Genomic DNA, 72,089 nt, shown 5'->3' on the forward strand with positions numbered 1-72,089 from the left:
TCATTATCTCTTAGAAATAAAACATTTACTAACAGACATAGAAAGACACATCCAAACAGTCAGGTGATTTAATATTTTTCACCCTTTCTCCATGTAGTGGAACTAATAATAATAAAACAATTTAACAACAATAATATTAATAATAATAATGTCTAACTTTCTCTTTTAATAATTTCTCTCATTCTAGTGTGTTGCTTTGTTTAACAGGTATGATATTATTATGCTGTTACTGAATTCAGTTCATAATAACAATGTTAAGAAAAGTATGTTCAGTAGTTTCATACCAAATTACACAGGAAGTAGGAGTTCATTGTAGTTTAGAAAATAACAAATATTCTGATATTCTGAAAGATGATTTACAACTATGATACATTAAAATTTTTACAAATTGTAAAATAACCACAATAAACAAATCGTATAATACGATATATGAACAATATGTTTTTGAATTTGACTTGCCTACGCCCAGTTAGCGCCATTTTGTATGATTGAACTGTCACATAACTGTCCCAGGTGAAATGGACTTTTAAATCTGAGTGTTTTACTGTCAGTCACTATACTAAAATAACACCATACATTTAATTTCTCTACACACTTTACAATAATCACTGGGAAGATTCTTACCTTGTAGCCTGAATTCACAACCAGAACATGTCAAGTCATTGAGATATTTTCCGTTGTGCTGAGAGAGCAGCTTCCTGATAACAAGTGGCTCTGTATCTATGTTCTAGGTACACTTGATCTTTGGATGTAATAATATCTGGTCAAAGTCTAGTGACACAACAGCATAGTATATCATAAACATAACAGTAGTTGGCCAGAAAAGGCCATGACATACTATAAAACAGGGTTTGTCAACTAGATTTGGCTTCGGGTGTCACGGTTGTCATAGAGAGGAGCGGACCAAAGTGCAGCGTGATTATCGTTCCACATATTTTATTGAACTGTGAAACTATGCAATACATACACATAAACTAAAGAATAAAAAAACAACAAACCGTGATGCAGAGGTGAAACATACACTACTCAAAAACAATCTCCCACAAACCCAGGTGGGAAAAACACCTACTTAAGTATGATCTCCAATTAGAGACAACGATGACCAGCTGCCTCCAATTGAAGATCATCCCAAACAAAACCAAACATAGAAATACAAAACTAGAAAACAACATAGAAAAACTAAACTAGAAAACCCCCCTGTCACTCCCTGACCTACTCTACCATAGAAAAGAACAGCTTTCTATGGTCAGGACGTGATAGTACCCCCCCCCCAAAGGTGCGGACTCCGGATGCACCTAAAAAAAATTAGAAAAAAAGGGAGGGTTAGGGAGGGTGACTAATGTCTATGGCGGCTCTGATGCAGTACGCAGAACCTTCTCATCCCGCGGATCCTCCAGCAGAGGCGTCGGCTCCGGTTCGGGGCATAACCCCCTCTCCGCCCGCTGATCCCTCTGCTTTTGTGTCACCGGACCTTGGATCATCACCGGATGTTCTGGACTGCGGACTGTCGCTGAAGACTCTGGACAGCGGGCCGTCTCAGGAGGTTCCGGACTGCGGGCCGTCGCTGCAGGCTCCGCACCATGGATCATCATTGCAGGCTCCGTGCCGTGGATCACCACTGGTGGCTCCGTGCCATGGATCATAACTGGAGTCTTCGTGCCATGGATCATCACTGGAGGCTCCGGGCCATGGATCATCCCAACAGCCTTCTTGCCATGGATTATCACTGGAGACTCCAGGCCATGGATCATCACTGGAGGCTTCGTGCCATGGATCATCACTGGAGGCTTCGTGCCATGGATCATCATTGGAGGCTTCGGACCATGGATCATCACTGGAGGCTTTTTACGTGGAGCCGGAACAGGTCTCACCGGACTGGGGAACGTCGCTGGAGGCTCCGGACTGGGGGACGTTGCCTGGAAGCTCTGGACTGGGAAGGCGTGCTGGAGGCCTGATGCGTGGGGCTGGCACAGGTGGCGCCAGACTGGTAACACACAACTCAGGGCAAGGAGCAGGAACAAGACACACCGGACTGGGCAGGCGCACTAGAGACCTGATGTGTGGGGCTGGAACAGGTGGCGCCCGACTGGTGACAAGCACCTCAGGGCAAGTGCGAGGAGCAGGAACAGGGCGTACCAGGCTGGATAGACTCACTGGAGGCCTGGTACGTGGGGCAGGCACAGAGCTCACCGGGCTGTGAATGCGCACTGGCGACACAGTGTGCATCACCGCATAACACGGTGCTTGCTCAGTCACTCGCTCCCCAAGGTAAGCATGAGGAGCTGGCTCAGGTCTCCAACCTGACTGTGCCAATCTCCCCGTGTGCCCCCCAATTTTTTGGGAGGGGTGTCTGCCTCTCGTGCTTCCCTTGTTGCCGCGCTCTCGCTGCCTCCACCTGTTCTCATGGGAGGCGCTTTTCTCCTGCCCCTAATTCCTCCAAAAGCCCTGGATATACTCCTCCTAATCTCCGCAATAGTCCACAGGTCCATATCACGCTGCTTGGTCCTTTGGTGGTGGGAGATTCTGTCACGTTTGTCTTAGAGAGGAGCGGACCAAAGTCCAGCGTGATTATCGTTCCACATATTATATTGAACTGTGAAACTATGCAATACATACACATAAACTAAAGAACAAAAAAACAACAAACCGTGACGTAGAGGTGAAACATACACTACTCAAAAACAATCTCCCACAAAACCAGTTGGGAAAAACACCTACTTAAGTATGGTCTCCAATTAGAGACAATGATGACCAGCTGCCTCTAATTGGAGATCATCCCAAACAAAACCCAACATAGAAATACAAAACTAGAAAACAACATAGAAAAACTAAACTAGAAAACCCCCCTGTCACGCCCTGACCTACTCTACCATAGAAAATAACAGCTTTCTATGGTCAGGACGTGACATCGGGATAATTTTTTTCTGAGTTAAAGTCGGCAGGCCAGAACATAATTAGCATATAATATTAGCACAATTAATACGCCTACACTACAAATTGAACAACATGTTTACAACATTTGATTAGTAGATAGTACATTCAGTGACAATAAATAATTTAGATCTGATTAAGTTCATAAAATCACCATTATCTCTATTCAATTATAACTTTTTGTTTATTTCTCTGTGTGTTGATTGGTGGGGAAAAACAGGTCTACGTAGCCTACTGTAGTCTACACTACTTTATTAATATCAACATTCATTCAGAACAATTAGCTTGATAGCAAGAGAACATGTCGCTCTCAAAAAGTAACAAAAGAAATGTGGATAATGAAAATCAAAGTTTCAGGGAAGAACGGACAGAGAGATATCCATTCATCTGACCATCTTTCTCCAATGCCAAGCCAGTGTGTCTTGTTGTAATAAAAATGTCACTGTTTGCAAAGAATTCAATCTCAGACGGCATTATGAATCTAAGCATGGTACTTTCAAAGTGGACTTCCCGCCCCAGACAGGGGCCCGAAGCAGAAACACTGAAGCATTAACTACAACCTACAAACACAGCAGTAGAATCCTCCTTCGTGGCCTGATCCAACAACAGAAGGTCCAAGTGCTTTCCTAAAAGCATCCTGGGTTCTAACCAAACACAACATGCCCTTCACAGAAGCAGAGCTGTTTAAAAAGAGCATGGTGACAGTTTTGGAGGAATTGGCTACAGACAAGTCTATGGATAGAATAATTGCGTCTGTCAAACAGGTGCCCCTGTCTGTGACAACAGCCAGACAGTGTGTCTGTGCTCTGAAGGATGATCTGCATAGGATTGTTCTGGAGGTGCTCAGTCAGGCTGAGCATTTTCCCCTGGCTATTGATGAGAGAACTGACAACACCGATGTAGCACAGTTGTGTGTATATGTCCGTTATTTTCATGGAAATGACTTTAAAGAAGAGGCCATCCAGGATGATCTCCTGCTTCACAACAACGTGCGCTGGCTGAGTAAAGGAAAAGCAAGCTGGTGACAGAACCAGAGGAGTCCATCCAGGATGATCTCCTGCTTCACAACAACGTGCGCTGGCTGAGTAAAGGAAAAGCTCTAGAGCCATTCTGTGAGCTGCATGACCAGGTTGTGTATTTAGTCAGAAAAATCTAAATGAGGGCAGCAGCTGACCACCTTCGTATTCTGAGGAATTCCTCTCTAATGTTGTTTTTTTTGGCGACATTCTGTAACTTAAACGGGTTAAATCTGCATTTACAAGGAAGAGGGAAAACAGTCGTGGACTTGAGGCCTTTACTAGGAAGCTTGAGTTGTTGGATTTGGACTTGTCCTCTGGAAGGCTACTGCACTTCAGCACACTGAAGAAACGACAGGCAGAGAGAGACCAGGCCGATTTGGAAGATTTCATCAAATAGCTGAGGGACAACTTCTCCACCAGATCTGATATCAGTGCGTTTGTTCGAGATCCTTTCACAGTCCGCCCAGGTGGGGAATTCTCCTCCCTTGCTAAGAAAACGATACCCTCGCTGGATTAGGCCGCAATTCAAACTGATCTGATTGAATTCCAACCATCGAGCCAAATCAGAGATGCACTCATGGAGTGCCGAGTCCTTGTGTGTGTTTTGGGTGGCAGCTCAGAGGAATACAGCACAATAAAGATACTTGCCTTTTAAGTGCTAACAATGTTTGGATCGACTCCTGCAACTCCTCCTTTTACTCTTTGAACGCAATCAAGACTCACGACAGGAAACGGCTTTCACATGAGTCAATCAAGACTCACGACAGGAACCAGCTTTCACATGAGTCAATCAAGACTCACGACAGGAACCGACTTTCACATTAGTCAATGGAGGACTGCCTGGGCATCAACATCACATCCCTCTCACCTGACATCCACAAGATCGTGTCCGAGGGGAAATGCAACTTTTCCCATTAAGTAAATAACTTAGTATTTAATAAATAGTCATATAGGCTGCTAACATTATAGTAATTATTATTATTATTGTTATTATAATTGTTATTATTGTTATTATTATTATTGTGATTATTATTATTGTTATTATTATTATTATTATTATTATTATAATTATTATTATTATTATTATAATTATTATTGTAATTATTATTATTATTATTATAATTGTTATTATTGTTATTATTATTATTGTGATTATTAGTGCTTATCAATGGCTATTTTAGGTGTCATGCTGACAGTATTTTCTGTTTGTTTTGTCGTTACAGGAGCAGATTATCCCCAGACTCCTGATACAGGGCTACAGACACTCAGGTTACTATGGTCACTCTGGTACAGGGCTACAGACACTCAGGTTACTCTGGTCACTCTGGTACAGGGCTACAGACACTCAGGTTATCCCCAGACTCCTGGTACAGGGCTACAGACACTCAGGTTATCCCCAGACTCCTGGTACAGGGCTACAGACACTCAGGTTACTATGGTCACTCTGGTACAGGGCTACAGACACTCAGGTTACTCTGGTACAGGGCTACAGACACTCAGGTTACTCTGGTCACTCCTGATACAGGGCTACAGACACTCAGGTTACTCTGGTCACTCTGATACAGGGCTACAGACACTCAGGTTACTCTGGTCACTCTGATACAGGGCTACAGACACTCAGGTTACTCTGATACAGGGCTACAGACACTCAGGTTACTCTGATACAGGGCTACAGACACTCAGGTTACTCTGGTCACTCTGATACAGGGCTACAGACACTCAGGTTACTCTGGTCACTCTGATACAGGGCTACAGACACTCAGGTTACTCTGATACAGGGCTACAGACACTCAGGTTACTCTGGTCACTCCTGGTACAGGGCTACAGACATTCAGGTTACTCTGGTCACTCCTGATACAGGGCTACAGACACTCAGGTTACTCTGGTCACTCCTGATACAGGGCTACAGACACTCAGGTTACTCTGGTCACTCTGGTACAGGGCTACAGACACTCAGGTTACTCTGGTCACTCTGATACAGGGCTACAGACACTCAGGTTACTCTGGTCACTCTGATACAGGGCTACAGACACTCAGGTTACTCTGGTCACTTCTGATACAGGGCTACAGACACTCAGGTTACTCTGGTCACTCCTGATACAGGGCTACAGACACTCAGGTTACTCTGGTCACTCTGATACAGGGCTACAGACACTCAGGTTACTCTGGTCACTCCTGATACAGGGCTACAGACACTCAGGTTACTCTGGTCACTCTGATACAGGGCTACAGACACTCAGGTTACTCTGGTCACTCTGATACAGGGCTACAGACACTCAGGTTACTCTGATACAGGGCTACAGACACTCAGGTTACTCTGATACAGGGCTACAGACACTCAGGTTACTCTGGTCACTCTGATACAGGGCTACAGACACTCAGGTTACTCTGATACAGGGCTACAGACACTCAGGTTACTCTGGTCACTCCTGGTACAGGGCTACAGACATTCAGGTTACTCTGGTCACTCCTGATACAGGGCTACAGACACTCAGGTTACTCTGGTCACTCCTGATACAGGGCTACAGACACTCAGGTTACTCTGGTCACTCTGGTACAGGGCTACAGACACTCAGGTTACTCTGGTCACTCTGATACAGGGCTACAGACACTCAGGTTACTCTGGTCACTCTGATACAGGGCTACAGACACTCAGGTTACTCTGGTCACTTCTGATACAGGGCTACAGACACTCAGGTTACTCTGGTCACTCCTGATACAGGGCTACAGACACTCAGGTTACTCTGGTCACTCTGATACAGGGCTACAGACACTCAGGTTACTCTGGTCACTCCTGATACAGGGCTACAGACACTCAGGTTACTATGGTCACTCTGATACAGGGCTACAGACACTCAGGTTACTCTGGTCACTCTGGTACAGGGCTACAGACACTCAGACACAGACATCACCTTTTATTATTTAAATGATTGTTTTATGTAGGATGCTGCCTTTTTGGCCATGTTGCAGTTGTAAGTCGGCCTAAGAAATAAATACAAATCCCTCTTCTATTAGGCCATGTTGTTGTCTTGTGAAAGATGCTGTTCAGCCACACAGCCTAGCTCAGCCAGTTAAGTTATTTATATGGGCCTTCGTCCCCACACAGCCTAGCTCAGACAGTTAAGTTATTTATATGGGCCTTCACCCCCACACAGCCTAGCTCAGCCAGTTAAGTTATTTATATGGACCTTCGCCCCCACACAGCCTAGCTCAGCCAGTTAAGTTATTTATATGGGCCTTTGCCCCCACACAGCCTAGCTCAGACAGTTAAGTTATTTATATGGGCCTTCGCCCCCACATAGCCTAGCTCAGCCAGTTAAGTTATTTATATGGGCCTTCGCCCCCACACAGCCTAGCTCAGACAGTTAAGTTATTTATATGGGCCTTCGCCCCCACACAGCCTAGCTCAGACAGTTAAGTTATTTATATGGGCCTTCGCCCCCACATAGCCTAGCACAGCCAGTTAAGTTATTTATATGGGCCTTCGCCCCCACACAGCCTAGCTCAGCCAATTAAGTTATTTATATGGGCCTTCGCCCCCACACAGCCTAGCTCAGACAGTTAAGTTAATTTATATGGGCCTGCGCCCCCACACAGCCTAGCTCAGACAGTTAAGTTAATTTATATGTGCCTTCACTCTGAAGAAATAGACTCCAATTAAGCCCTCTTGTTGTTTTTAAAGTCAAATTAAAAGGAAGATTATTGTTGAAATGAATTACTTGACTGGTGTAGATTTCTCCACCTGTTGATTGGCGCCACTTGCATAACAAGTTAGCTATATTTTCAGCACCAGGTGCTGTTCACCTCCTATTGATTGTGCTGCTATATTATCAGCACCAGGTGCTGTTCACCTCCTATTGATTGTGCTGCTATATTATCAGCACCAGGTGCTGTTCACCTCCTATTGATTGTGCTGCTATATTTTCAGCACCAGGTGCTTTTCACCTCCTATTGATTGTGCTGCTATATTTTCAGCACCAGGTGCTGTTCACCTCCTATTGATTGTGCTGCTATATTATCAGCACCAGGTGCTGTTCACCTCCTATTGATTGTGCTGCTATATTTTCAGCACCAGGTGCTGTTCACCTCCTATTGATTGTGCTGCTATATTTTCAGCACCAGGTGCTGTTCACCTCCTATTGATTGCGCTGCAGTTGCCGCTTTAGGTTTCAGCCCCATAAAATGGTCCTCTACCTGCTTTATTAGTCTCCTACATTCTCTCCTCTTGAATGAAGTTAAAATGTAACTTGTGCATTATTTAGGGAGGTCACATTGTAGATACACTACACCACCATTATTTAGGGAGGTCACATTGTAGATACACTACACCACCATTATTTAGGGAGGTCACATTGTAGATATACTACACCACCATTATTTAGGGAGGTCACATTGTAGATACTCTACACCACCATTATTTAGGGAGGTCACATTGTAGATACACTACACCACCATTATTTAGGGAGGGTAACATTGTAGATACTCTACACCACCATTATTTAGGGAGGTCACATTGTAGATACTCTACACCACCATTATTTAGGGAGGTCACATTGTAGATACTCTACACCACCATTATTTAGGGAGGTCACATTGTAGATACACTACACCACCATTATTTAGGGAGGTCACATTGTAGATTCACTACACCACCATTATTTAGGGAGGTCATATTGTAGATACACTACACCACCATTATTTAGGGAGGTCACATTGTAGATACACTACACCACCATTATTTAGGGAGGTCACATTGTAGATTCACTACACCACCATTATTTATGGAGGTCACATTGTAGATTCACTACACCACCATTATTTAGGGAGGTCACATTGTACATTCACTACACCACCATTATTTAGGGAGGTCATATTGTAGATACACTACACCACCATTATTTAGGGAGGTCACATTGTAGATACTCTACACCACCATTATTTAGGGAGGGTCACATTGTAGATACTCTACACCACCATTATTTAGGGAGGTCACATTGTAGATACACTACACCACCATTATTTAGGGGGGTCACATTGTAGATACTCTACACCACCATTATTTAGGGAGGTCACATTGTAGATACTCTACACCACCATTATTTAGGGAGGTCACATTGTAGATACACTACACCACCATTATTTAGGGGGGTCACATTGTAGATACTCTACACCACCATTATTTAGGGAGGGTCACATTGTAGATACTCTACACCACCATTATTTAGGGAGGTCACATTGTAGATACACTACACCACCATTATTTAGGGGGGTCACATTGTAGATACACTACACCACCATTATTTAGGGAGGGTCACATTGTAGATACTCTACACCACCATTATTTAGGGAGGTCACATTGTAGATACACTACACCACCATTATTTAGGGGGGTCACATTGTAGATACTCTACACCACCATCTAGAATACAGTAGGACCTCTTTCCATTTGTCCTTTTGAAACACACAGAAAACTATAGTATTTAGCCTAAAGCAGCATATGATTTTACAGTAGACTATAGATGTAGGCTACTGTATAGTCACATGGCTCAGTGTTAAAATGTTAGAGCAGCACATTGATCTGAACAAATCCTCTGAGTGAATGTCCCTTAATGAGAAAGAATTATCAAAATGAATGAGAATACTGCATTTTGAAATGCAAATACTATTGAGTCTGTAGACAAATTGAAATAGTGATTCGGATGTCAGTGGATCTGTGTGAGGGATGCATCAGATGAATTAAGGCATTTTGGAGGGGTTGAATGTTGCACCATTGATAAAGCAGATCAACTGAGCTAGGGTTAGAGTTAGGAAGAAAACTACAAAAAGACGCCATATTTGTAGTTCACAACTCTTAAGCAAGACTAACCGATGTCTTTATATAGCCTTGCTACTCTTATTTTCAAATGTATTTTTATTGTTGTTTTATTTCTTTACTTACCTACACACACACACACACACACACACACACACACACACACACACACACACACACACACACACACACACACACACACACACACACACACACACACACACACACACACACACACACACACACACACATACCTTTTTTTCGCACTATTGGTTAGAGCCTGTAAGGAAGCATTTCACTCTAAGGTCTGTTGCATTCGGCGCACGTGACAAATAAACTTTGATTTGATTTGAGACCTATTTATTACAATAAAGTCCACCACTGTAAGAGTCCTCAGTTGTAGTGAGAACATTGTGTCATATGTTTAAGGGGGGTTTCATGACTGTGATTCCAAAATGTTCCAGTGCTGAGGAACTGTGTGTCATTTTTTTCCCAGTACGGGAAAATAAAAATGTATGAAATGTCTGCATTCACTACTGTAAATCGCTCTGGATAAGAGCGTCTGCTAAATGACTAAAATGTAAATGTTAAAACTGTAATGGTTTGAATACACCTGGGCTTTCTGTGAAGAACTACAACTCCCTGTTTCACGTTGCATCGCGTCCAGCGACGGCAACCGGAAATGGCGCCGGAATTGTAGTTCTAACCCCTTTGTGGGTTAGTAGAAAGAGGAGGAAGGGAAGCGCTACTAAGGTACACAATAGTAAATGTTGGTAGACAGAAGGTGCTCTTTGGTAAAAGGGGTGAGTTGGTCATCAAATAGAAAGGAGGACCAAGGCACTCTTCATATAATTGATTAAAATGCCTTTATTAGTATGGCATGTTCAATAGAAACAATGTTTTTGTTTAGAATAATTATTTATTAAATGTGCTACTTTGACCCCACCATGGCCTCCAGTCTCCCCTCTCCTGCAAAGTGAATTTATCTGAAATGACAAGGTTATTTAAAGATGACAATGGTGATCTAGATATTCACATGACAATATTTACACTATAATATACATTGATGATGGTGATCTAGATATTCAAATGACAATATTTGCAAAATAATCTACATTGACTTGCCTATTTAAATAAAGGTTAAATAAAATATATTTACAAACTCCACAACTAACAGGTCAATAAAAAGACAATACTTTAGAGGAAGCAAACCTGTCTATTCCATTAGACTCTTGGGGTATATCAGGCTCAAATCAGGTTCTCCTCACCATGACATCAATAGTAAATGACATGCAACAATGGCCTGTATCACATCTAACAATTAAACAGAAATGTGCTTCTTTCAACCCCAAAAGAGCAAAAAAAACATACCATTATAAACAAAGGGGAGGAATACAATGACATCAATTAAAAAGCAATGGACATGTTAAAAACAACACACCATCAGCCTCATTCATCTATTCCTCCATCAATATCACCATCGTTGTTGTAGTCATCAGCCTCATTCATCTGTTCCTCCATCAATATCACCATTGTTGTTGTAGTCATCACCCTCAGCCTCATTCATCTATTCCTCCATCAATATCACCATCGTTGTTGTAGTCATCACCCTCAGCCTCATTCATCTATTCCTCCATCAATATCACCATCGTTGTTGTAGTCATCACCCTCAGCCTCATTCATCTATTCCTCCATCAATATCACCATCGTTGTTGTAGTCATCACCCTCAGCCTCATTCATCTATTCCTCCATCAATATCACCATCGTTGTTGTAGTCATCACCCTCAGCCTCATTCATCTATTCCTCCATCAATATCACCATCGTTGTTGTAGTCATCACCCTCAGCCTCATTCATCTATTCCTCCATCAATATCACCATCGTTGTTGTAGTCATCACCATCAGCCTCATTCATCTATTCCTCCATCAATATCACCATCGTTGTTGTAGTCATCACCCTCAGCCTCATTCATCTATTCCTCCATCAATATCACCATCGTTGTTGTAGTCATCACCCTCAGCCTCATTCATCTATTCCTCCATCAATATCACCATCGTTGTCATCGTCGTCGTCGACATCATAATAGTCATCCTCCTCTTCATAGTTTCTGCCCTCAATAAAAGCCCTTCTGAACGATTCACATTGTCCTTCTGCGTGCTGTATCTCATCAAGCTTTCCAGCAAGGACAGCTCTTTCCCCAAGACAACATCCATCTTGCTCTGTGTAATGTTGTAAGGCTTCCACGATCAGTTCCTGCTCTGTGTAACGTTGTAAGGCCTCCACGATCAGTTCCTGCTCTGTGTAACGTTGTAAGGCCTCCACGATCAGTTCCTGCTCTGTGTAACGTTGTAAGGCCTCCACGATCAGTTCCTGCTCTGTGTAACGTTGTAAGGCCTCCACGATCAGTTCCTGCTCTGTGTAATGTTGTAAGGCCTCCACGATCAGTTCCTGCTCTGTGTAATGTTGTAAGGCCTCCACGATCAGTTCCTGCTCTGTGTAATGTTGTAAGGCCTCCACGATCAGTTCCTGCTCTGTGTAATGTTGTAAGGCCTCCACGATCAGTTCCTGCTCTGTGTAATGTTGTAAGGCCTCCACGATCAGTTCCTGCTCTGTGTAATGTTGTAAGGCCTCCACGATCAGTTCCTGCTCTGTGTAATGTTGTAAGGCCTCCACGATCAGTTCCTGCTCTGTGTAATGTTGTAAGGCCTCCACGATCAGTTCCTGCTCTGTGTAATGTTGTAGGGCCTCCACGATCAGTTCCTGCTCTGTGTAATGTTGTAAGGCCTCCACGATCAGTTCCTGCTCTGTGTAATGTCGTAAGTCCTCCACGATCAGTTCCTGCTCTGTGTAATGTCGTAAGGCCTCCACGATCAGTTCCTGCTCTGTGTAATGTCGTAAGGCCTCCACGATCAGTTCCTGCTCTGTGTAATGTTGTAAGGCCTCCACGATCAGTTCCTGCTCTGTGTAATGTTGTAAGGCCTCCACGATCAGTTCCTGCTCTGTGTAATGTTGTAAGGCCTCCACGATCAGTTCCTGCTCTGTGTAATGTTGTAAGGCCTCCACGATCAGTTCCTGCTCTGTGTAATGTTGTAAGGCCTCCACGATCAGTTCCTGCTCTGTGTAATGTTGTAAGGCCTCCACGATCAGTTCCTGCTCTGTGTATTGTTGTAAGGCCTCCACGATCAGTTCCTGCTCTGTGTAATGTTGTAAGGCCTCCACGATCAGTTCCTGCTCTGTGTAATGTTGTAAGGCCTCCACGATCAGTTCCTGCTCTGTGTAATGTTGTAAGGCCTCCACGATCAGTTCCTGCTCTGTGTAATGTTGTAAGGCCTCCACGATCAGTTCCTGCTCTGTGTAATGTTGTAAGGCCTCCACGATCAGTTCCTGCTCTGTGTAATGTTGTAAGGCCTCCACGATCAGTTCCTGCTCTGTGTAATGTTGTAAGGCCTCCACGATCAGTTCCTGCTCTGTGTAATGTTGTAAGGCCTCCACGATCAGTTCCTGCTCTGTGTAATGTTGTAAGGCCTCCACGATCAGTTCCTGCTCTGTGTAATGTTGTAAGGCCTCCACGATCAGTTCCTGCTCTGTGTAATGTTGTAAGGCCTCCACGATCAGTTCCTGCTCTGTGTAATGTTGTAAGGCCTCCACGATCAGTTCCTGCTCTGTGTAATGTTGTAAGGCCTCCACGATCAGTTCCTGCTCATGTGAGTAGAACATCTTGGCAGTGAAGACATCATCCTCAATCTACCGCTTCTCTTCACAAAGAGCACCAAGAGCCTTAGCTTGAGGTGCACCTCCCCATCATCCTCTGCTCCTCCTGCTCTCCAGGACCAATCAGTGCTGTCCACCTGCATTGCATCCTCATACACCAGGGCCTGTAGGAGCTGTGAGGACAAACCTCGTCTCCTCAGGTTGTAGTCCTTCACATGTGTTTTTATGCTACTACCGACCGTGGCCTTTTGGACAGGCAGTTGGCAATACCTTGACCATCTATTGATAACAGATAATCAATACCTTGACCATCTATTGATAACAGATAATCAATACCTTGACCATCTATTTATAACAGATAATCAATACCTTGACCATCTATTGATAACAGATAATCAATACCTTGACCATCTATTGATAACAGATAATCAATACCTTGACCATCTATTGATAACAGATAATCAATACCTTGACCATCTATTTATAACAGATAATCAATACCTTGACCATCTATTGATAACAGATAATCAATACCTTGACCATCTATTGATAACAGATAATCAATACCTTGACCATCTATTTATAACAGATAATCAATACCTTGACCATCTATTGATAACAGATAATCAATACCTTGACCATCTATTGATAACAGATAATCAATACCTTGACCATCTATTTATAACAGATAATCAATACCTTGACCATCTATTGATAACAGATAATCAATACCTTGACCATCTATTGATAACAGATAATCAATACCTTGACCATCAATTAATAACAGATAATCAATACCTTGACCATCAATTAATAACAGATAATCAATACCTTGACCATCTATTGATAACAGATAATCAATACCTTGACCATCTATTTATAACAGATAATCAATACCTTGACCATCTATTGATAACAGATAATCAATACCTTGACCATCAATTAATAACAGATAATCAATACCTTGACCATCAATTAATAACAGATAATCAATACCATGACCATCTATTGATAACAGATAATCAATACCTTGACCATCAATTAATGACAGATAATCAATACCTTGACCATCGATTGATAACAGATAATCAATACCTTGACCATCTATTGATAACAGATAATCAATACCTTGACCATGTATTGATAACAGATAATCAATACCTTGACCATCAATTAATAACAGATCATCAATACCTTGACCATTGATTGATAATAGATAATCTGTCACAGCTGTTGAAAGGAGTAGACCAAGGTGCAGCGTGGAAGATGTTCATCTTGTATTTATTTTACTCAGAACACTCTGACAATCAAACAAAACGACAGCAAAACAGTTCTGTCAGGTTTCACCAACTAAACAGAAAATAACTTCCCACAAGGACAAAGGAAAAACAGGCTGCCTACGTATGGCTTCCAATCAGAGACAACGAAAGACACCTGCCTCTGATTGGAAACCATACCCGGCCAAAACATAGAAAATAAAACATAGATTGCCCACCCACCTATCACACCCTGGCCTAGCTAAACAGAGAAAACACAGCTCTCCTAGGTCAGAGTGTGACATAATCAATACCTTGACCATCTATTGATAACAGATAATACAGACAGAAAATATGTTAAAGGTAATCCAATCTAAACAAAAAATAAATCAAAAATGACCTAAAGCTGCTATAAAATTACTCTGATTACCATCCAACAATGGATCATTAGCAACAGAAACCAAGTTCAGAAACAGATACAAATAAACATTATTATTGTGTTTGACCACCCAGAATTATCATAGAACTGATATGAGTTGACTTTTTCCTATTGTTGAATATATATCTATAACCTGCATATTTTCAGGCCACAGAGGAACCTCCGTTCTAGCAGCAGACTGAAGGTTCCCTCCAGATTGGTCCTCAATCTGTTACTCTGCAGTCTGTGGAGTGCAGTCTGGAAGAGACTGCAGGTGGGGGACCATCAATCTGTTCCTCTGCAGTCTGTGGAGTGCAGTCTGGAAGAGACTGCTGGTGGGGGACCATCAATCTGTTCCTCTGCAGTCTGTGGAGTGCAGTCTGGAAGAGACTGCTGGTGGGGACCATCAATCTGTTACTCTGCAGTCTGTGGAGTGCAGTCTGGAAGAGACTGCTGGTGGGGGACCATCAATCTGTTACTCTGCAGTCTGTGGAGTGCAGTCTGGAAGAGACTGCTGGTGTGGGACCATCAATCTGTTACTCTGCAGTCTGTGGAGTGCAGTCTGGAAGAGACTGCTGATGGGGGACCATCGATGGAGGATGGATGCTGTTCTTCCTCTCCATCGTCTTCAGTTTTCTGTCATCAGAAAGGTTCTAAATACTTTGACCAGGGAGATCAATTATATTCATTGATCTAACAATTACACTGTTAAAAACTGAGTAAGTACCTATCGAACTGCACAAGCTGAAAACCAGCTGTTCCATCTCCACTTTCCTGCTGTACCCTGAAAATAAAACATGGATTACAGAGGGCATACAATAATGCATGTCGAAAAATAACAACTTTGTTTAGTCATTTGAAATGCATTACATACATAGCAATTGTATGTTGCTGGGGCATTGCAACATATTGCTCCTCCCAGCACAGAACAGGTTTTTGCCTCTCAAGGGTGACACTGACATTCCTGCCCCAATCCCTAATGGTGTCCAGTGTTGTTCCTACAACATAACAACACTGACATTCCTGCCCCAATCCCTAATGGTGTCCAGTGTTGTTCCTACAACATAACAACACTGACATTCCTGCCCCAATCCCTAATGGTGTCCAGTGTTGTTCCTACAACATAACAACACTGACATTCCTGCCCCAATCCCTAATGGTGTCCAGTGTTGTTCCTACAACATAACAACACTGACATTCCTGCCCCAATCCCTAATGGTGTCCAGTGTTGTTCCTACAACATAACAACACTGACATTCCTGCCCCAATCCCTAATGGTGTCCAGTGTTGTTCCCACAACATAACAACACTGATATTCCTGCCCCAATCCCTAATGGTGTCCAGTGTTGTTCCTACAACATAACAACACTGACATTCCTGCCCCAATCCCTAATGGTGTCCAGTGTTGTTCCCACAACATAACAACACTGACATTCCTGCCCCAATCCCTAATGGTGTCCAGTGTTGTTCCCACAACATAACAACACTGACATTCCTGCCCCAATCCCTAATGGTGTCCAGTGTTGTTCCTACAACATAACAACACTGACATTCCTGCCCCAATCCCTAATGGTGTCCAGTGTTGTTCCTACAACATAACAACACTGACATTCCTGCCCCAATCCCTAATGGTGTCCAGTGTTGTTCCTAAAACATAACAACAGTGACAGATGTGACAACATTTCTAATCAATACTGAAATTCTATGCTTAGATTATTGATACAATGGTTTACCTGGAAGAGACTGTGCAATTTCTTCCATTTCCCTTTTTGCCTCTGTTGCAACTTCTGTTGCTGGGGAAACCCTCTATGGCAGAGAGTCCACTACATCAAAACAACAGGAAATGTTAGGAACATCACTAGAGTCAACCAGCATCAAGTAAATGAATAACAATTCCAAGTGTACTAACGTAGCCTCTGGCGTTTTCCCATGGTGGAGAAGTGCATCAGTCAGGAGGTCAATAAGATGGGACGGCCTCATTTCTTTGGTGACCTTCCCAAAGCGCCTCAGATACGACCACAGCCTCTCCATCTGCTCCCCATCTGCCAGTCAAGCACCTTCCACATATCGGGTGTTGAATTTCATCTAGAAATATAAAATCATGTCATACCATGGTAAAAGGGTTATTTGGTTAAAACCTTATAAAATATGAATTAATACCTACTGATAATATTAATGATCCTGTTCAAGTACCTGACATGGCAAGTCATGTCCATCAGCATGGAAACCTGGAACAACCAATCTGGTCCCATGATTCAATTCAGGAAAGTTTCTCTAAAAAGTTATGGACAAAATGTTCATGTTAAAACTGTTTTTGGAGAAACTGATATTAAAATGTTAAAATCAATGAGATCTTGAATAAATAAAGTTCATTACATGTAGCTGCATCTGGCATCAATGTCCTCCATGAAGATGAGGTTGATGTTCTGGCCTCTCATCCCCTCCTTCATCTCTCAGCAGGTTCACTGCATCTGGCATCAATGTCCTCCATGAAGATGAGACTGATGTTCTGGCCTCTCATCCCCTCCTTCATCTCTCAGCAGGTTCACTGCATCTGGCATCAATGTCCTCCATGAAGATGAGACTGATGTTCTGGCCTCTCATCCCCTCCTTCATCTCTCAGCAGGTTCACTGCATCTGACATCAATTTCCTCCATGAAGATGAGACTGATGTTCTGGCCTCTCATCCCCTCCTTCATCTCTCAGCAGGTTCACTGCATCTGGCATCAATGTCCTCCATGAAGATGAGGTTGATGTTCTGGCCTCTCATCCCCTCCTTCATCTCTCAGCAGGTTCACTGCATCTGGCATCAATGTCCTCCATGAAGATGAGGTTGATGTTCTGGCCTCTCATCCCCTCCTTCATCTCTCAGCAGGTTCACTGCATCTGGCATCAATGTCCTCCATGAAGATGAGGTTGATGTTCTGGCCTCTCATCCCCTCCTTCATCTCTCAGCAGGTTCACTGCATTTGACAAACTACAGAAGAAGTACATCATTATCTGCACTAAATAACTAAATACAATTTACTAAATTAACTCAATTAATCAACACTGAAATAAAATACTGAAAAAGAAACTGAAAAAAACTCCTTATTACTGCATCCCACCTTTCACCCTTTTTCATGTTCAGGAAGTGAAGCGGGTGGTCATGCTGGCAGGAAACCCCAACACGCCTGTCTCCTACAATTTCCTTGTTTTGGGTTTGGACCTGATGGCATTGCCTGCTTGAAATCCATGGCAACCCTAAAATATCTATAATAATATAAAGCACAATACAAGTATTATGTACTGAAATGCTTCCTTGCAGGTTAACCTCTTGACAATACAACAACAATAGAACAAGTCAGTAGCTAAGTTAATAAAAAAAGTAATACAATAGTAATAAACCCTTCATTCATCAGTATCCTGAACATAGCTGGGTGTTTCTGGGATAGAGGGTTGATATTAAAGTCAGTACTACAATAGTAATAAACCCTTCATTCATCAGTACCCTGAACATAGCTGGGTGTTTCTGGGATAGAGGGTTGATATTAAAGTCAGTACTACAATAGTAATAAACCCTTCCTTCATCAGTACCCTGAACATAGCTGGGTGTTTCTGGGATAGAGGGTTGATATAAAAGTCTATATATTAAGATGTAAGCAATACAATAAGCAATACCCCCAGGCTATATGAATATAAAGAGACATGAGACAAAACAATCATAATGAATCAGATTACATGGAGAGGGGGGACCTGATCCTAGATCATAATGAATCAGATTACATGGAGAGGGGGGGACCTGATCCTAGATCATAATGAATCAGATTACATGGAGAGGGGGGACCTGATCCTAGATCATAATGAATCAGATTACATGGAGAGGGGGGGACCTGATCCTAGATCATAATGAATCAGATTACATGGAGAGGGGGGACCTGATCCTATGTCATAATGAATCAGATTACATGGAGAGGAGGACCTGATCCTAGATCATAATGAATCAGATTACATGGAGAGGGGGGACCTGATCCTAGATCATAATGAATCAGATTACATGGAGAGGGGGACCTGATCCTATGTCATAATGAATCAGATTACATGGAGAGGGGGACCTGATCCTAGATCATAATGAATCAGATCACATGGAGAGGGGGGACCTGATCCTAGATCATAATGAATCAGATTACATGGAGAGGAGGGACCTGATCCTAGATCATAATGAATCAGATTACATGGAGAGGAGGGACCTGATCCTAGATCATAATGAATCAGATTACATGGAGAGGAGGGACCTGATCCTAGATCATAATGAATCAGATTACATGGAGAGGGGGGACCTGATCCTAGATCATAATGAATCAGATTACATGGAGAGGAGGACCTGATCCTAGATCATAATGAATCAGATTACATGGAGAGGGGGGACCTCATCCTGATTCAGCACTCCTTTGAGACACTGCCTTTATGAATAAGGAATGCTGTTGTAAAGTCTAGTTACAGCAGGTGTTTACTGCCATCTAGTGGAAGATACCAATAAAACACTTTATTATCAGGGTGGGGAGACGGCTGAGTGCAGGATCCATGGTGAGATGACAAAAGAGGAAAACACACTATATGGAGAGAAGTACAAATAAAGTATTTCTGAACAATAAAGGACAGAGTAAGATAATGAATACCTGGAATGACATATTATTACTAGTTAGTAGAGGCTCTTCTGTCATCATTATTTTCCCATACACCAGTGACGTCAGAAGGGACGTGATTTCCTCATATGAAAGTGAAAGTAACTGTGTAGTCTACACCGTTACAACATGACTGTAGAAAATGTAGCGCACATTTCTCTGCAAAATTAGAAGTAGGATAAATGTGTTGATTTGAAGGACAGACTGACAGACTCTGGTAAGTCTTGGCTACATATAACTATTATAAAGTTAGGTCGTAGTCAGACATTCAATAGACAGAGTAACCTTGAGATATGATTCTTTATCATGCTGACCAACCTGGGCCCGGTTTCTGCGATAGAATTTAGACTTAACGCTGGAAACGCATAAGAAGTGGTAAACGATAATTAACAAAATACAGTGTTGAGTAAACGCTATTTTACAAATAAAAAGGTGTGTAAGTGCGTTTACGTGGGTTTACCCTCCACCACATCCCCGTTGAGGTGGTGTGCAGCGTAGAGTGCATAGTCATTTAGTCTCTATGGGCCAGATGGTGAGGGCCACAGCATAGTCCTTTAGTCTCTATGGGCCAGATGGTGAGGGCCACAGCATAGTCCTTTAGTCTCTATGGGCCAGATGGTGAGGGCCACAGCATAGTCCTTTAGTCTCTATGGGCCAGATGGTGGGGGCCACAGCATAGTCCTTTAGTCTCTATGGGAAAAGAAACTGTTCAGATGGGGGTCTATAACATCCAATCACATACTCCTCAAGATGAGGCTCATGATTTATAAGTTATATACCTTTTAATCTTTACATATATTGTCTTTATTTAAACCAAGGTAGTTTGAGTTAGTAGCGATGAAGTAGCAACTGTCAGCTGCTGTAAACCTGTGACAGTCTTCATAGGAGAGCTGATCTCGGATCAGTTTAGCTTATTATATCATATTGATACTGCTGTAAACCTGTGACAGTCTTCATAGGAGAGCTGATCTCATATCAGTTTAGCTTATTATATCATATTGATACTGCTGTAAACCTGTGACAGTCTTCATAGGAGAGCTGATCTCGGATCAGTTTAGCTTATTATATCATATTGATACTGCTGTAAACCTGTGACAGTCTTCATAAGAGAGCTAATCTAAGATCAGTTTAGCTGTTTATATCATAATAATACTCCTGTAAAGTCAGGTTACAGCAGGTGTTTACTGTCATCTAGTGGAAGATATTGTATTTTTATTTCACTTTTATTTAACTAGGTAAGTCAGAACAAATTCTTATTAACAATGACGGCCTACCCCGGCCAAACCTTGACGACGCTGTGCCAATTGTGCGCCGCCCTATGGGACTCCCAGTCATGCAGCCTGGACTCTAACCAGGTACTGCAGTGACGCAAGAGGCGGGACTGCACCACTCGGGAGGTGGCTGAGCTGAAACAGAAAGTAAAGTTGTTCTTTTGTTCAGGATCCATTTTGAGACGACAGAGCAGAAAACACTATATGGAGATTATTGAAAAATAAAGTAAGTATTTCTGAACAATAATCTATTCTAATGGACAGAGTATGTGAATGAATACTAGGAATGATATATTACTAGTTAGAACTGCTACTTGAGCTGAGTTGCTGACAGACAGCAGTTTTCAAAGTGGAAACTAATCAGTAGGTCTACATGTTATCAGTAAAACGTCTGGTAAAGATGGTGGAGGAGCTTTTACATTATATGGTTTTATGTTTATCTCAGGGTTTCTCAATCCTGTTGTTCTGACCAGCACTTACACACCTGATTCAACTAATCATTAAATATTTTAAGACAGTTTAATATTTGAGGCATACAAATTAACATTCTCAAATTAAAACTTTTGGGTTTGGTAGATCTGTTAACAATTATTATAGTCCTACAGTAACTCATATTTTGGAGATAAAAAACCCCAACTAAACCTGGTTTCCAGTAAATTGTATGTAACTATTGTGAACTCAAAGAAATAGAGAATGAAACTAATTTGATCCTCTATTGCCCTTTCTACCACGATATACGCTTGCTCTTATTCCAGAAAGACCACCACATATACCCTGGCAGTATGTGATGAGGAGAAATTAAATGTTTTTTTGTCCATTGTGTATTTCCATTTGCAGAATATTTAGGTTTTACCTTTATTTAAACTAGGCAGGTCAGTTAAGAACAAATTCTTATTTTCAATGACAGCTCAATGAAAATAAGAATTTGTTCATAACTGACTTGCCTAGTTTAAATAAAGGTAAAACCTAAATATTCTGCAAATGGAAATACACAATGGACAAAAAACATTTAATTTGTCCTCATCACATACTAGGAACAGTGGGTTAACTGCCTTGTTCAGGGGCAGAACAACAGATATGTACCTAGACTGTCTCCCATATGAATCTTCTCTTTGTGCCAGACTGGGTTCAAATGCCTTCTGTTTATTTTTTTCTGTATATGTTATGTATGTGTATATATACAGTGTGTATGTATGTATGTGTATATATACAGTGTGTATGTATGTATGTGTATATATACAGTGTGTATGTATGTATGTGTATATATACAGTGTGTATGTATGTATGTGTATATATACAGTGTGTATGTATGTATGTATGTGTATATATACAGTGTGTATGTATGTATGTGTATATATACAGTGTGTATGTATGTATGTGTATATATACAGTGTGTATGTATGTATGTATGTGTATATATACAGTGTGTATGTATGTATGTGTATATATACAGTGTGTATGTATGTATGTGTATATATACAGTGTGTATGTATGTATGTGTATATATACAGTGTATATGTTATGTATGTGTATATATACAGTGTGTATGTATGTGTGTGTATATATACAGTGTGTATGTATGTATGTGTATATATACAGTGTGTATGTATGTATGTGTATATATACAGTGTGTATGTATGTATGTGTATATATACAGTGTGTATGTATGTATGTGTATATATACAGTGTGTATGTATGTATGTATGTATATATATACAGTGTGTATGTATGTATGTGTATATATACAGTGTGTATGTATGTATGTGTATATATACAGTGTGTATGTATGTATGTGTATATATACAGTGTGTATGTATGTATGTGTATATATACAGTGTGTATGTATGTATGTGTATATATACAGTGTGTATGTATGTGTATATATACAGTGTGTATGTATGTATGTGTATATATACAGTGTGTATGTATGTATGTGTATATATACAGTGTGTATGTATGTATGTGTATATATACAGTGTGTATGTATGTATGTGTATATATACAGTGTGTATGTATGTATGTGTATATATACAGTGTGTATGTATGTATGTGTATATATACAGTGTGTATGTATGTATGTGTATATATACAGTGTGTATGTATGTATGTATGTATGTGTATATATACAGTGTGTATGTATGTTATGTATGTGTATATATACAGTGTGTATGTATGTATGTATGTATGTATGTGTATATATACAGTGTGTGTGTATGTATGTATGTATGTGTATATATACAGTGTGTATGTATGTATGTATGTGTATATATACAGTGTGTATGTATGTATGTGTATATATACAGTGTGTATGTATGTGTATATATACAGTGTGTATGTATGTATGTGTATATATACAGTGTGTATGTATGTATGTGTATATATACAGTGTGTATGTATGTATGTGTATATATACAGTGTGTATATTATTGTACTGCTCTAGGGATATAATTATTGTTTGCATCACCTTATTTACTATTATGTATTGATTTTTACCTTACGTTGTTTTCATTCTTCATGTGATGCTCAATGCAGAGAACACTGAAGAGGAATTATCATTTAATTACCACAGTGAATTATTGTAATGTTTGTTTATGTGGCAATTAACCCCATAAGGGATGAGTTGCCAGTTGGCGATTTGACACAAAAATAAAATGTCATTCATTCATTCATTTTTCATTCATATTATTTAATTTAAGTTTTTCTGTGTCCCCCTAATATCACTTAGTTTGTTGTAATTCCTAGAGCAAAACAGAGAACACCATCGTGTTCGTACGAATCTCAGCTTTCAATAGAGTGGTACCATAATAGTTTGTTGGCCAAACCATTCAGACTCTACATACGATTTTGTGAGAATACAGATTTTCAGGATGTCTCATGGTCTGACAAACACCACTCTAGCTCTGACAACTAGATCATAATGAATCAGATTACATGGAGAGGGGGACCTGATCCTAGATCATAATGAATCAGATTACATGGAGAGGGGGGACCTGATCCTAGATCATAATGAATCAGATTACATGGAGAGGGGGGACCTGATCCTAGATCATAATGAATCAGATTACATGGAGAGGAGGACCTGATCCTAGATCAGCTCTGAGACACTTCCTTTATGAATTAGGGCCCAGGAGTCACCAGGACCAACTTTAAATTGCTCTGGATAAGAGTGTTTGCTCAATTACTAAAATGTAAAATGAGTCTCCAGGACAGGCATTGACAGGATGGTCACAGCCACACGTTCACTGGTGAGGTAGGACACAAGATAACTGATAGATAGGAACAACAGTAATGATACATGGTTAGATAGGACACAAGATAACTGTTAGATAGGAACAATAGTAATGATACATGGTTAGGTAGGACACAAGATAACTGTTAGATAGGAACAACAGTAATGATACATGGTTAGGTAGGACACAAGATAACTGTTAGATAGGAACAACAGTAATGATACATGGTTAGATAGGACACAAGATAACTGTTAGATAGGAACAACAGTAATGATACATGGTTAGGTAGGACACAAGATAACTGTTAGATAGGAACAACAGTAATGATACATGGTTAGGTAGGACACAAGATAACTGTTAGATAGGAACAACAGTAATGATACATGGTTAGGTAGGACACAACATAACTGTTAGATAGGAACAACAGTAATGATACATGCCCTCAATGTGAAGTGACATTAAACCATAAATACAGAGCACAAGTACCACCCTTTTTATATAAACCTTTTAAGGTAGTAAAAAAATAAACATTGACTTAATATTTCAATAAAGAAGTCTTGAATTACCAATAAATCCCCTGCTAGCAATAGCTAGCGTGACATTACAGTGCACTGATTGACGGTGCTAGTTAATTCGTCATTAACATGGCTAGCTAAGCTAGCAGACACTTGATAAACTTGCAGAAATATGCTTTAAATACAACATAAATATATACATAGTCACATTCACTATTGACTTTGTGATATATGAACCAGTGTTCCAGATACACTATAGTGTTATACAGTTTTAAACAGTTTTTATGTCCAGCAGAAGGAGACGTCCTGTCAGAATATCTCTGACTGAACAGCAGGCAGACCAACTTTCCAAATAGGGGAGAAGCACTCAAAACCCTCTACTTGTTCTTTCAAGGAAAATAATACAGAAATGGTAAGTCTGAAGACCTCTCGTATTAACAACCTTACTACAATGGCAGAAAATATATTTTTATGAATTCGACAACACATAATGAAAGGAAACGTTATTCATATCACCCCTCTTTCTGAGGTGAATGGTTTCCCCCACTACTCTCCCGGAACTGCGGTGTTCTCTGATATCCCGTTCACGAGTATCCCTGTAGCCATAAATAAACAGAATATTCCTCATTTCAATTCAAATGGGTTAAATTAAATAGTAACGTTAACTGAAATCTGGACACTGACTGTAGGCCTATAATCTAATATAATATTAACTGAAATCTGGACACTGACTGTAGGTCTATAATCTAATAAAATATGAACTGAAATCTGGACACTGACTGTAGACCTATAATCTAATATAATATGAACTGAAATCTGGACACTGACTGTAGTGACTGTAGGCCTATAATCTAATATAATATTAACTGAAATCTGGACACTGACTGTAGGTCTATAATCTAATAAAATATGAACTGAAATCTGGATACTGACTGTAGGTCTATAATCTAATATAATATTAACTGCAGAATTATGCATTTCTTGAATTTAAATGAAACAACAAATGATCATTTAGGGGTGGATAAATATTATTTATTTCAGTATCTCTTGAGATAATGTGAATGAGAGTGTGAGGTGTTATCTTTTACAATATGATGCAAGCAGACAGTATTTTCAACCTTATCAGAAACGTGTTTCATCGTTTTCTCAGCTTTTCATTTCCTTAAAACCCTTCAGACTGATGAGATATGGACATTTTGCACAGGACCAGTCTTTCCACTGTTCTGGAGTTATTGCGTTTTCTCCCCGGTCCCTAAACTAAACGTCAATTTTACTAGTGTTAACTAGTAGATAACTAATGCATTCATTCTATCAATGTAAATTATTATTCTGGAGAGCACTACTTTATTTAGTCTATCAATGTAGAACATTATTCTGGAGAGAACTACTTTATTTAGTCTATCAATGTAAAACATCATTCTGGAGAGAACTACTTTATTTAGTCTATCAATGTAAAACATTATTCTGGAGAGAACTACTTTATTTAGTCTATCAATGTAAAACATCATTCTGGAGAGAACTACTTTATTTAGTCTTCTGGGGCAACAATTTATGCCAGAAGAGAAGCTGCATGTATCAAACTATAATTGACAAACAAATGGCCTACGAAATGTTGAAAATGATAAGCAGAAATGTATCTAAATTGTAGTCAGCAGGCTATACAGTCCAGTACAGAGTATCAAACCGCACAGGTAGCCTACTTTTTGAATTAGATTTTTTTGACAATCAGATGAAAACTTAATATGTGAACAGCCTGAGCAGACAGCAGAAACAACAGTAAATGGGTAAGATGTGTACATGCATCAATTTAAAAACAGAATATTTGAGTACCCCGAATAAAAGCGGGATATTGGTGTGCATGTAAACGTGGTCACTGTTGTTGAAAAGTGTAGTTACAGCAGGTGTTTACTGCCATCTAGTGGAAGATACCAATAAAACACTATTGTCAGGGTGGAACAGATTGTCCATTTGTTATTTTGTAAAGGATCCATTTTGAGATGACAGAGCAGAAAACACTATATGGATATTACTGAAAAATAAAGTACGTTTTCTGAACAATAATCTATTCTAAAGGACAGAGTATGTGAATGAATACCTGGAATGAGATATTACTAGTTAGTAGAACTGCTACTTGAGCTGAGTTGCTGATAGACAGCAGTGTTTCAGTATGATATGTTGGATAAATAATAAAGACAGACACAAATGTCAAGTTCAATATCCTTGTTCATGTCCCGACACACGGAGTCCGGGGAGTCGATTACCTATCAACTAGACTCCGTAACAAGCAGTTTTAAAAGTGGAAACTAATTAGTAGCCCTGCATGTTATAAGGTAAGCTATTTAAATTGTCATTATGGAGACACCTATTTTACAACCCTTTTTCCATAAAACATATTTACTCTCTAGAACTGAGTCGCATCAATAAATAAGGTGACAAAACACAGGAAAACTACTTTAGGGGCTCTAGAGATAAGGGGACAAAACACAGGAAAACTACTTTAGGTTCTCTAGAGATAAGGGGACAAAACACAGGAAAACTACTTTAGGTTCTCTAGAGATAAGGGGACAAAACACAGGAAAACTACTTTAGGTTCTCTAGAGATAAGGGGACAAAACACAGGAAAACTACTGTAGTGACTCTAGATATAAGGGGACAAAACACAGGAAAACTACTTTAGGTTCTCTAGAGATAAGTGGACAAAACACAGGAAAACTACTTTAGGTTCTCTAGAGATAAGGGGACAAAACACAGGAAAACTACTTTAGGTTCTCTAGAGATAAGGGGACAAAACACAGGAAAACTACTGTAGTGACTCTAGATATAAGGGGACAAAACACAGGAAAACTACTTTAGGTTCTCTAGAGATAAGGTGACAAAACACAGGAAAACTACTTTAGGTTCTCTAGATATAAGGGGACAAAACACAGGAAAACTACTGTAGTGACTCTAGATATAAGGGGACAAAACACAGGAAAACTACTTTAGGTTCTCTAGAGATAAGGGGACAAAACACAGGAAAACTACTTTAGGTTCTCTAGAGATAAGGGGACAAAACACAGGAAAACTACTTTAGGTTCTCTAGAGATAAGGGGACAAAACACAGGAAAACTACTGTAGTGACTCTAGATATAAGGGGACAAAACACAGGAAAACTACTTTAGGTTCTCTAGAGATAAGGTGACAAAACACAGGAAAACTACTTTAGGTTCTCTAGAGATAAGGGGACAAAACACAGGAAAACTAATTTAGGTTCTCTAGAGATAAGGGGACAAAGCACAGGAAAACTACTTTAGGTTCTCTAGAGATAAGGGGACAAAACACAGGAAAACTACTTTAGGTTCTCTAGAGATAAGGGGACAAAACACAGGAAAACTACTTTAGGTTCTCTAGAGAGCGTTAGATAAATTCCCTTGCAGGTGGTTTAAACTGCGTTATAATGTGACTTTGCTGATGGAAAACCATATCATGAGGAGGTTTCTACTCATGCTCTGTTATTGGGTCTCTGGAGTGGAAATTAGAAATGAAAGTTCTGGAACTCCAACATGTGCTTCTGTTATGAGAAAAACTCCAAAATGAAACTGACATTAAATGTGGAGAATTAAACATCTGTTGAACATCAAGTAGCCTATTAATCTGTATGCCTATCTAGGCTAATGTAGCCTATTAATCTTTATGCCTATCTAGGCTACTGTAGCCTATTAATCGTTATGCCCATCTAGGCTACTGTAGCCTATTAATCTTTATGCCTATCTAGGCTACTGTAGCCTATTAATCTGTATGCCTACCTAGGCTACTGTAGCCTATTAATCTGTATGCCTATCTAGGCTACTGTAGCCTATTAATCTGTATGCCTATCTAGGCTACTGTAGCCTATTAATCTGTATGCCTATCTAGGGTACTGTAGCCTATTAATCTGTATGCCTATCTAGGCTAATGTAGCCTATTAATCTTTATTCCTATCTAGGCTACTGTAGCCTATTAATCTTTATGCCCATCTAGGCTACTGTAGCCTATTAATCTGTATGCCCATATAGGCTACTGTAGCCTATTAATCTGTATGCCTATCTAGGCTACTGTAGCCTATTAATCTTTATGCCTATCTAGGCTACTGTAGCCTATTAATCTTTATGCCTATCTAGGCTACTGTAACCTATTAATCTTTATGCCTACCTAGGCTACTGTAGCCTATTAATCTTTATGCCTATCTAGGCTAATGTAGCCTATTAATCTTTATGCCTATCTAGGCTACTGTAGCCTATTAATCTGTATGCCTATCTAGGCTACTGTAGCCTATTAATCTGTATGCCTATCTAGGCTAATGTAACCTATTAATCTTTATGCCTATCTAGGCTACTGTAGCCTATTAATCGTTATGCCTATCTAGGCTACTGTAGCCTATTAATCTTTATGCCTATCTAGGCTAATGTAGCCTATTAATCTTTATGCCTATCTAGGCTACTGTAGCCTATTAATCGTTATGCCTATCTAGGCTACTGTAGCCTATTAATCTTTATGCCCATATAGGCTACTGTAGCCTATTAATCTGTATGCCTATCTAGGCTACTGTAGCCTATTAATCTTTATGCCTATCTAGGCTACTGTAGCCTATTAATCTTTATGCCTATCTAGGCTACTGTAACCTATTAATCTTTATGCCTACCTAGGCTACTGTAGCCTATTAATCTTTATGCCTATCTAGGCTAATGTAGCCTATTAATCTTTATGCCTATCTAGGCTACTGTAGCCTATTAATCTGTATGCCTATCTAGGCTACTGTAGCCTATTAATCTGTATGCCTATCTAGGCTACTGTAGCCTATTAATCTTTATGCCTATCTAGGCTACTGTAGCCTATTAATCGTTATGCCTATCTAGGCTACTGTAGCCTATTAATCTTTATGCCTATCTAGGCTAATGTAGCCTATTAATCTTTATGCCTATCTAGGCTACTGTAGCCTATTAATCGTTATGCCTATCTAGGCTACTGTAGCCTATTAATCTTTATGCCTATCTAGGCTACTGTAGCCTATTAATCTTTATGCCTATCTAGGCTACTGTAGCCTATTAATCTTTATGCCTACCTAGGCTATTGTAGCCTACCATTTAATACTATAAATATGTTGAAATGACAGGAGTCGTTGCAAATCATTTTGTGTCACTTGTGTAGCCTACCTGGAGCTGGTAAATGGATTTAATAAATAGCCTATAACTTCAGTTTATTGTTGTTGTAGCCTTGTGTTATTATGCAACTATTAATGTCCATGTTGAGTTAATTCAGTAGGAAGTTATTGTAACGCTTGGACGTTGTGGGTGTGGAGTCAGGCGCAGTAGGCAGAAAAATGTTTGGTACAATACTATTTAATAAGTACCACAAAAGAGAAAATGCCCAAAAACAACAGGGCGTAACAAAACCCAAAGTCCAAAACACGATCCACTACACAAACACAGTGAAACAAAACGTAACAAGCCCACACACAGAACAGGTGGGGAGGCGGCCTTAAATAACACCACTAATTACCTAAATGAACACAGGTGCAACTAATAAAGACATAACCAACAGAAAAACGAAAAGGGGATCGGTGGCAGCTAGTAGCCCGGGGACGACGAACACCGAGCGCCACCCGAACAGGGAGAGGGGCCACCCTCGGTAGGAGTCGTGACAGTTATCAAGTGTGACCATGGTAAGATGTTAGAATGCATTAGATTGAAGGTGACAGTTCTATCTCAATGGCTGATCAGATGTTAGAATGCATTAGATTGAAGGTAACAGTTCTATCTCAATGGCTGATCAGATGTTAGAATGTATTAGATTGAAGGTACCAGTTCTGTCTCAATGGCTGATCAGATGTTAGAATGTATTAGATTGAAGGTAACAGTTCTATCTCAATGGCTGATCAGATGTTAGAATGCATTAGATTGAAGGTAACAGTTCTATCTCAATGGCTGATCAGATGTTAGAATGCATTAGATTGAAGGTAACAGTTCTATCTCAATGGCTGATCAGATGTTAGAATGCATTAGATTGAAGGTAACAGTCAGATTAGGCTACAGGTAATAAAACACTGGCTGTTGTTGACAAGCATCGACCTGTTCAGTTCATTACCATAGTATTAATATTAGATCGACCTGTTCAGTTCATTACCATAGTATTAATATTAGATTCATAGACCTGTTCAGTTCATTACCATAGTATTAATATTAGATTCATAGACCTGTTCAGTTCATTACTATAGTATTAATATTAGATTCATAGACCTGTTCAGTTCATAACCATAGTATTAATATTAGATAGACCTGTTCAGTTCATTACCATAGTATTAATATTAGATAGACCTCTTCAGTTCATTACCATAGTATTATACTACAGCTACTGAAGGTTAACACATAATTTTTTTTAAACCTTTATTTAATTCGCAAGTCAGTTAATAACAAATTCTTATTTACAATAATGGCCTACCGGGGAACACAGTGGGTTAACTGCCTTGTTCAGGGGCAGAACGACAGATCTTTACCTTGTCAGCTCTGGGATTCAATCCTGCAACCTTTCGGTTACTGCCCCAACACTCTAACCACTAGGCTACCTGCCGCACCAACACTCTATCCACTAGGCTACCTGCCGCCCCAACACTCTAACCACTAGGCTACCTGCCGCACCAACACTCTATCCACTAGGCTACCTGCCGCCCCAACGCTCTAACCACTAGGCTACCTGCCGCACCAACACTCTATCCACTAGGCTACCTGCCGCCCCAACGCTCTAACCACTAGGCTACCTGCCGCCCCAACACTCTAACCACTAGGCTACCTGCCGCCCCAACGCTCTAACCACTAGGCTACCTGCCGCCCCAACGCTCTAACCACTAGGCTACCTGCCGCCCCAATGCTCTAACCACTAGGCTACCTGCCGCCCCAACGCTCTAACCACTAGGCTACCTGCCGCCCCAATGCTCTAACCACTAGACTACCTGCCGCCACAACGTTCTAACCACTAGGCTACCTGCCACCCCAACGCTCTAACCACTAGACCACCTGCCACCCCAAAATAAGATGTAGGCCTATCAGGGGCTATTAGTTAGTTTTCAGGCATTGTGGGAGGGTTTTGAGTAGTCATTGGGCTAGAAAAAGTAATTGCATTAAATCACCTGACTGTTTGGATGTGTCTGTAAACGGTTTTATTTCTAAGAGATAATGAATAAAATAATTAGTTGTCACTGTGTTAACCACAACCAACATGCTGGATCTCTGTTTAGTTGTCACTGTGTTAACCACAACCAACATGCTGGATCTCTGTTTAGTTGTCACTGTGTTAACCACAACCAACATGTTGGATCTCTGTTTAGTTGTCACTGTGTTAGCCACAACCAACATGCTGGATCTCTGTTTAGGGGTCACTGTTGACCACAACCAACATGTTGGATCTCTGTTTCTCTGTTTAGGGCTCAGTGCTCTAAAATGAGTCTCTCTGGGGAGATAGAGGAGGTGGTCCCTGCCTCTAAAATGAGTCTCTCTGGGGAGAGAAAGGAGGGGGGGCCCGCCTCTAAAATGAGTGTCTCTGGGGGACATGACACCAAAACTAAGAGGTGAGCTGACAATATTGTTTAAGAATGTATGTTCTAAAATGCTTTTTATTCAGAAATGATTGCTAATGGGGACATTCTATATAACTGTTCTAGATTTTAGATCTGTATGAAAATATGTTTTTTTCTAAAACGCTATATATCCACCTAGATATCTATATATCCACCTAGATATCTATATATCCACCTAGATATCTGTATATCCACATAGACATCTATATATCCACCTAGACATCTATATATCCACCTAGATATCTATATATCCACCTAGATATCTATATATCCACCTAGACATCTATATATTCTATATATCCACCTAGACATCTTTATATCCACCTAGATATCTATATATCCACCTAGACATCTATATATCCACCTAGATATCTATATATCCACCTAGATATCTATATATCCACCTAGATATCTATTTATCCATTGTTTAGCAGGAATGGAATATTTGTATCCTGTATATCTGACTGTGATATGTGGTTGTCTCACCTAGATATCTAAAGATGAATTCACTTACAGATGCCATGTTAATTCGACCCAGTTTCTCACGTCGGGAAAATAACAGCAAATGTGCATTTTATGTGGAAATTACCCACTTTAAAAGTCTTTATAAAGCCTTGTAGTGGTTTAATCATTTCTTTAAACAATGAGATAATTTACCAACATTTCTGAAAAGTGATTTCTAGCGTTTTGTAATGAAACTCTTATGTTTCCCCATCTGAGCTCAGAGTAGATGAGAGATGTAATGTTTGTCTCTGTTGTGTTGAAGCCCAATCAAGCAGGAGAGACCAGCCTCCCCTGTACCCAGCTGTGTGTCCATGAAGAGTGACAAGTCTATGAATGAACCTAATCACTTTAGAGAGGGATACTTTTCTACTGAACAAAGGTAAGAAGAACTCATGGGTCATGGTCAGTGAGTTAAACACCACTGTCTCTAGTCATTTCTCCTCTCCCATTTTCACATTTCTTTTTGTTGTTTTCGTAATCCATAGGCTAATCCTTTTATCCATTTCTATAGTCCTAAAACAATATTAAACAAACACAACGTTCCCTCCCTGTGTGTGTGTGTGTGTATGTGTGTGTGTGTGTGTGTGTGTGTGTATGTGTGTGTTTGTGTGTGTGTGTGTACTCCCTGCACGAGGAGATGTAATCTCATGTGTTGTCCACAGAAACCTACAGAAGGACTATAGTATGTTTAGTCCCCTGAGGTCTTAACCTATAGAAGGACTATAGTATGTTATAGATACTTCAGTCCCCAGAGGTCTTAACCTATAGAAGGACTATCGTATGTTTAGTCCCCTGAGGTCTTAACCTATAGAAGGACTATAGTATGTTATGGATACATCAGTCTCCAGAGGTCTTAACCTATAGAAGAACTATAGTATGTTTAGTCCCAGAGGTCTTAACCTACAGAAGGACTATAGTATGTTTAGTCCCAGAGGTCTTAACCTATAGAAGGACTATAGTATGTTTAGTCCCAGAGGTCTTAACCTACAGAAGGACTATAGTATGTTTAGTCCCAGAGGTCTTAACCTATAGAAGGACAATAGTATGTTATAGATACTTCAGTCCCAGAGGCCTTAACCTATAGAAGGACTATAGTATGTTTAGTCCCCAGAGGTCTTAACCTATAGAAGGACTATAGTATGTTTAGTCCCAGAGGTCTTCACCTAGAGGACTATAGTATGTTTAGTCCCAGAGGTCTTAACCTATAGAAGGACTATAGTATGTTTAGTCCCAGAGGTCTTAACCTATAGAAGGACTATAGTATGTTGTAGATACTTCAGTCCCCAGAGGTCTTAACCTACAGAAGGAATATAGTATGTTTAGTCCCAGAGGTCTTAACCTATAGAAGGACTATAGTATGTTTAGTCCCAGAGGTCTTAACCTATAGAAGGGCTATAGTATGTTATGGATACTTCAGTCCCCAGAGGTTTTAACCTATAGAAGGACTATAGTATGTTTAGTCCCCAGAGGTCTTAACCTACAGAAGGACTATAGTATGTTTAGTCCCAGAGGTCTTAACCTATAGAAGGACTATAGTATGTTTAGTCCCCAGAGGTCTTAACCTACAGAAGGACTATAGTATGTTTAGTCCCAGAGGTCTTAACCTATAGAAGGACTATAGTATGTTATGGATACTTCAGTCCCCAGAGGTCTTAACCTATAGAAGGACTATATTATGTTATAGATACTTCAGTCCACAGAGGTCTTAACCTATAGAAGGTCTATCGTATGTTTAGTCCCAGAGGTCTTAACCTATAGAAGGACTATAGTATGTTTAGTCCCAGAGGTCTTAACCTACAGAAGGACTATAGTATGTTATAGATACTTCAGTCCCCAGAGGTCTTAACCTACAGAAGGACTATAGTATGTTATAGATACTTCAGTCCCAGAGGTCTTGACTTATAGAAGGACTATAGTATGTTTAGTCCCAGAGGTCTTAACCTATAGAAGGACTATAGTATGTTTAGTCCCAGAGGTCTTAACCTATAGAAGGACTATAGTATGTTATAGATACTTCAGTCCCCAGAGGTCTTAACCTATAGAAGGACTGTAGTATGTTTAGTCCCCAGAGGTCTTAACCTACAGAAGGACTATAGTATGTTTAGTCCCAGAGGTCTTAACCTATAGAAGGTCTATAGTATGTTATAGATACTTCAGTCCCCAGAGGTCTTAACCTATAGAAGGACTATAGTATGTTTAGTCCCCAGAGGTCTTAACCTACAGAAGGACTATAGTATGTTTAGTCCCAGAGGCCTTAACCTATAGAAGGACTATAGTATGTTATTGATACTTCAGTCCCCAGAGGTCTTAACCTATAGAAGGACTATATTATGTTATAGATACTTCAGTCCACAGAGGTCTTAACCTATAGAAGGACTATATTATGTTATAGATACTTCAGTCCACAGAGGTCTTAACCTATAGAAGGACTATAGTATGTTATGGATACTTCAGTCCCCAGAGGTCTTAACCTATAGAAGGACTATATTATGTTATATATACTTCAGTCCACAGAGGTCTTAACCTATAGAAGGACTATATTATGTTATAGATACTTCAGTCCACAGAGGTCTTAACCTATGGAAGGACTATAGTATGTTATGGATACTTCAGTCCCCAGAGGTCTTAACCTACAGAAGGACTATAGTATGTTTAGTCCTCAGAGGTCTTAACCTATAGAAGGACTATAGTATGTTTAGTCCCAGAGGTCTTAACCTATAGAAGGACTATAGTATGTTTAGTCCCAGAGGTCTTAACCTATAGAAGGACTATAGTATGTTTAGTCCCAGAGGTCTTAACCTATAGAAGGACTATAGTATGTTTAGTCCCAGAGGTCTTAACCTATAGAAGGACTATAGTATGTTTAGTCCCAGAGGTCTTAACCTATAGAAGGACTATAGTATGTTTAGTCCCAGAGGTCTTAACCTATAGAAGGACTATAGTATGTTTAGTCCCAGAGGTCTTAACCTAGAGGACTATAGTATGTTTAGTCCCAGAGGTCTTAACCTATAGAAGGACTATAGTATGTTTAGTCCCAGAGGTCTTAACCTAGAGGACTATAGTATGTTTAGTCCCAGAGGTCTTAACCTATAGAAGGACTATAGTATGTTTAGTCCCAGAGGTCTTAACCTACAGAAGGACTATAGTATGTTATAGATACTTCAGTCCCCAGAGGTCTTAACCTAGAGGACTATAGTATGTTTAGTCCCAGAGGTCTTAACCTATAGAAGGACTATAGTATGTTTAGTCCCAGAGGTCTTCACCTAGAGGACTATAGTATGTTTAGTCCCAGAGGTCTTAACCTATAGAAGGACTATAGTATGTTTAGTCCCAGAGGTCTTAACCTATAGAAGGACTATAGTATGTTATGGATACTTCAGTCCCCAGAGGTCTTAACCTACAGAAGGACTATAGTATGTTTTTGTTAAAGGTCATACTTTGGCTTTTGGAGCCAAATGTACTTCTTGTTCGTTGACGGAAAAGGTTACTAGCTCACTATTGTCCAAACCAGTTGTGTTAGACCTGTTTATTATATAGTAATGGTTTTAAATCAGTTATATCTACGGCACTTGAAATATCCACCCCTCCGAACTTGTTTATTTTCCAATACCTAATATATTGGACATGTGTTACATGGCAATGTTTTACAATAATTATAGATACTGCAGTTGAGTTATGCTTGCCCTGTCTCCCAAATAGTTGTACAGGTTCCATTACTGTATTTGACCACTAGGAGGAGACATTGCCCACAGTAGCCCTCACCCTGAGGACCATTTACATTACATTTAAGTCATTTAGCAGAGGCTCTTATCCAGAGCGACTTACAAATTGGTGCATTCACCTTATGATATCCAGTGGAACAACCACTTTACAATAGTGCATCTAAATCTTTTAAGGGGGGTGGGGGGGTGGGGTTAGGAGGATTACTTTATCCTATCCTAGGTATTCCTTAAAGAGGTGGGGTTTCAGGTGTCTCCGGAAGGTGGTGATTGACTCCGCTGTCCTGGTGTCGTGAGGGAGCTTGTTCCACCATTGGGGTGCCAGAGAAGCGAACAGTTTTGACTGGGCTGAGCCGGAACTGTGCTTCCTCAGAGGTAGGGAGGCGAGCAGGCCAGAGGTGTATAGGCTACCACACCCTCTCTCATTAGCGCCACCAGCTGAAGAGAGTTTCTCCCTAATTGTCTTCCCCATGCCCGACATGAACTTGTCCATTCCCTTTGTGTCATTATTCTGAGGAAGGCCATTGAAAGCTGAAACATTAATATTTCTAAACTTTTTCTTTTCAACAATTGAATTTTTTGGTTGCACCTCTATTCACGTTGGTTGAGCCAAATTACACAGTAGCCTACATGTAGCAAAACAGAACTCAACTGATTGAACATGAAATGTATGTCAATATGTTTGAAAGAGGCTTATAGCTGCTGTTTAATGCAGTCATCTCAGGTTTTCATTTTAAGCATCATTTTATATGTCGCTTGTTTGTATAAATTGCAAAGACATTGACAACTTTGTTGTGAATTTATCGGTGGTCAGAGAGACTGATAAACCATGTGATTCTATGTTTAGTTGAGATCTTCTGTGTATAAAGTCACGCGGGAGGGTAAAAAAGCATCTAACGACTCACTCAGCTGTTCTACGAGTGGTCTGAGGCAGGTGTTAGATTACGAGCATTTTCCAAGTGCAACGTTATTAATGGTTTTGGGAAACAGCTCTTTTACGAATTCCATACGGGTGACTGTTATCAGCACCTCACAACCCCAAGCTGAACATCCCCCACAACCAGAGCCTGATCGTCAAGGGGGAACCATAAACCTGCCTCTCCAACTCTCCCTGACCTGAGTGTGTTAACTCCTGAGAGTCTAGGGGGGAACCATAAACCTGCCTCTCCAACTCTCCCTGACCTGAGTGTGTTAACTCCTGAGAGTCTAGGGGGGAACCATAAACCTGCCACTCCAACTCTCCCTGACCTGAGTGTGTTAACTCCTGAGAGTCTAGGGGGGAACCATAAACCTGCCTCTCCAACTCTCCCTGACCTGAGTGTGTTAACTCCTGAGAGTCTAGGGGGGGAACCATAAACCTGCCTCTCCAACTCTCCCTGACCTGAGTGTGTTAACTCCTGAGAGTCTAGGGGGGAACCATAAACCTGCCTCTCCAACTCTCCCTGACCTGAGTGTGTTAACTCCTGAGAGTCTAGGGGGGAACCATAAACCTGCCTCTCCAACTCTCCCTGACCTGAGTGTGTTAACTCCTGAGTGTCACGGATTTCGTCGTGTTGAGGTCCTGACCAACCTACAATAACAATGAACCCTTCTACTGGCCAGGACGTGACAGTACCACCCCCTAAAGGTGCTAACCCCGGAAGCACCTCAAGAAGAACAAAAACCCAAACAACAACAAAAAAAATCCCCCTAAACTAAAGGGAGGGAAGGGAGGGTGGCTGCCGTCACCGACGGCACTGTGCTACACCCCCCCTCCCCAACCCACCTATATCCGGAGGTGGCTCCGGTTCTGGCCGTTCCAGGCAGTCGGGCCACTCGGGCTGGGCCGGAGGGCAGTCGGGCCACTCTGGCAGACCCGGAGGGCAGTCGGGCCACTCTGGCAGACCCGGAGGGCAGTCGGGCCACTCTGGCAGACCCGGAGGGCAGTCGGGGCACTCGGGCAGATCCGGGCAGTCTGGCCGCTCGGGCAGATCCGGGCAGTCTGGCCGCTCTGGCGACTCCGGACTGACGGGCAGCTCTGGCGACTCCGGACTGACGGGCAGCTCTGGCGACTCCGGACTGACGGGCAGCTCTGGCGACTCCGGACTGACGGGCAGCTCTGGCGACTCTTGACTGACGGGCAGCTCTGGCGACTCTTGACTGACGGGCAGCTCTGGCGACTCTTGACTGAAGGGCAGCTCTGGCAACTTTAGACTGGCGAGGCTGGGTTTACGCACTAGATGCCTTGTGCGTGGGGCTGGTACTGGACGTGCCAGCCTGGAGACACGCACCTCCATGCTAGTGCGGGGAGCTTGCCTGGGGCTCCATTCTTGCCCCGCAAAACTGCCCTTGTGACCCCCCCAAAAAATTATTGGGGCTGCCTCTCGAGTTTACTAAACTCTTCCATAGCCCTGGAAACGCTCCTTCTTATCTCTGCCCGCGTCCATCCTTCCTCCTCGATCCTCTGCTGCTTGGTCCTGGTTTGGTGGGAGATTCTGTCACGGATTTCGTTGTGTTGAGGAAAGGAGGACCAACATGCAGCGGGTATGTGGATACTCATTCTTTTAATTGGAAAAAAACGAAAGGCATCCACAGGAAAAAACAAAAACAATAAACAATACTCACAACGGCAACAGTGTGGCAGGCTCAAACAAACGCAGTGCACACAAACAATCTCCCACAAAAGACACATACAAACACACCCTAAACCTGCCTCTAAAACTCTCCCTGACCTGAGTGTGTTAACTCCTGAGAGTCTAGGGGTGAACCATAAACCTGCCTCTCCAACTCTACCTGACCTGAGTGTGTTAACTCCTGAGAGTCTAGGGGAACCATAAACCTGCCTCTCCAACTCTCCCTGACCTGAGTGTGTTAACTCCTGAGAGTCTAGGGGGGGAACCATAAACCTGCCTCTCCAACTCTCCCTGACCTGAGTGTGTTAACTCCTGAGAGTCTAGGGGGGGAACCATAAACCTGCCTCTCCAACTCTCCCTGACCTGAGTGTTTTAACTCCTGAGAGTCTAGGGGGGAACCATAAACCTGCCAGAACATCTGCTAAATGACAAAAGTGTCAAATGTAAATGTTTTACAAACAGATCACATATACATTTCTTGAATATTTTTTTAAATATATATATATTGATGTCACAAATGTATCATTTGTACATATCTTTATTAAAAATGTAGTACTATGTTATATTTGACTGTGTATAATCTAGCAGTACTACTGATTTCACTGAGAGTGAGGCAGATATATACTATTACTGTGTTAAACCCAGCAGTACTACTGATTTCTCTGAGAGTGAGGCAGATATATATTATTACTGTGTTAAACTTAGCAGTACTACTGATTTCTCTGAGAGGCAGATATATATTATTACTGTATTAAACCTAGCAGTACTACTGATTTCTCTGAGAGTGAGGCAGATATATAGCATTTAGCAAAAAACATTATTTGTCTCTCTGAAATGAAACCATCAAGTGATAGATTTTAAACAAATACATGTCTGTCATTGAACAACCCCATGCCATGATTAGATAGTGAAAAAACACAACAATCTCTTTCATAATTTCTTTAAACAATAAAGGCAAATTACAAACGTTTCTGTAAAGTGAAATGTAGCGTTTTGGAATAAAACTCTTCTTATGTTTCCCATCTGAGATCAGAGTAGATGAGAGATGTAATGTTTGTCTCTGTTGTGTTGAAGACCAATCAAGCAGGAGAGACCAGCCTCCCCTGTACCCAGCTGTGTGTCCATGAAGAGTGAGCAGTCTATGGCGCCTCCTATATCCTTTAGAGAGGGAGACTTTTCTACTGAACAAAGGTAAGAAGAACTCATGGGTCATGGTCAGTGTGTTAAACAACACTGTCTCTAGTCATTTCTCCTACTTTAGTCCATTTTCATAGTCCTAAAACAGTGTGTGTGTGTGTGTGTGTGTACTGTAATCTCATGTTTTGTCCACAGAAACCAACAGGAGAGATCAGAGTCAGAGATTCTCAGTGGTCAGTCTTCCCAGAGTCATCAAACAGACCTGGACTCTATATTCAGTGTATGTGATCCTGTTATGAACATTTGATTTTGTTTACCTCAAGTAAAGTTGATCTGTCAATTATTCATTAATGTGTTAATGAGAAAGCATTTCTTCTCTTGCTTAACCTGTTGGGTCTAGGGGGCAGCATTTGCACGTCTGGATAAAAAAAATGTACCCGATTTAATCTGGTTACTAATCCTACCCAGTAACTAGAATATGCATATACTTATTATATATGGATAGAAAACACTCTAAAGTTTCCAAAACTGTTTGAATGGTGTCTGTGAGTATAACAGAACTCATTTGGCAGGCAAAACCCTGAGACATTTTCTGACAGGAAGTGGATACCTGATGTGTTGTATTGACTTTAAACCTATCCCATTGAAAAACACAGGGGTTTAGGAATATTTTGGCACTTCCTATTGCTTCCACTAGATGTCACCAGCCTTTACAAAGTGTTTTGAGTCTTCTGGAGGGAGATCTGACCGAACAAGAGCCATGGAACGGTGATGTCCCATTAGACACCTGGCGCGCTACTTCATGTTGGGTACCCTCGTTCCAATACCTTATAAAAGAGTATGCATTCGTCCACCTTGAATATTATTCATGTTCTGGTTAAAAAAGGCCCTAATGATTTATGCTATACAACGTTTGACATGTTTGAACGAACGGAAATATATTTTTTCCCCTCGTTCATGACGAGAAGTCCGGCTGGCTTACATCATGTGCTAACGAGACGGAGATTTTTGGACATAAATGATGAGCTTTTTTGAACAAAACTACATTCGTTATGGACCTGTGATACCTGGAAGTGACATCTGATGAAGAGAATCAAAGGTAATGGATTATTTACATAGTATTTTCGATTTTAGATCTCCCCAACATGACGTCTAGTCTGTATCGCAACGCGTATTTTTCTGGGCGCAGTGCTCAGATTATTGCAAAGTGTGATTTCCCAGTAAGGTTATTTTTAAATCTGGCAAGTTGATTGCGTTCAAGAGATGTAAATCTATAATTCTTTAAATGACAATATAATATTTTACCAATGTTTTCTAATTTTAATTATTTAATTTCTGACGCTGACTTGACTGCCGGTTATTGGAGGGAAACGATTTCCTCAACATCAATGCCATAGTAAAACGCTGTTTTTGTATATAAATATGAACTTGATAGAACTAAAAATGCATGCATTGTCTAACATAATGTCCTAGGAGTGTCATCTGATGGAGATTGTAAAAGGTTAGTGCATCATTTTAGCTGGTTTTATGGTTTTGGTGACCCTGTCTTTGACTTGACAAAACATTACACACAACTCTTGTAAATGTACTGTCCTAACATACTCTAAATTTATGCTTTCGCCGTAAAACCTTTTTGAAATCGTAAAACGTGGTTAGATTAAGGAGATGTTTATCTTTCAAATGGTGTAACATAGTTGTATTTTTGAAAAATTTGAATTTTGACATTTATTTGGATTCAAATTTGCCGCTCTTGAAATGCACCTGCTGTTGATGGAGTGCACCACGGGTGGCACGCTAGCGTCCCACCTAGCCCCAAGAGGTTAACTTATTTACATGATTTATTTCAGATGCTTGAAGAGAAAATGATGACATTTGTGAAGAACGAGCTGAAGATGTTCAAGAGGATTCTTCGTCCAGAACTCCCAGAAGGCTTTGAGAGTCAGAAGCAGGATAAGGAAGTGGTGGACGCTGAAGATGAGAGGCAGGAGAGCAGTGCCAGAGAGGGGGCTCTGAAGATCACACTGCACGTCCTGAGGAAAATGAACCAGAAGGAGCTTGCTGACACACTGGAGAAATGTAAGATCTGTCTGCCTCATGTAGAATGCTGTTTTATAACATTTAAAAGCTGTAGCTAAAGTACAGCTAAAGTAGCTGTGTAACTCAATGATATTGTAGCAGCCTTAACACAACACCTAGTGACCTCATCAAGTAGCAGAAGGGATGTGTTGTGTTGATTAATTTAGAGAGACAGAGAGAGACAACATTAATAATACCATCAATAATACCAATAATAATATAATCAGTCACACCAGTCTGGAATGCATTATGAAAACATTTACACATTTATACATTCAGTTAAGAGAATAAATGATTTTAATTTAAAATGTTATAACAGTCCTACAATACTGTAGTTATTAAAACAGACGTAATATTAATATCCTCTGTGTTATTTCTAGATTCAGATGAGCTTGCTGTGATTTGCCAACGTGAACTCAAATCTAATCTAAAGAAGAAGTTTCAATGTGTATTTGAGGGGATCGCTAAACAAGGAAACCCAACACTTCTCAATAAGATCTACACAGAGCTCTACATCACAGAGGGAGGAACAGGAGAGGTCAATAATGAACATGAGCTGAGACAGATTGAGACAACAACCAGGAAACAAGCAAGACCAGAGACTGCAATCAAATGTAACGACATCTTCAAACCCTTAACTGGACAAGACAAACTTATCAGAACTGTGCTGACAAAGGGAGTCGCTGGCATTGGAAAAACAGTCTCTGTGCAGAAGTTCATTCTGGACTGGGCTGAAGGAAAAGCAAATCAGGATGTCCAATTTGTATTTTCATTCCCTTTCCGGGAGCTGAATTTGATGAAAGGGGAAAATACTTTCATTGAACTTCTCAATAACTTCTCAATGGAAACCAAACAATCAACAATCTCCAACTTCGACAAGTACAAAGTTCTGTTCATCTTTGATGGTCTGGATGAGTGCCGACTGCCCCTAGACTTCCAGAAGAACAAGATCTGTTGGGACGTCACAGAGTCAACCTCAGTGGATGTTCTGCTGACAAATCTCATCAAGGGAAATCTGCTTCCCTCTGCTCTCCTCTGGATAACTACCCGACCTGCAGCAGCCAATAAGATCCCTTCAGGGTGTGTTGACCAGGTGACAGAGGTACGAGGGTTCAAAGACCCACAGAAGGAGGAGTACTTCAGGAAGAGATTCAGTGATGAGGACCTGGCCAGCAGAATCATCTCACACATAAAGAGATCAAGGAGCCTCCACATCATGTGCCACATTCCAGTCTTCTGTTGGATTTCTGCAACAGTCCTCGAACACATGCTGAAACATAAGAGAGAAGAGATGCCCAAGACTCTGACTGAGATGTACACACACCTTGTGGTGTTTCATACCAAACAGAAGAATGAAAAGTATCTTGGGATAGAAGAGACAGGTCCACACTGGAATAAAGAGAGCATTCTGTCACTGGGAAAACTGGCTTTTCAACAGCTTGTGAATGGCAATCTGATTTTCTATGAAGAAGACCTGAAGGAGGCTGGCATTGATGTCAGTGAAGCCTCAGTGTACTCAGGATTGTGCACACAGATCTTTAAAGAGGAATGTGGGCTGTACCAGGACAAGGTGTACTGCTTTGTTCATCTGAGCATTCAGGAGTTTCTGGCTGCTGTATATGTGTTCCTCTCATTCATCAACAACAATGAGAATCTAATGAACAAACTGAAAACAAAAGACAACCCTGAAGTTACTTTCTACAAGAGTGCTGTGGATAAAGCCTTACACAGTGAGACGGGAAACCTGGACCTTTTCCTCCGCTTCCTTCTGGGCCTCTCACTGGAGTCCAATCAGAAGCACTTACGAGGTCTACTGACAAAGACAAGAAGCAGCTCACAGAGCCATGAAGAAACAGTCAAGTACATCAAGGAGAAGATCAGGGAGAATCCCTCTCCAGAGAGGAGCATCAATCTGTTCCACTGTCTGAATGAAATGAATGACCATTCTCTAGTGGAGGAAATCCAAAGCTACCTGAGCTCAGGAAGTCTCTCAAAACCCAAACTGTCACCTGCACAGTGGTCAGCTCTGGTCTTTGTGTTGCTGACTTCAGAAAAGGAGCTGGATGTGTTTGACCTGAAGAAATACTCCAGATCAGAGGAAGGTCTTCTGAGGCTGCTGCCAGTGTTCAAAGCCTCCAGTGCATTTCTGTGAGTACATAAAATGACATATAAAATCTAATCATCAGGAAGAAATATTCAGGTTAAAGAAAAATATGCATTATAATATGTGTATAATATTATATTGAAAACATTGAATAAATGCATTGATTTTCACATTAGTATAACAATATGACCATACAATTCTAGGAGACAGAAGAAGAATCTATATGTTGTTTGGGAGAATTAACCAAATGCATCTGCCATTATCCTTCTACACTACTGGTGTTAAATTAACAGTGTGTTTGTGAAGTCATGATGATCTCGTTGCAGGCTGTCAGGCTGTGGAGTCACAGAGGAAGGCTGTGCTTCTCTGGTCTCAGCTCTGAGGTCAAACCCCTCACACCTGAGAGAGCTGGACCTGAGCTACAATCACCCAGGAGACTCAGGAGTCAGACTGCTCTCTGCTGGACTGGAGGATCCACACTGCAGACTGGAGAAACTCAAGTATGTAGAGGGTTTATGTCAATGTTCATATCAGACATGTTTGACTTTTCAGGCTAGGTAATACAAACATTCTGACCACCACTTGGACAAAGTTATATGCTGTGTGTGTGTGTGTGTGTGTGTGTGTGTGTGTGTGTGTGTGTGTGTGTGTGTGTGTGTGTGTGTGTGTGTGTGTGTGTGTGTGTGTGTGTGTGTGAATAAATGCATTGATTTTCACATTAGTATAACAATATGACCATACAATTCTAGGACACAGAAGAAGAATATATATGTTGTTTAGGAGAATTAACCAAATGCATCTGCCATTGTCCTTCTACACTAAATTAACAATGTGTTTGAAGTCATGATCTCTTTGTCAGGCTGTGGAGTCACAGAGGAAGGCTGTGCTTCTCTGGTCTCAGCTCTGTGGTCAAACCCAACACATTATTTGTAAATGGGTAACAGCGTAAACAGAGGAAGCTAAGCGTATCATTTTAATACAACCTGTCTGTCATTGTATTTCTTCTGTGTTGGCAGACTCACTGGCTGTAAACTCACAGACACATCCTGTAAAGTGTTGGCCTCAGTTCTCAGTTCAAACCCCTCACACCTGAGAGATCTGGACCTAAGTAACAATGACCTGAAGGATTCAGGAGTGGAGCTGCTCTCTGCTGGACTGGGGAATCCCCACTGTAAACTGGAGACTCTGAGGTCAGTATTATCAGATATGAAAGTACTTTATGCATGTAGTTCTCCCATTTGAAAACGTCGTAATTATTCGGACATATTACTTATAGTGTATTAAAGTAGTCATAAGTTTAGCATGTTGCATAAGTTTAGCATAAGTTTAGCATGTTGTCCCAGTAACAAGAACAAAACAACAAGACTAGCTCAGGAAACATGAGGCTGTTCGTTGCTAACGATCCAGCAGGGAATGGATGTCAGCTCAGGGCTTATGAAGAGGTGATGATCAGGACCAGGTGTGCAGAAGGTTGATGAGATGCAGGTGTAGGGTAATCACTAGATCTCCCGCCTAACTTCGTCGCCTGGCAACCAGACAGGGTAATAATATCACTAGATCTCCCGCCTAACTTCGTTGCCTAGCAACCAGATAGGTTTCTGAACGCACCCTTAGACTCCAAACAGAAAACGGTCAGCTCAGGCAGAAACAGACTCAGGAAGCGGGATTCCTGACACCTGCAGTGAGGCTTGTGATTCTACTAACTTGTTGAATTCATTTGCAGTTGGTCTTGGTTGTGTTTTGGATGATGTTTTTCCTAATGGATACTGATTAGTAAATAATGTCCTGTCATTTTGGAGTCACTTCACTTCTATTGTCAGTGACTTCTACATTCATGTGGATGCTACCATGATTATGAATAACCATGAATGAATCGTGAATGATGATAAATGAGAAACGGAGGCACAAAGATCAAACCCCCTCTGTTATTGGTAATGGTGAGAGGTTAGCATGTTTTGTTGTATCCTCTGTTATTGGTAATGGTGAGAGGTTAGCATGTTTTGTTGTATCCTCTGTTATTGGTAATGGTGAGAGGTTAACATGTTTTGTTGTAGCCTCTGTTATTGGTAATGGTGAGAGGTTAGCATGTTTTGTTGTAGCCTCTGTAATTGGTAATGGTGAGAGGTTAGCATGTTTTGTTGTAGCCTCTGTTATTGGTAATGGTGAGAGGTTAGCATGTTTTGTTGTAGCCTCTGTTATTGGTAATGGTGAGAGGTTAGCTGTTTTGTTGTATCCTCTGTTATTGGTAATGGTGAGAGGTTAGCATGTTTTGTTGTATCCTCTGTTATTGGTAATGGTGAGAGGTTAGCATGTTTTGTTGTAGCCTCTGTTATTGGTAATGGTGAGAGGTTAGCATGTTTTGTTGTAGCCTCTGTTATTGGTAATGGTGAGAGGTTAGCATGTTTAGTTGTATCCTGTGTTATTGGTAATGGTGAGAGGTTAGCATGTTTTGTTGTATCCTCTGTTATTGGTAATGGTGAGAGGTTAGCATGTTTTGTTGTAGCCTCTGTTATTGGTAATGGTGAGAGGTTAGCATGTTTTGTTGTGGCCTCTGTAACTTTCTCACTCATTCTGATTCATGATTCATTCATGATTTTTCTTAATCATGGCATCATCAGAATTTAATTTTTAATCGTCAATCACATACAGTTGAAGTCGGAAGTGTACATACACTTAGGTTGGAGTCATTAAAACGTGTTTTTGAACCTCTCCACAAATTTCTTGTTAACAAACTATAGTTTTGGCAAGTCGGTTAGGACATCTACTTTGTGCATGACACAAGTAATTTTTGAAACAATTGTTTACAGACAGATTATTTTACTTATAATTCACTGTATCACAATTCCAGTGGGTCAGAAGTTTACATACACTAAGTTGACTGTGCCTTTATTAAACAGCATGGAAAATTCCAGAAAATTATGTTATGGCTTTAGAAGCATCTGGTAGGCTAATTGACATCATTTGGATGTATTTCAAGGCCTACCTTCAAACTCAGTGCCTCTTTGCTTGACATCATGGGAAAATGAAAAGAAATCAGCCAAGATCTCAGAAAAAAATTTGTAGACCTCCACAAGTATGGTTCATCCTTGGGAACAATTTCCAAACGCCTGAAGGTAACACGTTCATCTGTTCAAACAATAGTACGCAAGTCTAAACACCATGGGACCACACAGCCGCCATTCCGCTCAGGAAGGAGACGCGTTCTGTCTCGTAGAGATTAACTTACTTTGGTGCAAATCAATCCCAGAACAACAGCAAAGGACCTTGTGAAGATGTTGGAGGAAACAGGTACAAAAGTATCTATATCCACAGTAAAATGAGTCCTATATCAACATAATCTGAAAGGTTGCTCAGCAAGGAAGAAGCCACTGCTCCAAAAACACCGTAAAAAAAGCCAGGCTACAGTTTGCAACTGCACATGGGGACAAAGATCGTACTTTTTGAAGAAATGTCCTCTGGTCAGATTAAACAATACAAGAACTGTTTGGCCATAATGACCATCGTTATGTTTGGAGGAAAAAGGGGGAGGCTTGCAAGCCAAAGAACACCATCCCAACCGTGAAGCCCGGGGGTGGCAGCATCATGTTGTGGGGGTGTTTTGCTGCAGGAGGGACTGGTGCACTTCACAAAATAGATGGCATCATGAGGTAGGAAAATTACGTGGATATATTGATGCAACATCTCAAGACATCATTCAGGAAGTTAAAGCTTGGTCACAAATGGGTCTTCCAAAATGGACAATGACCCCAACGATACTTCCAAAGTTGTGGCAAAATGGCTTAAGGACAACAAAGTCAAGGTATTGGACTGGCCATCACAAAGCCCTGACCTCAATCCTATAGAAAATGTGTGGGCAGAACTGAAAAAGCGTGTGCGAGCAAGAGGCCTACAAACCTGACTCAGTTACACCAGCTCTGTCAGGAGGAATGGGCCAAAATTCACCCAACTTATTGTGGGAAGCTTGCGGAAGGCTACCCGAAACGTTTGACCCAAGTTAAACAATTTAAAGGCAATGCTACCAAATACTAATTGAGTTTATGTAAACTTCTGACCCACTGGGAATGTGATGAAAGAAATAAAAGCTGAAATTAATCATTCTCTCTACTATTATTCTGACATTTCACATTCTTAAAATAAAGTGGTGATCCTAACTGACCTAAAACAGGGGATTTTTACGAGGATTAAATTTCAGGAATTGTAAAAATTGAGTTTAAATGTATTTGGCTAAGGTGTATGTAAACTTCTGACTTCAACTGTATGTATTAAAATACCCTCAAATAAAAGGTGACATTATATACTGTTACCTCATATGAAACATTTCATCTAAAATCCAAAATGTTGGAGTATAGAGCCACATTTAAAATGTTATCTTCACTGTCAAAATAGATATGGTGTGGACTGTATACTCAATACAATCTAAATCTGATACCTCACTGTCTGTCTTTTGACTGATACTGCTTTTTAAACTGGTCTGGTGAGTCTACTCAAATATTTGTACTATATATGTTTCTATCTGCAGGCAATACTTTGATCATTTGTCATTTTTAATGATGATACATTAATTTACGAATAGATATGGAAGGTTTCAGGACACTGATATCTGAATATGTTGAAAAATTATACTGCCACTATTTTCACCACCAAAGCATAGCAGTGTGATTTTAATATGATTTGACTCTTTGCAGGCTGTCAGGCTGTGGAGTCACAGAGGAAGGATGTGCTTCTCTGGTCTCAGCTCTGAGTTCAAACCCCTCACACCTGAGAGAGCTGGACCTGAGTAACAATGACCTGAAGGATTCAGGAGTGAAGCTGCTCTCTGCTGTACTGGGAAATCCCCACTGTAAACTGGAGACTGTGAGGTCAGTATTCCTGTAGTTGGTCAACAAGTGATAACTGTTCACCAGATCCACATGTGTTTACCAGGCACACATAGTCCACACCATATGTGTTTGGACAGTGAAGCTTACAGTTTTACATTTGGTGCTATGCTCCAGCATTTTTGATTTGAGATGTTTCATATTAGGTGACAGTACAGAATGTCACCTTTTATTTGAGGGTATTTTCATACATATCTGTTTTACCATTTACAAATTAAAGCACTTTCTGTACGTAGTTCTCCCATTTGAAGAAGTCTTAATTATTTGGACAAATTCACTTATATTGTATTAAAGTAGTCATAAGTTTAGTAGTTGTACCATATTCCATGCCTGAGGTGATTACATCAAGCTTGTGATTCTATAAACTTGTTGAATGCATTTGCAGTTTGTCTTGGTTGTGTATGGATGATGTTTTTCCTAATAGAAACTGAACGGTGAATAATGTCCTGTCATTTTGGAGTCACTTCACTTGTATTGTCAGTAAGAATAGAAGATGTTTCTGAACACTTCTACATTCATGTGGATGCTACCATGATTATGAATAATCATGAATGAATCATTAATGATGATGAATGAGAAAGTTACAGAGGCACAAAGATCAGACCCCCTCTGTTATTGGTATTATTCTGTATACTTCTGGCCCTTCTTTGGACACTGTATTAACTAACCTCCAGACGAGCTTCAATGCCATACAGCTCTCCTTCCGTGGCCTCCAACTGCTCTTAAATACAAGTAAAACTAAATGCATGCTCTTCAACCGATCGCTGCCTGCACCTGCCCGCCTGTCCAGCATCACTACTCTGGACGGTTCTGACTTAGAATATGTGGACAACTACAAATACCTGGGTGTCTGGTTAGACTGTAAACTCTCCTTCCAGACTCACATCAAACATCTCCAATCCAAAGTTAAATCTAGAATTGGCTTCCTATTTCGCAACATAGCATCCTTCACTCATGCTGCCAAACATACCCTTATAAAACTGACCATCCTACCGATACTCGACTTCGGCGATGTCATTTACAAAATAGCCTCCAATACCCTACTCAATAAATTGGATGCAGTCTATCACAGTTCCATCCGTTTTGTCACCAAAGCCCCATATACTACCCACCACTGCGACCTGTACGCTCTCGTTGGTTGGCCCTCGCTTCATACTCGTCGCCAAACCCACTGGCTCCAGGTCATCTACAAGACCCTGCTAGGTAAAGTCCCCCCTTATCTCAGCTCGCTGGTCACCATAGCAGCACCCACCTGTAGCACGCGCTCCAGCAGGTATATCTCTCTGGTCACCCCCAAAGCCAATTCCTCCTTTGGCCGCCTCTTCTTCCAGTTTTCTGCTGCCAATGACTGGAACGAACTACAAAAATCTCTAAAACTGGAAACACTTATCTCCCTCACTAGCTTTAAGCACCAGCTGTCAGAGCAGCTCACAGATTACTGCACCTGTACATAGCCCATCTATAATTTAGCCCAACTACCTCTTCCCCTACTGTATTTATTTATTTATTTAGCTCCTTTGCACCCCATTATTTCTACTTTGCACTTTCTTCCACTGCATATCTACCATTCCAGTGTTTTACTTGCAATATTTTATTTACTTTGCCACCATGGGCTTTTTTTGCCTTTACCTCCCTTATTTCACTTCATTTGCTCACATTGTATATAGACTTATTATTCTACTGTATTATTGACTGTATGTTTCTGTAATACCCTTGTTTGAACCAAGTATTGAGTTTATTTGTTATAATTAATTGGTATTATATTTAAAAGATGACTGAATTGCTCCTAAACTGTAATGTTGTTAATGCATTATACTTTTTGAAGAAATATTTATTTAATGTATAAGTGAATAGTTTGTTTTACTTTGAAGTTTAAGTTTTGACCAATAAGGTCGCTTGTTAAGTTGTGGCCAATGGGAGTTGACCTGGTTAACGGGAGGGAAAAAGACGTTGATGAAAGGATGGACGTTTTACCTCAGGACGGTTGGTGAAGAAAAATTATAAAAGAAGACGACAGAACTACAACAAAACCCATAGCTACTAAGACATGAAGGGAAATACATGTTTTATTTAATAAAAGAGTTGTTATAATTTAGTTAAAACTTAGTAAAGACTGAAGCTACCGTCTCGTCGTGGAGGTATTAGCCAGCTAGAGGTTAGCCTAGCATCGTGTGACACTGGGAGATAATTGCTTGGGAAGCTTAACGAGTTCGTGTTGCCATGGGGATATCGGTTACTAAGGAGTACTGTCTGCATGGGTAGCTGTGCTGCCTTGGACTTGGTGAGGAAACCTGCATGGAACTGCCATACTTCGCTGACGGAATATCTACCAATTCGTGAGTAACCACAATGTGAGGTGCTTAATTTGGACACGTGTTGTGCACGACTCATTGGGGTTAATTATTTTTTTATTTCTTTTAAAATAAAGGTGAAATAAATAAATAAATAAATTGGTAATGGTGAGAGGTTAGCATGTTTTGTTGTATCCTCTGTTATTGGTAATGGTGAGAGGTTAGCATGTTTTGTTGTAGCCTCTGTTATTGGTAATGGTGAGAGGTTAGCATGTTTTGTTGTAGCCTCTGTTATTGGTAATGGTGAGAGGTTAGCATGTTTTGTTGTAGCTTCTGTAACTTTCTCACTCATTATTATTCATGATTCATTTATGATTTTTCTTAATCATGGCATCATCAGGATGCTTTTAGTAGTGTTTAGAAACATGTTATCTACTCACTTATAAATAAAATGACTCCAGTCACCATCTGTAATGAACACGATGGGAGACAGAGAGCTGGTTTCAAGCGCAGGGCTCAGCAGGTGTTTATTGTAAAGGACCACAGGAGGAGGCAGGTAGCTGGGTCCAGGGGCAGGCAGAAGGTCATACACAGGGGGTCCAAAAAGGCAACAGTACAGGCAGGGAAACGGCAAAAGGCATCATTAGTGAGGCAGGCAAAAACTATATATCACAGGAGGATTATATACCGTCACCTCATATGAAACATTTGATCTGAAATCCAAAATGTTGGAGTTTAGAGCCACATTTAAAATGTTATCTTCACTGTCAAAATAGATATGGTGTGGACTGTATACTCAATACAATCTAAATCTGATACCTCACTGTCTGTCTTTTGACTGATACTGCTTTTAAACTGGTCTGGTCAGTCTACTCAAATATTTGTACTATACATGTTTCTATCTGCAGGCAAAACTTTGATAATTTGTAATTTATAATATGATACTTTAATTTATGAGTAGATATGGCAGGTTTCATGACACTGATGTATCTGAATATGTTGAAGAAATATACTGCCACTATTTTCACCACCAAAGAATAGCAGTGTGGTTTTAATATGATTTGACTCTTTGCAGGCTGTCAGGCTATCTAGTCACAGAGGAAGGCTGTGCTTCTCTGGTCTCAGCTCTGTGGTCAAACCCAACACATTATTTATAAACGGGTAACAGCGTAAACACAGAAAGCTAAGCGTATCATTTTAATACAAAATGTCTGTCATTGTATTTCTTCTGTGTTGGCAGACTCACTGGCTGTAAACTCACAGACACATCCTGTAAAGTGTTGGCCTCAGTTCTCAGTTCAAACCCCTCACACCTGAGAGAGCTGGACCTGAGTAGCAATGACCTGAAGGATTCAGGAGTGGAGCTGCTCTCTGCTGGACTGGAGGATCCACACTGCAGACTGGAGACTCTGAGGTCAGTATTCCTGTAATTGGTCAACAAGTGTTTTGTTGTAGCCTCTGTTATTGGTAATGGTGAGAGGTTAGCATGTTTTGTTGTATCCTCTGTTATTGGTAATGGTGAGAGGTTAGCATGTTTTGTTGTAGCCTCTGTTATTGGTAATGGTGAGAGGTTAGCATGTTTTGTTGTAGCCTCTGTTATTGGTAATGGTGAGAGGTTAGCATGTTTTGTTGTAGCCTCTGTTATTGGTAATGGTGAGAGGTTAGAATGTTTTGTTGTATCCTCTGTTATTGGTAATGGTGAGAGGTTAGCATGTTTTGTTGTAACCTCTGTTATTGGTAATGGTGAGAGGTTAGCATGTTTTGTTGTAGCCTCTGTTATTGGTAATGGTGAGAGGTTAGCATGTTTTGTTGTAGCCTCTGTTATTGGTAATGGTGAGAGGTTAGCATGTTTTGTTGTAGCCTCTGTTATTGGTAATGGTGAGAGGTTAGCATGTTTTGTTGTAGCTTCTGTAACTTTCTCACACATTATTATTCATGATTCATTCATGATTTGTATTAATCATGTTATCAGGATTCATTTAGTAGTGTTTAGAAACATGTTATCTACTCACTTAGACAGAAAATTATCCAGTCATCATCCACCATTTTATTATTGGGCAAAACACAACCAAAACAAACTGCAAATGCGTCAATGTTACCTCCATTTTTACTAGGATTAAATGTCAGGAATTGTAAAAATTGAGTTTAAATGCATTTGGCTAAGGTATATGTAAACTTCTGACTTCAACTGTATGTAAAATATCCTCAAATAAAAGGTGACATTATATACTGTCACCTCATATGAAACATTTGATCTGAAATCCAAAATGTTGGAGTTTAGAGCCACATTTAAATTGTTATCTTCACTGTCAAAATAGATATGGTGTGGACTGTATACTCAATACAATCTAAATCTGATACCTCACTGTCTGTCTTTTGACTGATACTGCTTTTTAAACTGGTCTGGTCAGTCTACTCAAATATTTGTATTATACATGTTTCTATCTGCAGGCAAAACTTTGATAATTTGTAATTTATAATATGATACATTAATTTATGAATAGATATGGCAGGTTTCATGACACTGATGTATCTGAATATGTTGAAGAAATATACTGCCACTATTTTCACCACCAAAGAATAGCAGTGTGGTTTTAATATGATTTGACTCTTTGCAGGCTGTCAGGCTGTCTAGTCACAGAGGAAGGCTGTGCTTCTCTGGTCTCAGCTCTGAGGTCAAACCCCTCACACCTGAGAGAGCTGGACCTGAGTAACAATCACCCAGGAGACTCAGGAGTCAGACTGCTCTCTGCTGGACTGGAGGATCCACACTGCAGACTGGAGAAACTCAAGTATGTGGAGGGTTTATGTCAATGTTCATATCAGACACGTTTGACTTTTCAGGCTAGTTAAGACAAACACCCACACTGGACACACACAGACAAACATTCGCTTGAAGTTATATGCTGACCGTGTGTGTGTGTGTGTGTGGTGTGTGTGTGTGTGTGTGTGTGTGTGTGTGTGTGTGTGTGTGTGTGTGTGTGTGTGTGTGTGTGTGTGTGTGTGTGAGTCCAGTGTGTGTGTGTGTGTGTGTTCAGGTGTATCCCTCAATGACTGTCTGTTTTTCTGCTTACCGCTACAGTGTGGAACATGGTGGAGAGAACAGAATGAAACCTGGACTTAGAAAATGTGAGTGTTGACTGCTGTGAAGAATATGACTAAGAATAAGTCTTAATTCAAGTTAAGTCAAAGACCACCATCATTACTGACTTGGTCATATTAAATATCAACTGTAGTTCTACAGAAGCAGAAATCAGGGACACCAAAGTTTACAAAGAGTTGCTTTGACAATGTGTGTGTGTGTGTGTGTGTGTAATTAATGTGAATAGGTGTGTTTTATATTACCATACAGTATAACATATGATCATTCAACAAGTCTCAAGTTACCTTAACTTCTCCTTTTGATACCTAGAAACATCTACATTAAATGAATTAGTGAAAAGTGAGTTAACATTCTAATGTGAATGATGATGATTTCTAATATTGTGTCTGGTTTCATCCATCAGATGTCTGTGATCTCACACTGGACCTAAACACAGTAAACAGACTCCTCTCTCTGTCTGAGGAGAACAGAAAGGTGACATGGAGGACAGAGGAGCAGCCATATCCTGATCACCCAGGGAGATTTGAGGACTGCAGACAGGTGCTGTGTAGAGAGGGTCTGACTGGGCGCTGTTACTGGGAGGTAGAGTGGAGTGGGAGAGGGGTTGATATAGGAGTGACATATAAAGGAATCAACAGGAGAGGAGGGGATAATGACTGTTGGCTTGGATACAATGACAAGTCCTGGAGTCTGTTCTGCTCTGACAACAGATACTCTGTCAGGCATAATAATCATCTCACTACCATAGACGTCCCCTCCTCCAGCTCCCACAGAGTAGGAGTGTATCTGGACTGGTCAGCCGGCACTCTGTCCTTCTATAGAGCCTCCTCTGACACACTGACCCACCTGATCACATTCACCTCCACATTCACTGAGCCCCTCTATCCAGGATTTAGGGTTAATTATGTTGACTCTTCAGTGTCCCTGAAATAATAACTGGCACACACACACACACACACACACACACACACACACACACACACACACACACACACACACACACACACACACACACACACACACACACACACACACACACACACACACACACACACACACACACACACACTGGACACACACACACTGGACACACACACACACACACTGGACACACACACACACACTGGACACACACACACACACTGGACACACACACACACTGGACACACACACACTGGACACACACATAAATACACACTGGACACACACACTCAACACACACACACTGGACACACACACACACACATACACACTGGACACACACACACACACACACACACACACACTGAACACACACACACACACACACACACTGAACACACACACACACACACTCACTGGACACACACACACACACACACTGAAACACACACACACTGGCCACCCACTCAAACTGGACAAACACAAACACTGGAATGACATACACACACTCACTCAAACGGACATACAAACGCACTGGAAACACACTGGACACACACACACACTGGACACACACAAACACACTGGACACACACACACACACACACAAACACTGGACCCACTGGATAAACACACACACACTGGATAAACACACACACACTGGACACACACACTCACTGGACACACACACACTCACTGGACACACACACACACACTGGACACACACGCTTGACACACACACACGCTTGACACACACACTGGATACACACACACAAACACACTGGATACACACACACACACACACACACACACTGGATACACACACACACACACACACACACTGGATACACACACACACACACAAACACACTGAACACACACACTGGACACACACGCTTGACACACACACACGCTTGACACACACACTGGATACACACACACAAACACACTGGATACACACACACACACACACACACACACTGGATACACACACACACACACACAAACACACTGGATACACACACACACACACACAAACACACTGAACACACACACACACACACTGGATACACACACACACACACACTGGATACACACACACACACACACAAACACACTGGATACACACACACACACACACACACACACACAAACACACTGGATACACACACACAAACACACTGAACACACACACACTGACACACATAAACACTGAAACACACACAATTGACAAACACACACTGGACACTCACACGTGTTAAATCAGTTTCTGGACCACAGGTTCTAGAACAGCTTCTATCCCAGTTCTATCTGCCTGTTAAATCAGTTTCTGGACCACAGGTTCTAGAACAGCTTCTATCCCAGTTCTATCTGCCTGTTAAATCAGTTTCTGGACCACAGGTTCTAGAACAGCTTCTATCCCAGTTCTATCTGCCTGTTAAATCAGTTTCTGGACCACAGGTTCTAGAACAGCTTCTATCCCAGTTCTATCTGCCTGTTAAATCAGTTTCTGGACCACAGGTTCTAGAACAGCTTCTATCCCAGTTCTATCTGCCTGTTAAATCAGTTTCTGGACCACAGGTTCTAGAACAGCTTCTATCCCAGTTCTATCTGCCTGTTAAATCAGTTTCTGGACCACAGGTTCTAGAACAGCTTCTATCCCAGTTCTATCTGCCTGTTAAATCATCAACCTAAACTGTTGTCATCAGACTATTACAACATGACTGAACCTTTTGGGTTCCTTTTCTGATCTTTTACCACTTTGCATTTTTTATGATATATTTTACTGTTTGTGTTTGTACCACTGGAGGTTGGTGGGACCTTATTTAGGGAGGACAGGCTTGTAATGGCTGGAGTGGAATAAGAGGAATGGTATTAATCACGTGGTTTCCATGTGTTCCATTTCATTCACTCTGTTCCAGACATTATTATGAGCCGTCCTCCCCTCAGCAGCCTCCTCTGGTATGTACTGTCCTGTATGTGAGAGAGATCCAACAAGGAATTACAATGTATGTATTACTTTTAATACCTGCAAATGGCAAATAAACTACTGGAACTCCTTATGAATGTCTGCAGCCGACAAGAGGTGAAAATATTACCGGAATATTCAGCAAAATGTTGATGAAGACGTCACTCAATCCACCCAAAACAACATGCAGTCTTTCCACAAGACTCCCATGAAGTTATAGTGTGACGTTATGAGTCGACGTTAAAGTAACATTCTCACAACATACTGCACTTGTTTTATCCTGTTTTAGATGTATCCTCTGTTTAAACATTTAAACTCTTACAATAACACTGTTAAAATACCAATGTGATCATTTCTTGTCTTTTATGTTGGAAAAACAAATTGTACAATTATATGTGGACATACGCTCCATAGTTGTACAAGTATACATGGATATATTGTACTTTTCATAATAAAACATACTTGAAACAAGAAAAAGCATGTTTATTGTGAAAACAATTTCGTTATTGATTTTTACATTGCTTCTCCCTGTCTCATGTTGACGTTTGTCATGAATCTTGACCTGGAGGCAGAACTGTGCGATTTCCTCTAGATATGTCAGCTGCAAAGTCAGAATTGGCTGTGGAAAATGTTGTTTATGGTCTTAATTTAAGGGAAGGATTAGCAGTGTGGTTAGGGTTGAGGTTAGGATTAAAATCGGATTGTATTACTTTGTGCCTGTGCCAGCTAGTAACCACTTTGCTGAACTGCCTCCAGGGCAAGATTCATGACAATAAATGCCAACCTGCCTCCAGGGCAAGATTCATGACAATAAATGCCAACCTGCCTCCAGGGCAAGATTCATGACAATAAATGCCAACCTACCTCCAGGGCAAGTCTTACCTGTTGCTCCGTTTGTAGAGCATGGTGTGTGCAACGCCAGGGTTGTGGGTTCGATTCCCACGGGGGGCCAGAACAATTTTTATTTTTTTTAAATGTATGAAATGTATACATTCACGACTGTAAGTCGCTCTGGATAAGAGCGTCTGCTAAATGACTAAAATGTAATTCATGACAATAAATGCCAACCTGCCTCCCAGTCGTCCCCTCCTTATCTTTACAAGGCTGCAGAACATGAAAGCTAGTGATGTGGGGGTTCTCTCATAACCCTCAGTCCCCAGGTGGGTAGATGGCAGGTTGAATAAAGAGAAGCTAGTGATGTGGGGGTTCTCTCATAACCCTCAGTCCCCAGGTGGGTAGATGGCAGGTTGAATAAAGAGAAGCTAGTGATGTGGGGGTTCTCTCATAACCCTCAGTCCCCAGGTGGGTAGATGGCAGGTTGAATAAAGAGAAGCTAGTGATGTGGGGGTTCTCTCATAACCCTCAGTCCCCAGGTGGGTAGATGGCAGGTTGAATAAAGAGAAGCTAGTGATGTGGGGGTTCTCTCATAACCCTCAGTCCCCAGGTGGGTAGATGGCAGGTTGAATAAAGAGAAGCTAGTGATGTGGGGGTTCTCTCATAACCCTCAGTCCCCAGGTGGGTAGATGGCAGGTTGAATAAAAAGAAAACGATAGGCTACATAAAACAATCCATAAATATTATGTAATTTACACAAAACATTAAGGACAACTTTTCTTTCCATGACAAACTGACCAGGCGTAACTCAATATTAGGAAGGTATCCTTAATATTTTGTCCACTCAGTGGCTCTGACCCTTTACGTAACAGACAATCCTCTTTACCAGGAAACTTTCTTTAAATTTCCCCAAACGTTTCTTTCCACACTGATGCTCTCTCACAGCTGCTCCAGGGCCTCTTAGGTTGAGGAGTCATTCTCTTCTAACCTGATCACAGCTGCTCCAGGGCCTCTTGGGTTGAGGAGTCATTCTCTTCTAACCTGATCACAGCTGCTCCAGGGCCTCTTGGGTGGAGGAGTCATTCTCTTCTAACCTGATCACAGCTGCTCCAGGGCCTCTTGGGTTGAGGAGTCATTCTCTTCTAACCTGATCACAGCTGCTCCAGGGCCTCTTGGGTTGAGGAGTCATTCTCTTCTAACCTGATCACAGCTGCTCCAAGGCCTCTTGGGTTGAGGAGTCATTCTCTTCTAACCTGATCACAGCTGCTCCAGGGCCTGATCACAGCTGCTCCAAGGCCTCTTGGGTTGAGGAGTCATTCTCTTCTAACCTGATCACAGCTGCTCCAGGGCCTCTTGGGTTGAGGAGTCATTCTCTTCTAACCTGATCACAGCTGCTCCAGGGCCTCTTGGGTTGAGGAGTCATTCTCTTCTAACCTAATCACAAACAAAGACAAGATTCAAACAAATAAACATGGTCCAACATAATGGGGGGGGGGGGGGGGGGGGGGGGTATAGGGAAGGTAGGGGAGAGGAGGGGGGTATAGGGAAGGTAGGGGAGAGGAGGGGGTATAGGGAAGGTAGGGGAGAGGAGGGGGGCATAGGGAAGGTAGGGAGAGGGGGGGCATAGGGAAGGTAGGGGAGAGAAGGGGGTATAGGGAAGGTAGGGGAGAGGAGGGGGTATAGGGAAGGTAGGGGAGAGGAGGGGGGTATAGGGAACGTAGGGGAGAGGAGGGGTATAGGGAAGGTAGGGGAGAGGAGGGGGGTATAGGGAAGGTAGGGGAGAGGAGGTGGGTATAGGGAAGGTAGGGGAGAGGAGGGGGGGATAGGGAAGGTAGGGGAGAGGAGGGGGGACTTCCTCCATGTCAGGTAAGCAGCCTCCAAGTCTACCCTCACCAACTGACCAGACTGAGTGAGTTCTGAACATCTCTCTGTCCTCTGATGCTGCGTCCAAGTCTTCTTGGGTCTTTCTGGTGTCTCTGTCTTGACTCTTTAGTGAGTTTTTTCAGTTCTTTCCCAGGCTGCCTGAAAAACACAAAAAGATGGCACATACATAAGAGTTATAAACTATCAAAATAAAGAGAGTCCCACACTCCATATATAAACTCCCAGTCATTTATTGGGTATTGTCATGACGTTGGCCTGTGGGTAAGGTTTATGACCCCCCCCCCATAAATACATTTCCCCCTTCCCCTCTCTTACTGACCCTACTGAAGGACTGCTGTCCTGTTAACCTGTTTAGGATAGGGGGCAGTATTGACACGGCTGGATAAAAAACGTACCCGATTTAATCTGGTTACCACTCCTACGCAGTAACTAGAATATGCATATACTTATTACATATGGATAGAAAACACCCTAAAGTTTCTAAAACTGTTTGAATGGTGTCTGTGAGTATAACAGAACTCAAATGGCAGGTCAAAACCTGAGAGATTCCTTTACAGGAAGTGGCCTGTCTGACCATTTCTTGAACTTCTTTTCCATCTCTATCTTTTACTAAGGATCTCTGCTCTAACGTGACACTTCCTACGTCGTCCATAGGCGCTCAGAGCCCGGGAAAAAACAGAATGTCGTCATCCCAGCCCCAGGCTGAAACACTTGATCGCCTTTCTCAAGTGGCCGATCAAAGGACTCTGGGCTTATGCGCATGACCCGACCGCCCCCGCCTTTGTGATTTTTTCCTCTGTTTGCCGAAAAGGAGATTCCCTGTCGGAATATTATCGCTTTTCTACGAGAAAAATGGCGTAAAAATTGATTTTAAACAGCGGTTGACATGCTTCGAAGTACGGTAATGGAATATTTAGAATTTTTTTGTCACGAATTGCGCTATGCGCGCGACCCTTCTTTACCATTTCGGATAGTGTCTGGAACGCACGAACAAAACGCCGCTATTCGGATATAACGATGGATTATTTTGGACCAAACCAACATTTGTTATTGAAGTAGCAGTCCTGGGAGTGCATTCTGACGAAGACAACAAAAGGTAATCAAACTTTTATAATAGTAAATATGATTATGGTTAGTGCTAAACTTGCCGGGTGTCTAAATAGCTAGCCCGTGATGCCTGGGCTATGTACTTAGAATATTGCAAAATGTGCTTTCACCAAAAAGCTATTTTAAAATCGGACATATCGAGTGCATAGAGGAGGTCTGTATCTATAATTCTTAAAATAATTGTTATGCTTTTTGTGAACGTTTATCGTGAGTAATTTAGTAAAATGTTAGCGAATTCCCCGGAAGTTTGCGGGGGGTATGCTAGTTCTGAACGTCACATGCTAATGTAAAAAGCTGGTTTTTGATATAAATATGAACTTGATTGAACAAAACATGCATGTATTGTATAACATAATGTCCTAGGGTTGTCATCTGATGAAGATCATCAAAGGTGAGTGCTGCATTTAGCTGTCTTCTGGGTTTTTGTTACATTATATGCTAGCTTGAAAAATGGGTGTCTGATTATTTCTGGCTTGGTACTCTGCTGACATAATCTAATGTTTTGCTTTCGTTGTAAAGCCTTTTTGAAATCGGACAGTGTGGTTAGATTAACGAGAGTCTTGTCTTTAAATAGCTGTAAAATAGTCATATGTTTGAGAAATTGAAGTAATAGGATTTTTAAGGTTTTGAAAATCGCGCCACAGGCTTAAAGTGGCTGTTACGTAGGTGGGACGAATTCGTCCCGCCTAGCCCATAGAGGTTAAATATAGAGAGTCTGGGAACATCAAACAAATGGAGAAAGGTACAACATATTTTGTTAATAAAACCAGTTGGAAATATGCTTGGGAACGTAATGAGTATGTATGTCAGTTCGGTTGTCATCTGAGACATTATGACTGATGACAGGACGACATAAACTGTATCTGAGAAAGTATACACCCTCTAGTTATCAGAGTCACATGGAATTGTTATGCAATTGAAATGTTTGATATTGAAAATGTTTGTTAGGAGATGAAATGTAATTTTAGCTTCCGAATGAGAGATTTGGGTTTTCATAAGGAAAGTGCCCTGCTCGATCAGTAACCCAACCCTGTGAAGAGACAGGGGTTATAAAGGATGAAACACCTCCCTCCCCCTCCCCACTATATAATCCTTTGACGAAAAGATAACCAGGTTGTTCCAGTACGGGAGGTCTGCAGCCTCTACGTTAGAAGGACACACATGTCAAGAACAGAACTAAGCCAACCTCGGCGTGAGCTTTGGTGGCGAATGGTATGAACTTTGAGCTTATTCACTACAGAAGTGCTACTTCCTAGCCGTTGAGTTAGCAGCGGCCGCTGCTTACGTGGGCTAGGAAAGGACGGACGACGGATCCAGTCTAACAACCAGACGAAGATACCACCACGTATCCAATTTACCACCAGAGACATTCTTCCGAGTACGGAAGGTCTGTTGGCCAACCCGGCCAGCATCTACGACCAATCTACCGAAGCGCAGCTCAGAGTAAATATTTATTGCATTTTCCTTTTCCAAATGGGCGGTAATTTAGAATGCATAAGATAATGTATTTACGATAGCATAGCTGCTGTTTCTGTGTTCCTAAATCTTCCTGCTCTTTCATTCAAGCCCAACCCCCTTTCCTTTGTGTAACTAGCTTTCATACAGGTTCCGTCCACCAGGACGTTTTCTGTATGACATCATTGTATTCTGTGTATTTGTAATTCTGTGTGATTAGTTAGGTATTTAGTAAATAAATAATTAAACCCAATTTTGTATTGCTGATTCAACTTGTTAGCCAGGGTTCGTGAAGATAGCCAAGAACTTACAACTTTCATTATGAGACTGAAAATAAAACAAGGGTTAATATTGACTGCTATCGATGTAAAATATTACAAAGTATTTTAAGAGTTTATTCGGAAGATAACGGCTCTATAAACGTTCTTCCGTGGTGCCCCGACTTTCTAGTTAATTACTTTTACATGATTAGCTTAATCAGGTAATATTAATTACAGAGAAATCATTTTATAAGTTAGCATGTCATATCACTTAATCCGGCATAGCCAAAGACACGACAGTATTTACCAACGTTTCAGCATCACTGTGCCTTCTTCAGGGTGATGTCATCAATACTTGAACCAGGTTATGTAAACGAACAGTGCAATTAATGCAACCAATGACAATAGAGAGGGGTGTGACATAATGATTAAGTTAATTACAATGAATTAATGAAACTGTTAAAAAAAACAGTTTATGGCATATTAAATATAAAAAAATAGTAGGGTATTGTGGCAAAGAAGGGGGTCGAGTGATAAATGGCAGATATGTGAGGGCAGAACTAATAAACGGGCTCTGCCCGATCACTAAAATGGCCACCCCGATCAGAACTACAGATCACAAAATGGCCGACTGCCAAAACTACAATTCCCAGAAGCAAGGGGAACCCTCAGAAGGTGGAGCCGAACAAGAGATAAATGGTCAAGAAAAACCAGGAAGAGAGAGAGAGGGCGGGAAGGATCTATGAACCATAGAGAAAGAGACAATCTACCTAACTTTGAAGAGGTTTGCCACACGTGGTGGAGAATGTGGGCAGTAGATTAACCACACCGCTGGTTAGGTAGGAAAAAAGCAGAAAAAAAAGTTTAGTTAGCACTCCAAAGGGGAGTCAGGTTTTTTTTGTTTTTTTTTGTGGCTTTGTATGGAGGGAGCCATACAGGCCCTGTTACAAGCGGCGGCCGCCCAACAAGAGGCAACTAGAGCTCAACAAATAGCTCATCAGGATGCAATGCAAATGTATCAGGACACGTTACAGGTCCAGCACCGCACCAACCAGCTGCTCAGAGAAGAGCAAGAGAGAAACACCCGGGAGTTAACCTCTATGGGCTACTCAACAGCCAGTTGAATCCTGTGGCGCGTTATTCAAATACCTTAGATATGATATTACTTCAATTTTAAAAAAATATGACTATTTTACACCATTTTAAAGATAAGACTCGTTAATCTAACCACACTGTCCGATTTTAAAAAGGCTTTACAACGAAAACAAAACATTAGATTATGTCAGCAGAGTACCGAGCCAGAAATAATCAGACACCCATTTTTCAAGCTAGCATATAATGTCACATAAACCCAAACCACAGCTAAATGTAGCACTAACCTTTGATGATCTTCATCAGATGACAACCCTAGGACATTATGTTATACAATACATGCATGTTTTGTTCAATCAAGTTCATATTTATATCAAAAACCAACTTAGCATGTGACTAGCATGTGACTAGCATTCCCACCGAACACTGCCGGTGAATTTACTAAATTACTCACGATAAACGTTCACAAAAAGCATAACAATTCTTTTAAGAATTATAGATACAGAACTCCTCTATGCACTCGATATGTCCGATTTTAAAATAGCTTTTCGGTGAAAGCACATTTTGCAATATTCTCAGTAGATAGCCCGGCATCACAGGGCTAGCTATTTAGACACCCAGCAGGTTTAGCACTCATCAAAGTCAGATTTACTATAAGAAAAATGTTATTACCTTTGTTGTCTTCGTCAGAATGCACTCCCAGGACTTCTACTTCAATAACAAATGTTGGTTTGGTCCAAAATAATCCATCGTTATATCCAAACAGCGGCGTTTTGTTCGTGCGTTCTAGACACTATCCTAAAGGGTAAATAAGGGTGACGAGCATGGCGCAATTCGTGACAAAAGAATTCTAAATATTCCATTACCGTACTTCGAAGCATGTCAACCGCTGTTTAAAATCAATTTTTATGCCATTTTTCTCATAAAAAAGCGATAATATTCCGACCGGGAATCTGCGTTCAGATAAACAGACAAAGGAAAAGAAAGCATTCGGTCGAAGCGGGCACGCGCCTAAGCCCATAGTACTCTGAGTGGCCACTTGCCAAAAGCGATAAAGTGTTTCAGCCAGAGCCTGCCTCGATATCGTTCAACTTTGTCCCGGGCTCTGAGACCCTATGGAAGACGTAGGAAGTGTCACGTTATTGCACAGATCCTGAGTCTTCAATAAAAAGAGCCAAGATGAAACACTACTTCTCAGACAGGCCATATGCATATTCTAGTTACTGGGCAGGAGTAGTAACCAGATTAAATCGGGTACGTTTTTTATCCAGCCGTGTCAATACTGCCCCCTAGCCCTAACAAGTTAAGAGAAGGCCTAAAGGTGCTAGCGGACCAAATTGGGGCTCAGTTACCAGCTGTAAATACCCAAAGGTGGGCCAATCATTTTCTTCAAAAAATGACAGCGCAGGATGATTGGGAAGCATATCTTACCACCTTCGAAAGGACGGCAGAGAGGGAGAAGTGGCCGAAAGAAGAATGGGCAGGGCTTCTGGCACCATACCTGGCAGGGGACGCTCAAAAAGCATATTTCGACCTGGAGTTGAAGGATGCACAGGATTACGATAAACTAAAGGGAGAGATTCTGACTAGACTGGGAGTGACCGATACCGTGAGGGCACACCGCTTCCACCAGTGGACCTACAGACCGGGACAACCCCCCCGAACACAGATGTTCGACTTGATTCACCTGGCACAGAAATGGTTGCGACCGGAGACCCGTTCGTCCGCCGAGGTCGTCGAGACCATCATACTCAACCAGTTTCAGCGAGGTCTACCCCAAGAAGTGCGACGATGGGTTGGCCAGAACGATGTACTTTCCGCCGACCATCTCGTGGGCCTGGTTGAATGGTATTGTACGGCAGGAACAGCTGAGCAGGCGCAGGAGGAAAGATTCCCATTCCCCAGGCCTGGGCGAACCAGCGGACAGGGTAAGACTGTCCCAACAGGTGGAGGGGGAGGAGAGCAGCGTGGGGCCATGAGGAAAGAATCAGAATCGGGCCGAGACACTAAGGGAAAAAACAGAAACCGGGACTGGGGGTTGAGGGGGTCTCTCCCCCGAAACCCTATTATCTGTTACAATTGTAATCGACCGGGACATATTGCAGCCTACTGCCCTATTAAAGAAGAGCCAATCCAATGTAACCTCGGTGAAAAAGATGAGATATGGTATGCATGTCCCGTGGTAACCACTGTACTTGAAAGATCAAGAAACAAACATATGTGCAGGGTGAAGGTTGAAGGGAAAGAGGTTGAAACACTACTGGATTCCGGCAGTATGCTAACCCTGGTCGTTGCAAACCTAGTGCCGACGCATAAACTGGATACAAGTCAGGATATCTGTGTTACGTGCATTCATGGGGATACCCGTCTGTACCCCACAGCCTTAGTGAGCATACAAACAGAGGACGGTCTGCTGGATTATGAGGTCGGCGTGGTCCCAAAGATGCCATATGATGTAATATTGGGTAGATACTTTCCTAACTTTGCGAAGTTAGGCCAAAAGAATGGCATATTTGAGAAGCCAACAACCCTGACCAAGCAGGAAGAAGCATGGGGCCTTCAACCAAGGCCAAAAAAAGAGGTCTCCCAGGGGCCAACCTCACAGGTACTAGTAGGGGAGGATGAGGATGAAGTGGCAAACCTTGTTGATAATGAACAGCCCAGTACTAGTGGGGCTGGGGTCGATCTGAATCCAGAGGATGACTATCTAGAACCAGCAGATCTGGCAGGGTCCATGACTAATTTCGGGACGGCCCAACACCAGGATCCAACCCTGCAGCAAGCCAGAGCAGACGTGCAGGTCGTAGATGGTACTCCCATAAATGATAGGATGATGCCTAATAGTTTTCCCCACTTCATCATGAAAAATGGTTTGGTGTACAGAGTCTCAAAAATAGGGGTTGATGTGGTGGAACAGTTGTTGGTCCCCACCCGGTACAGGAAGACAGTACTGGATCTAGCTCATGGGCACATTCTGGGTGGACACCTTGGTATCGATAAAACCCGAGACCGGATTGTAAGGAGGTTTTACTGGCCAGGAATTCAGGCTGAAGTGGCTCGGCACAGTGGAGAGTGCCCGGAGTGCCAGGTAACAGCTCCCCGACCAGCGTTTAGAAGCCCGTTAGTGCCACTCCCCATAATCGAAACGCCATTTGAGAGGATAGTGATGGATATAGTGGGCCCACTACCCAAATCTGCCAGAGGGCACCAATACATTCTGGTCATTCTAGATTATGCCACTCACTACCCAGAAGCCATTCCCCTTCGGACAATGGCTTCCAAAAATATCGCCAAGGAACTAGTGCTATTGTTCACCAGGGTCGGGGTCCCAAAGGAGATCCTTACTGACCAGGGGACCCCCTTTATGTCCCGCCTTATGGCGGACCTTTGTAAATTGTGGCAGGTGAAACAGTTGAGGATATCGGTTTACCATCCACAGACGGACGGGCTGGTTGAGAGATTCAACCGGACCCTGAAGTCAATGCTCAGGAAGGTAATCGACAAGGATGGGAAAAACTGGGATTGCATGTTGCCATATCTGATGTTTGCCATTAGAGAGGTTCCTCAAGCCTCGCTGGGGTTTTCTCCCTTCGAGCTGGTATATGGGAGGCGCCCCCGGGGAATCTTAGACATCGCCCGGGAAACCTGGGAACACCAATCCACCCCGTATACTAGTGTCATAGAGCACGTCACGGCAATGCAAAAAAGGATAGCCACAGTCATGCCCATCATCAGAGAGCACATGAGACAAGCACAAGAGCACCAGCGGCACACTTATAACCGGCAGGCTACCCTGAGGGAATTTCAACCGGGAGATAAGGTGTTAGTGCTGATCCCCACGGTAGAGTGCAAACTACTAGCAACATGGAAAGGACCATATGAAGTACTGGAGAGAATAGGAGAAGTTAATTATCGGATCCGACAGCCAGGTCGACGGCCCCAGGAACAGATATATCACATAAACCTGTTAAAAGCACGGAGAGAGAGAGAAACACTAATGGTTACGTACCCCACACACACTCAGGAGACAGCCGAAGTAAATATTTCACCTACTTTGTCCCCAGCACAAGTACAGGAAGTAAAGACCCTGATCCAGAAAAACAGAGATGTGTTTTCAGAGGTACCCGGCCGAACTGAGGTTACAGCTCATGATATCGTTTCCCTACCAGGGAGAAAAGTGAGCATGAGGCCATATCGGGTACCCGAGGCTCGACAGGCAGCGATTAGAGCAGAGACGGAGAAAATGTTGACAGCTGGAGTGATCGAAGAGTCACATAGTGAGTGGTCTAGCCCAATTGTGATGGTCTCCAAGCCCGATGAGTCTTTGCGGTTCTGTAACGACTTTCGGAAGGTAAATGAAATCTCCAAGTTTGATGCCTACCCCATGCCCAGAGTAGACGAACTACTGGAGAAAATTGGTAAAGCTCGGTACATTACGACCCTGGACCTGACAAAAGGGTACTGGCAAATTCCTCTGACCCCCAGGGCCAAAGAAAAGACAGCCTTTGCAACCCCTGACGGTTTGTTTCAATACACCGTCATGCCATTCGGCCTACACGGGGCCCCAGCCACCTTTCAACGGCTCATGGACAAGGTCCTAAAACCGCACCAAGCATACGCTGCAGCTTATTTAGATGACGTGGGGATCTACAGCCCAGATTGGGAATCCCACTTACCCCGGGTACAGGCAGTGTTAGACGCCCTTAGAAAGGCAGGGCTCACAGCGAACCCTGCCAAGTGTTATGTGGGGTTAGAGGAAACGGAGTATCTGGGATACACAGTGGGAAGAGGATTAATCAAACCCCAACGTAAGAAGGTGGAGGCAATTAGAGAATGGCCAAAACCAGTAAATAAGAAGCAGGTTCGAGCCTTCCTAGGGCTGACCGGGTACTACCGGAAGTTCATCCCAAGTTATGCCACAGTGGCCGCCCCACTCACCGACATGACTAGAGCCAGAGGGCCAAACATGGTCAAGTGGGATGAAAGGGCCACCAAAGCATTTAGGACATTACAGGAGGCCCTCTGCTGTAATCCAGTGCTGGTGGTACCAGACTTTGAGAGAGAGTTTGTGGTTCAGACGGATGCTTCAGAGGTCGGCTTGGGAGCAGTGCTGTCCCAAGAGGTAGAAGGGGTGGAACACCCCATCCTGTTTTTAAGCAGGAAGCTGGAACCACGGGAAACCAACTACTCAGTTGTTGAGAAAGAGGCGCTGGCAGTAAAGTGGGCTCTGGAAAGCCTGAAATACTACCTGCTGGGGCGCCACTTCACCCTCATCAGTGACCATGCACCACTCACCTGGATGCATAGGGCTAAAGAGAAGAACGCTCGGGTGATGCGGTGGTTTTTGAGTCTCCAACCGTTTCACTTTGACTTGAAACACAGAGCAGGAAAGGAAATGGGAAATGTGGATGGGTTATCCCGCATGCACGCATATTTTTCTGCGGTAGCCCGACCTAGGGGGTCGGATCGAGGGGGGAGATGTGTGGCAAAGAAGGGGGTCGAGTGATAAATGGCAGATATGTGAGGGCAGAACTAATAAACGGGCTCTGCCCGATCACTAAAATGGCCACCCCGATCAGAACTACAGATCACAAAATGGCCGACTGCCAAAGCTACAATTCCCAGAAGCAAGGGGAACCCTCAGAAGGTGGAGCCAACCCACAGATAAAAGGTCAAGAAAAACCAGGAAGAGAGAGAGAGGGCGGGAAGGATCTATGAACCATAGAGAAAGAGACAATCTACATTGGCTGGATTTACCGTGTACGAGCTGGACTGTTTTGGACTTACCTGTTGGCGTTTAGACCTGGACCTACCGAGAACCAGATTTGTGTACCGAACCCTGCTATCCTTGACCTTACCTGCGGCCTGGGTGGACCAGGACAGCGAAACAAACACACAGGTACTGTCATGTTCGAAAGAACTTTCATTCTGGGCTGACTTTGGTGACAGTTTCCCACTTAATTTGTGACAAACACTCCTAACTTTGAAGAGGTTTGCCACAGTATATTATATATATCCGGCTCTCAATGTAATCTGATTCATTATGATGTAGGATCAGGTCCCCCCTCTCCATGTAATCTGATTCATTATGATCTAGGATCAGGTCCCCCCTCTCCATGTAATCTGATTCATTATGATCTAGGATCAGGTCCCCCCTCTCCATGTATTCTGATTCATTATGATCTAGGATCAGGTCCCCCCTCTCCATGTAATCTGATTCATTATGATATAGGATCTTTTTATTTGTATTATTTCACCTTTATTTAACAAGGTGGCTAGTTGAGAACAAGTTCTCATTTACAACTGCGACCTGGCCAAGATAAAGCAAAGCAGTGCGACAGAAACAACAACACAGAGTTACATGGAATAAACAAGCGTACAGTCAACCCAAATGAAAAAAGAAAGTCTATATACAGTGTGTGCAAATGGCGTGAGGAGGTATGGCAATAAATAGGCCGAAGTAGCAAAGTAATCAGAATTTAGCAGATTAACCTCTTGGGGCTAGGTGGGACGCTAGCGTGCCACCTGTGGTGCACTCCATCAACAGCAGGTGCATTTCAAGAGCGGCAAATTTGAATCCAAATAAATGTCAAAATTCAAATTTTTCAAAAATACAACTATGTTACACCATTTGAAAGATAAACATCTCCTTAATCTAACCACGTTTTACGATTTCAAAAAGGTTTTACGGCGAAAGCATAAATTTAGAGTATGTTAGGACAGTACATTTACAAGAGTTGTGTGTAATGTTTTGTCAAGTCAAAGACAGGGTCACCAAAACCATAAAACCAGCTAAAATGATACACTAACCTTTTACAATCTCCATCAGATGACACTCCTAGGACATTATGTTAGACAATGCATGCATTTTTAGTTCTATCAAGTTCATATTTATATACAAAAACAGCGTTTTACTATGGCATTGATGTTGAGGAAATCGTTTCCCTCCAATAACCGGCAGTCAAGTCAGCGTCAGAAATTAAATAATTAAAATTAGAAAACATTGGTAAAATATTATATTGTCATTTAAAGAATTATAGATTTACATCTTTTGAACGCAATCAACTTGCCAGATTTAAAAATAACCTTACTGGGAAATCACACTTTGCAATAATCTGAGCACTGTGCCCAGAAAAATACGCGTTGCGATACAGACTAGACGTCATGTTGGGGAGATCTAAAATCGAAAATACTATGTAAATAATCCATTACCTTTGATTCTCTTCATCAGATGTCACTTCCAGGTATCACAGGTCCATAACGAATGTAGTTTTGTTCAAAAAAGCTCATCATTTATGTCCAAAAATCTCCGTCTCGTTAGCACATGATGTAAGCCAGCCGGACTTCTCGTCATGAACGAGGGGAAAAAATATATTTCCGTTCGTTCAAACATGTCAAACGTTGTATAGCATAAATCATTAGGGCCTTTTTTAACCAGAACATGAATAATATTCAAGGTGGACGAATGCATAGCCTTTTATAACGTATTGGAACGAGGGTACCCAACATGAAGTAGCGCGCCAGGTGTCTAATGGGACATCACCGTTCCATGGCTCTTGTTCGGTCAGATCTCCCTCCAGAAGACTCAAAACACTTTGTAAAGGCTGGTGACATCTAGTGGAAGCAATAGGAAGTGCCAAAATATTCCTAAACCCCTGTGGTTTTCAATGGGATAGCTTTAAAGTCAATACAACACATCAGGTATCCACTTCCTGTCAGAAAATGTCTCAG

The 72,089-nt window shown here is 41.6% G+C and overlaps 1 protein-coding gene across 1 annotated transcript in view; it reads right to left on the bottom strand.

The window, feature by feature from the left end:
• LOC123732641 (uncharacterized) overlaps positions 1-770 on the bottom strand; it is an 8,820-nt gene extending 8,050 nt beyond the window's left edge. The window contains exon 1 of the mRNA XM_082970867.1: positions 625-770. The gene's annotated coding sequence lies outside the window, so the exon portion shown is untranslated. The remainder of the gene's footprint in view (positions 1-624) is intronic.
• Positions 771-72,089: the final 71,319 nt, after the last annotated feature.

This window comes from Salmo salar, unplaced genomic scaffold (genome assembly GCF_965601325.2).
Source record: "Salmo salar unplaced genomic scaffold, fSalSal1 ptg000005l, whole genome shotgun sequence".
Lineage (NCBI taxonomy): Eukaryota > Metazoa > Chordata > Actinopteri > Salmoniformes > Salmonidae > Salmo > Salmo salar.